We start from the raw sequence: 60,948 nt of genomic DNA on the forward strand, positions 1-60,948 counted from the left end.
GACAAATCTTTATGCACCCCTCAGCTGCTGTTAATAATTTGAGAAATAAAATAAATTATTAAGTGTAAACCTTGAAGTATATAAAGATTTGTCTCCCTGATGTGATAATTGGTCATGCCTTAGGGAGACAAATCTTTATGTACCCCTCAGCTACAGTTAATATTTTGAGAAATAAAACAATTATTAAGTGTAAACTTTGGAGTATATAAAGATTTGTCTTCCTGATGTGACAATTGGCCATGACTTAGGGAGACAAATCTTTATGTACCCCTCAGCTACAGTTATGAATTTGAGAGATAAAACAATTATTAAGTGTAAACTTTAAAATATTTAAAGATTTGTCTTCCTGAATTGACAATTGGCCATGACTTAGGGAGACAAATCTTTATGTACCCCTCAGCTACAGTTAATATTTTGAGAAATAAAACAATTACTAAGTGTAAACTTTGGAGTATATAAAGATTTGTCTTCCTGATGTGACAATTGGCCATGACTTAGGGAGACAAATCTTTATGTACCCCTCAGCTACAGTTATGAATTTGAGAGATAAAACAATTATTAAGTGTAAACTTTAAAATATTTAAAGATTTGTCTTCCTGATGTGACAATTGGCCATGACTTAGGGAGACAAATCTTTATGTACCCCTCAGCTACAGTTATGAATTTTAGAGATAAAACAATTATTAAGTGTAAACTTTGGAGTATATAAAGATTTGTTTCCCCGATGTGACAATTGGCCATGACTTAGGGAGACAAATCTTTATGTACCCCTCAGCTACAGTTGATATTTTGAGAAATAAAACAATTATTATGTGTAAACTTTAAAATATTTAAAGATTTGTCTTCCTGATGTGACAATTGGCCATGACTTAGGGGGACAAATCTTTATGTACCCCTCAGCTGCTGTTAATAATTTGAGAAATAAAACAATTATTAAGTGTAAACTTTGAAGTATATGAAGATTTGTCTCCCTGATGTGACAATTTGCCATGACTTAGGGAGACAAATCTTTATGTACCCCTCAGCTGCTGTTAATAATTTGAGAAATAAAACAATTATTATGTGTAAACTTTAAAATATTTAAAGATTAGTCTCCCTGATGTGACAATTGGCCATGACTTAGGGGGACAAATCTTTATGCACCCCTCAGCTGCTGTTAATAATTTGAGAAATAAAATAAATTATTAAGTGTAAACCTTGAAGTATATAAAGATTTGTCTCCCTGATGTGATAATTGGTCATGCCTTAGGGAGACAAATCTTTATGTACCCCTCAGCTACAGTTAATATTTTGAGAAATAAAACAATTATTAAGTGTAAACTTTGGAGTATATAAAGATTTGTCTTCCTGAAGTGACAATTGGCCATGACTTAGGGAGACAAATCTTTATGTACCCCTCAGCTACAGTTAATAATTTGAGAGATAAAACAATTATTAAGTGTAAACTTTGAAGTATATGAAGATTTGTCTCCCTGATGTGACAATTGGCCATGACTTAGGGGGACAAATCTTTATGTACCCCTCAGCTACAGTTATGAATTTGAGAAATAAAACAATTAATAAGTGCAAACTTTGAAGTATATAAAGATTTGTCTCCCTGATGTGATAATTGGTCATGACTTAGGGGGACAAATCTTTATGTACCCCTCAGCTACAGTTATGAATTTTAGAGATAAAACAATTATTAAGTGTAAACTTTGGAGTATATAAAGATTTGTCTTCCTGATGTGACAATTGGCCATGACTTAGGGAGACAAATCTTTATGTACCCCTCAGCTACAGTTATGAATTTGAGAGATAAAACAATTATTAAGTGTAAACTTTAAAATATTTAAAGATTTGTCTTCCTGAATTGACAATTGGCCATGACTTAGGGAGACAAATCTTTATGTACCCCTCAGCTACAGTTAATATTTTGAGAAATAAAACAATTATTAAGTGTAAACTTTGGAGTATATAAAGATTTGTCTTCCTGATGTGACAATTGGCCATGACTTAGGGAGACAAATCTTTATGTACCCCTCAGCTACAGTTATGAATTTGAGAGATAAAACAATTATTAAGTGTAAACTTTAAAATATTTAAAGATTTGTCTTCCTGAATTGACAATTGGCCATGACTTAGGGAGACAAATTTTTATGTACCCCTCAGCTACAGTTAATATTTTGAGAAATAAAACAATTATTATGTGTAAACTTTAAAATATTTAAAGATTTGTCTTCCTGAATTGACAATTGGCCATGACTTAGGGAGACAAATCTTTATGTACCCCTCAGCTACAGTTATGAATTTGAGAGATAAAACAATTATTAAGTGTAAACTTTAAAATATTTAAAGATTTGTCTTCCTGATGTGACAATTGGCCATGACTTAGGGAGACAAATTTTTATGTACCCCTCAGCTACAGTTAATATTTTGAGAAATAAAACAATTATTAAGTGTAAACTTTAAAATATTTAAAGATTTGTCTTCCTGAATTGACAATTGGCCATGACTTAGGGAGACAAATCTTTATGTACCCCTCAGCTACAGTTATGAATTTGAGAGATAAAACAATTATTAAGTGTAAACTTTAAAATATTTAAAGATTTGTCTTCCTGATGTGACAATTGGCCATGACTTAGGGAGACAAATCTTTATGTACCCCTCAGCTACAGTTATGAATTTTAGAGATAAAACAATTATTAAGTGTAAACTTTGGAGTATATAAAGATTTGTTTCCCCGATGTGACAATTGGCCATGACTTAGGGAGACAAATCTTTATGTACCCCTCAGCTACAGTTGATATTTTGAGAAATAAAACAATTATTATGTGTAAACTTTAAAATATTTAAAGATTAGTCTTCCTGATGTGACAATTGGCCATGACTTAGGGAGACAAATCTTTATGTACCCCTCAGCTGCAGTTAACAATTTGAGAAATAAAACAATTACTAAGTGTAAACTTTGGAGTATATAAAGATTTGTCTTCCTGATGTGACAATTGGCCATGACTTAGGGAGACAAATCTTTATGTACCCCTCAGCTACAGTTATGAATTTGAGAGATAAAACAATTATTAAGTGTAAACTTTAAAATATTTAAAGATTTGTCTTCCTGATGTGACAATTGGCCATGACTTAGGGAGACAAATCTTTATGTACCCCTCAGCTACAGTTATGAATTTTAGAGATAAAACAATTATTAAGTGTAAACTTTGGAGTATATAAAGATTTGTTTCCCCGATGTGACAATTGGCCATGACTTAGGGAGACAAATCTTTATGTACCCCTCAGCTACAGTTGATATTTTGAGAAATAAAACAATTATTATGTGTAAACTTTAAAATATTTAAAGATTTGTCTTCCTGATGTGACAATTGGCCATGACTTAGGGAGACAAATCTTAATGTACCCCTCAGCTGCAGTTAACAATTTGAGAAATAAAACAATTAATAAGTGTAAACTTTGGAGTATATAAAGATTTGTCTTCCTGATGTGACAATTGGCCATGACTTAGGGAGACAAATCTTTATGTACCCCTCAGCTACAGTTATGAATTTGAGAGATAAAACAATTATTAAGTGTAAACTTTGGAGTATATAAAGATTTGTTTCCCCGATGTGACAATTGGCCATGACTTAGGGAGACAAATCTTTATGTACCCCTCAGCTACAGTTAATATTTTGAGAAATAAAACAATTATTAAGTGTAAACATTGGAGTATATAAAGATTTGTCTTCCTGAAGTGACAATTGGTTATGACTTAGGGGGACAAATCTTTATGTACCCCTCAGCTGCTGTTAATAATTTGAGAAATAAAACAATTATTATGTGTAAACTTTAAAATATTTAAAGATTAGTCTCCCTGATGTGACAATTGGCCATGACTTAGGGAGACAAATCTTTATGTACCCCTCAGCTACAGTTATGAATTTGAGAAATAAAACAATTAATAAGTGCAAACTTTGAAGTATATAAAGATTTGTCTCCCTGATGTGATAATTGGTCATGACTTAGGGGGACAAATCTTTATGTACCCCTCAGCTACAGTTATGAATTTTAGAGATAAAACAATTATTAAGTGTAAACTTTGGAGTATATAAAGATTTGTTTCCCCGATGTGACAATTGGCCATGACTTAGGGAGACAAATCTTTATGTACCCCTCAGCTACAGTTAATATTTTGAGAAATAAAACAATTATTAAGTGTAAACATTGGAGTATATAAAGATTTGTCTTCCTGAAGTGACAATTGGTTATGACTTAGGGGGACAAATCTTTATGTACCCCTCAGCTGCTGTTAATAATTTGAGAAATAAAACAATTATTATGTGTAAACTTTAAAATATTTAAAGATTAGTCTCCCTGATGTGACAATTGGCCATGACTTAGGGAGACAAATCTTTATGTACCCCTCAGCTACAGTTATGAATTTGAGAAATAAAACAATTATTAAGTGTAAACTTTGGAGTATATAAAGATTTGTCTTCCTGATGTGACAATTGGCCATGACTTAGGGAGACAAATCTTTATGTACCCCTCAGCTACAGTTATGAATTTGAGAGATAAAACAATTATTAAGTGTAAACTTTAAAATATTTAAAGATTTGTCTTCCTGAATTGACAATTGGCCATGACTTAGGGAGACAAATCTTTATGTACCCCTCAGCTACAGTTAATATTTTGAGAAATAAAACAATTATTAAGTGTAAACTTTGGAGTATATAAAGATTTGTCTTCCTGATGTGACAATTGGCCATGACTTAGGGAGACAAATCTTTATGTACCCCTCAGCTACAGTTATGAATTTGAGAGATAAAACAATTATTAAGTGTAAACTTTAAAATATTTAAAGATTTGTCTTCCTGAATTGACAATTGGCCATGACTTAGGGAGACAAATTTTTATGTACCCCTCAGCTACAGTTAATATTTTGAGAAATAAAACAATTATTATGTGTAAACTTTAAAATATTTAAAGATTTGTCTTCCTGAATTGACAATTGGCCATGACTTAGGGAGACAAATCTTTATGTACCCCTCAGCTACAGTTATGAATTTGAGAGATAAAACAATTATTAAGTGTAAACTTTAAAATATTTAAAGATTTGTCTTCCTGAATTGACAATTGGCCATGACTTAGGGAGACAAATTTTTATGTACCCCTCAGCTACAGTTAATATTTTGAGAAATAAAACAATTATTAAGTGTAAACTTTGGAGTATATAAAGATTTGTCTTCCTGATGTGACAATTGGCCATGACTTAGGGAGACAAATCTTTATGTACCCCTCAGCTACAGTTATGAATTTGAGAGATAAAACAATTATTAAGTGTAAACTTTGGAGTATATAAAGATTTGTTTCCCCGATGTGACAATTGGCCATGACTTAGGGAGACAAATCTTTATGTACCCCTCAGCTACAGTTAATATTTTGAAAAATAAAACAATTATTAAGTGTAAACATTGGAGTATATAAAGATTTGTCTTCCTGAAGTGACAATTGGCCATGACTTAGGGAGACAAATCTTTATGTACCCCTCAGCTGCTGTTAATAATTTGAGAAATAAAACAATTATTAAGTGTAAACTTTGAAGTATATGAAGATTTGTCTCCCTGATGTGACAATTTGCCATGACTTAGGGAGACAAATCTTTATGTACCCCTCAGCTGCTGTTAATAATTTGAGAAATAAAACAATTATTATGTGTAAACTTTAAAATATTTAAAGATTAGTCTCCCTGATGTGACAATTGGCCATGACTTAGGGAGACAAATCTTTATGTACCCCTCGGCTACAGTTAATAATTTGAGAGATAAAACAATTATTAAGTGTAAACTTTGAAGTATATGAAGATTTGTCTCCCTGATGTGACAATTGGCCATGACTTAGGGGGACAAATCTTTATGTACCCCTCAGCTACAGTTATGAATTTGAGAAATAAAACAATTAATAAGTGCAAACTTTGAAGTATATAAAGATTTGTCTCCCTGATGTGATAATTGGTCATGACTTAGGGAGACAAATCTTTATGTACCCCTCAGCTGCTGTTAATAATTTGAGAAATAAAACAATTATTAAGTGTAAACTTTGAAGTATATAAAGATTTGTCTCCCCAATGTGACAATTGGCCATGTCTTAGGGAGACAAATCTTTATGTACCGCTCAGCTGCTGTTAATAATTTGAGAAATAAAACAATTATTATGTGTAAACTTTAAAATATTTAAAGATTAGTCTCCCTGATGTGACAATTGGCCATGACTTAGGGGGACAAATCTTTATGCACCCCTCAGCTGCTGTTAATAATTTGAGAAATAAAACAATTATTAAGTGTAAACTTTGAAGTATATAAAGATTTGTCTCCCTGATGTGATAATTGGTCATGACTTAGGGAGACAAATCTTTATGTACCCCTCAGCTGCTGTTAATAATTTGAGAAATAAAACAATTATTATGTGTAAACTTTAAAATATTTAAAGATTTGTCTCCCTGATGTGACAATTGGTCATGACTTAGGGGACAAATCTTTATGCACCCCTCAGCTGCTGTTAATAATTTGAGAAATAAAACAATTATTAAGTGTAAACTTTGAAGTATATAAAGATTTGTCTCCCTGATGTGATAATTGGTCATGACTTAGGGAGACAAATCTTTATGTACCCCTCAGCTGCTGTTAATAATTTGAGAAATAAAACAATTATTATGTGTAAACTTTAAAATATTTAAAGATTTGTCTCCCTGATGTGACAATTGGTCATGACTTAGGGGGACAAATCTTTATGCACCCCTCAGCTGCTGTTAATAATTTGAGAAATAAAACAATTATTAAGTGTAAACTTTGAAGTATATAAAGATTAGTCTCCCTGATGTGATAATTGGTCATGACTTAGGGGGACAAATCTTTATGTACCCCTCAGCTGCTGTTAATAATTTGAGAAATAAAACAATTATTATGTGTAAACTTTAAAATATTTAAAGATTTGTCTCCCTGATGTGACAATTGGTCATGACTTAGGGGGACAAATCTTTATGCACCCCTCAGCTGCTGTTAATAATTTGAGAAATAAAACAATTATTAAGTGTAAACTTTGAAGTATATAAAGATTTGTCTTCCTGATGTGACAATTGGCCATGACTTAGGGAGACAAATCTTTATGTGCCCCTCAGCTGCTGTTAATAATTTGAGAAATAAAACAATTATTATGTGTAAACTTTAAAATATTTAAAGATTAGTCTTCCTGATGTGACAATTGGCCATGACTTAGGGAGACAAATCTTTATGTACCCCTCAGCTGCAGTTAACAATTTGAGAAATAAAACAATTACTAAGTGTAAACTTTGGAGTATATAAAGATTTGTCTTCCTGATGTGACAATTGGCCATGACTTAGGGAGACAAATCTTTATGTACCCCTCAGCTACAGTTATGAATTTGAGAGATAAAACAATTATTAAGTGTAAACTTTAAAATATTTAAAGATTTGTCTTCCTGATGTGACAATTGGCCATGACTTAGGGAGACAAATCTTTATGTACCCCTCAGCTACAGTTATGAATTTTAGAGATAAAACAATTATTAAGTGTAAACTTTGGAGTATATAAAGATTTGTTTCCCCGATGTGACAATTGGCCATGACTTAGGGAGACAAATCTTTATGTACCCCTCAGCTACAGTTGATATTTTGAGAAATAAAACAATTATTATGTGTAAACTTTAAAATATTTAAAGATTTGTCTTCCTGATGTGACAATTGGCCATGACTTAGGGAGACAAATCTTAATGTACCCCTCAGCTGCAGTTAACAATTTGAGAAATAAAACAATTAATAAGTGTAAACTTTGGAGTATATAAAGATTTGTCTTCCTGATGTGACAATTGGCCATGACTTAGGGAGACAAATCTTTATGTACCCCTCAGCTACAGTTATGAATTTGAGAGATAAAACAATTATTAAGTGTAAACTTTGGAGTATATAAAGATTTGTTTCCCCGATGTGACAATTGGCCATGACTTAGGGAGACAAATCTTTATGTACCCCTCAGCTACAGTTAATATTTTGAGAAATAAAACAATTATTAAGTGTAAACATTGCAGTATATAAAGATTTGTCTTCCTGATGTGACAATTGGCCATGACTTAGGGAGACAAATCTTTATGTACCCCTCAGCTGCTGTTAATAATTTGAGAAATAAAACAATTATTAAGTGTAAACTTTAAAATATTTAAAGATTAGTCTCCCTGATGTGACAATTGGCCATGACTTAGGGGGACAAATCTTTATGCACCCCTCAGCTGCTGTTAATAATTTGAGAAATAAAATAAATGATTAAGTGTAAACCTTGAAGTATATAAAGATTTGTCTCCCTGATGTGATAATTGGTCATGACTTAGGGAGACAAATCTTTATGTACCCCTCAGCTACAGTTAATATTTTGAGAAATAAAACAATTATTAAGTGTAAACTTTGGAGTATATAAAGATTTGTCTTCCTGAAGTGACAATTGGTCATGACTTAGGGGGACAAATCTTTATGTACCCCTCAGCTGCTGTTAATAATTTGAGAAATAAAACAATTATTATGTGTAAACTTTAAAATATTTAAAGATTAGTCTCCCTGATGTGACAATTGGCCATGACTTAGGGGGACAAATCTTTATGCACCCCTCAGCTGCTGTTAATAATTTGAGAAATAAAACAATTATTAAGTGTAAACTTTGGAGTATATAAAGATTAGTCTCCCTGATGTGACAATTGGCCATGACTTAGGGGGACAAATCTTTATGCACCCTTCAGCTGCTGTTAATAATTTGAGAAATAAAACAATTATTAAGTGTAAACTTTGAAGTATATAAAGATTTGTCTTCCTGATGTGACAATTGGCCATGACTTAGGGAGACAAATCTTTATGTACCCCTCAGCTACAGTTAATAATTTGAGAGATAAAACAATTATTAAGTGTAAACTTTGAAGTATATGAAGATTTGTCTCCCTGATGTGACAATTGGCCATGACTTAGGGGGACAAATCTTTATGCACCCCTCAGCTGCTGTTAATAATTTGAGAAATAAAACAATTATTAAGTGTAAACTTTGAAGTATATAAAGATTTGTCTCCCTGATGTGATAATTGGTCATGACTTAGGGAGACAAATCTTTATGTACCCCTCAGCTGCTGTTAATAATTTGAGAAATAAAACAATTATTAAGTGTAAACTTTGAAGTATATAAAGATTTATCTTCCTGATGTGACAATTGGCCATGACTTAGGGGGACAAATCTTTATGTACCCCTCAGCTGCTGTTAATAATTTGAGAAATAAAACAATTATTAAGTGTAAACTTTGGAGTATATAAAGATTTGTCTTCCTGAAATGACAATTGGTCATGACTTAGGGGGACAAATCTTTATGTACCCCTCAGCTGCTGTTAATAATTTGAGAAATAAAACAATTATTATGTGTAAACTTTAAAATATTTAAAGATTAGTCTCCCTGATGTGACAATTGGCCATGACTTAGGGGGACAAATCTTTATGCACCCCTCAGCTGCTGTTAATAATTTGAGAAATAAAACAATTATTAAGTGTAAACTTTGGAGTATATAAAGATTTGTCTTCCTGATGTGACAATTGGCCATGACTTAGGGAGACAAATCTGTATGTACCCCTCAGCTGCAGTTAACAATTAGAGAAATAAAACAATTATTAAGTGTAAACTTTGGAGTATATAAAGATTTGTCTTCCTGATGTGACAATTGGCCATGACTTAGGGAGACAAATCTTTATGTACCCCTCAGCTACAGTTATGAATTTGAGAGATAAAACAATTATTAAGTGTAAACTTTGGAGTATATAAAGATTTGTTTCCCCGATGTGACAATTGGCCATGACTTAGGGAGACAAATCTTTATGTACCCCTCAGCTACAGTTAATATTTTGAGAAATAAAACAATTATTAAGTGTAAACTTTGGAGTATATGAATATTTGTCTCCCTGATGTGACAATTGGCCATGACTTAGGGGGACAAATCTTTATGTACCCCTCAGCTGCTGTTAATAATTTGAGAAATAAAACAATTATTATGTGTAAACTTTAAAATATTTAAAGATTACTAATAGTCTCCCTGATGTGACAATTGGCCATGACTTAGGGGGACAAATCTTTATGCACCCCTCAGCTGCTGTTAATAATTTGAGAAATAAAACAATTATTAAGCGTAAACTTTGAAGTATATGAAGATTTGTCTCCCTGATGTGACAATTGGTCATGACTTAGGGGGACAAATCTTTATGTGCCCCTCAGCTGCTGTTAATAATTTGAGAAATAAAACAATTATTATGTGTATACTTTAAAATATTTAAAGATTAGTCTCTCTGATGTGACAATTGGCCATGACTTAGGGGGACAAATCTTTATGCACCCCTCAGCTACAGTTAATAATTTGAGAAATAAAACAATTATTAAGTGTAAACTTTGGAGTATATAAAGATTTGTCTCCCTGATGTGACAATTGGCCATGACTTAGGCAGACAAATCTTTATGTACCCCTCAGCTACAGTTGATAATTTGAGAAATAAAACAATTATTAAGTGTAAACTTTGGAGTATATAAAGATTTGTCTTCCTGATGTGACAATTGGCCATGACTTAGGGGGACAAATCTTTATGTACCCCTCAGCTGCAGTTAATATTTTGAGAAATAAAACAATTATTAAGTGTAAACTTTGGAGTATATAAAGATTTGTCTCCCTGATGTGATAATTGGTCATGACTTAGAGAGACAAATCTTTATGTATCCCTCAGCTGCTGTTAATAATTTGAGAAATAAAACAATTATTAAGTGTAAACTTTGAAGTATATAAAGATTTATCTTCCTGATGTGACAATTGGCCATGACTTAGGGGGACAAATCTTTATGTACCCCTCAGCTGCTGTTAAAAATTTGAGAAATAAAACAATTATTAAGTGTAAACTTTGGAGTATATAAAGATTTGTCTTCCTGAAGTGACAATTGGTCATGACTTAGGGGGACAAATCTTTATGTACCCCTCAGCTGCTGTTAATAATTTGAGAAATAAAACAATTATTATGTGTAAACTTTAAAATATTTAAAGATTAGTCTCCCTGATGTGACAATTGGCCATGACTTAGGGGGACAAATCTTTATGCACCCCTCAGCTGCTGTTAATAATTTGAGAAATAAAACAATTATTAAGTGTAAACTTTGGAGTATATAAAGATTTGTCTTCCTGAAGTGACAATTGGTCATGACTTAGGGGGACAAATCTTTATGTACCCCTCAGCTGCTGTTAATAATTTGAGAAATAAAACAATTATTAAGTGTAAACTTTGGAGTATATAAAGATTTGTCTTCCTGATGTGACAATTGGCCATGACTTAGGGGGACAAATCTTTATGTACCCCTCAGCTGCAGTTAATATTTTGAGAAATAAAACAATTATTAAGTGTAAACTTTGAAATATTTAAAGATTTGTCTCCCTGATGTGACAATTGGCCATGACTTAGGGGGACAAATCTTCTAATAGAGCAAAACATACAGCAATGGTACTTCTCACCTCTTTAAAATAATCACCAACTTACCTCTGAAGTAGTGATCCATAGGTTGGTACAAGTAGTGACCTCCGTCACATCTTAGTCACAGAGTTATAAAGCTTGTATTTGAACTGCAGTGATGAAAATAAAAATAAACTCAATATGTTATTTGTCTTTCATATTAAATTGATTGTTGACAACACAGAGATTATATTTGTATCTAGAACACAACAAAGTATAATCAACTAAGAAATTTTTACATTTTGTACATGGGATGTGTTCCTAAATTGGGCAATAGACTAACATATAAGACATTAGTGTTAGAGAGAGTAGCAGAGACAAATAGAAAATCCAGTCAAGCACTCCAGTGTATGTGTTTTTAATGAATGTAATATTATAATACTGAAAACTATTGTTCTCTGAGACAATACTCTTAGATTTATATGTGTAACAAATGTAATGAAATGAATACATGTACAAATGTAAGTGTCAACAATAAATGTTCAAATTTACAGTTTAAAGATTTGTAATTTGCATAAATTATTACAGTGAATCTGATTGAATCTTAACAATTCAGTGTTTCCTGTTTCATATGATTAAAGTTACACTCTCAGATCACTTCTATATCTTTATTCTGGTCTTGGGACTATAATATGAAATATGTGATGGTATGAGTACTGTGAAATAATTTATTTTCACTGGAATTAATTTTCGCTGAAGGACTTTTTGGGTATTTTGTATGGAATTTTCACTGAATCACTCCTTCAATGAAAATTAATTCCAAGTGAAAATAAAGTATTTTACAGTATGCACTATTTATGAGTAAAATTAATTACTGTGACCCATAGTTTCAAATTACTATGGGACACAGTAATTTAAACCATAGGCAATTCAAAAAATTATCTAGTTATAAAATAAAATGAAAAAGTATATGGCACAGTTCTATCATTGATGACTGACCAATTAAAGTACTTGTTTCATAAATACTTGGACAGACTCACCTGTCATTGGCTAATAAGAGGAAGTTTTCATTTGTGATTGGAGGATACATAGTGAAGCACTGAGGAATGGCACTCTGTTCAATTCTGTCTGAACTGATAAGTTGTACGTTATCAGTGATGCTGCTAAAGAGAGCATACTCAACCTATATGCAAAAAATAAATAGGTTAAAGGTCATTATGTGCACATTCAACTGAGTAAACATTAAATTGACCTTATGCGCCCCTCTCACTGAAATAACATGTGACACAAATTGAAGTATGAAACTAACTTGAGAGCCTCAATCGTTCATTGGAGGAGAAATTCAAAACTAATGTACCGCCACTTTTATGGGCAGAGCTTCCTTCTGGTGTGCTTCAAATTGCAGACATGCTGTCTGCATTATTTGTAACAACTTCTGTAAATGTGAAAACAAAGTGTGTAACCTATTGTAGTAAGTTATCAACATCTAGCACTACTTTAGCATCAAATCAGTGCCTGGAATTTGGTATGGTAACATTTAGGAATCTTACCAGTGTTCTATCTTCACTGACAGACAAGCAAGCAAGGGACTTCCAAATCCAATGTTCAACCAAACATGACCCTTCTGACAGGCTTGTAGTGCGTCCTCTGTGGTACATCCATGACTCCTACTCATTATACGACTGGGCTTTGAAGACGCACACACAGTAATCAGCATTCTAGACACAGACATATTGAACATATGTGCAATCATGAATTAAGTTGATGAAAGAAACACATGCAGGGTATAACAGAGCTAACTGAATGTGTTTGAGACAGTTGTAGCGAAAGACTACGCCCTGAGCAATACGTAAGATTATGTTCTTATTTTCAGAACAGACAGATGTTCTAGCGGTAGATACACTCATGTGTCATAACTCAATATATAATAACAATATGTTATAAGAAAAATGCTTTTTGATGAACAAAATGGCCACCAGTCGGCTGATCTTGAAAAACAAATCTGAATAATAATATATGCGCCTCGACATATTCTAAATTTGAACAGAATCAGCCAGCACAACAAAGATATATGGTCACCAGTCGGCCATTTTGTATCTGAACAGAAAATAAATCTGGGGCATACGTATACCATCATGTATCAACCATGTACCAAGTTTGGAAAAAAATGATCCATGAACTTCTACGATACTGTGACGGATGGAAGGAATCCAATCCATACGCCCCCAGACTGTTTCCAGTCAACGACTAACAATCCTGGAAATCTGAATATTTGTTCTATTTCCCATGAACTAACTTAAGCCTCACATCAGACCATTCAATATTTCACACAGTAGTTCTAAAACACAGATGAAACTAATAATATCTCAGAGTACAACTTTAAAGATTTAATATGGGAATACTCACATCACTGACATCCAAGTTGATATTACCAGTAGAGTCTTTGAAATGTTGACCTTCAACTGACAGGAAAAACAATAACACTCTTCCGTTGGACCATGATACTGATATAGACTGGGTGCTACCACCAACACACTCCATGAACAAACCAACTAGCTTGGCTTTCTGATTCACATTGGTTCATCTGGTAAAAAAAGTACAGACATGATATAGTGAAAAAAAATCTTAAAAGGGACAATGACAGGAGAATAAAATCTAGACACAATTAACACATCATTGCTGGCACCATAAATAACAGGGATGATTTCAGTTTTCTGAGGAGACTCTCAGCTTGCGATGCGTTAATATCAAAGTCTATCTATTTAACTTATGGATAATTATTGTAACTGTATTTGAAGTAGTGTATTTGTTCTATTAGTGACACATGCACTTAAATTACAGAGGTGTTTCTGTTGTCAAATTAAGTAATATTTTAATGATTCACTGTACAACAAATGTGATTTTTGGTTTGCACTCCTATTGAAGATGTGCTTCTAATATAGCAAACATAGTAAACCAAATTAGGAGAAAAAACCTAGAAACAATGATAAATATTCCCTCAATAAATCATCTTTATAAAAGTCTCAAAACCATGTAATGATATAAGCAAAATTAGGTAGATAAAAATACTTAAATAAAATATTAGAAAAATAATGAGAGCCAAAATATATAGTACAGTATGTACAAGATTAGAAGTCAGATTAGGTGTGAAATGTGAATGATGGTTTCAAAGAAAAAATTACATTAAAATTACATTTAATACTGACCAGTACATATGACATGTACAATCATGTGCTTGACAAATTTTGGCAGGTAAAAATAATTTATACAACAGATTTACTCTTCGTAACAGATTTTAGAATTATAAGTATGCCACCCCATCACATTCCCTCACATCACCTGCTATGTCTAGCAAAAACATGATTCCTTTTGTCTCTGTTCTCATATGAGTAAACAGATGACCTGGTAGAGAATGACCAAATTGACCGAATTAACCAGACATGATGAAAAATAAAAATAAAATAAAATGCCATTCATCTCAATCAAACACAATTTGTGTTGTTTTCAACATAAATAAGATATGAAAACTCCTAGTAAGAAACTCCTAGTAAGAATAATAAAATAACTTCCCATAAAAATTACACTTTCTATCAATAAAACTACTTCTAGAATGTCTATAACTGGTGTGGTTGGGTGAAACAACATTGGAAAAAAAGACTAGGTAAATGATGGCAGGTATGAAACTGAAAACTGACTTCATACTATCGTAAGAGTATAAGAAATTACATATCAAAAACAGTAGTTACAAGACCAGTGATATAGGGAGTGTGACCACATATTCATTATACCATACTTCCCTGGTCATAAGCCCTTACCTGGGTATAAGTCCATACCTGGGTATAAGTCCATACCTGGGTATAAGTCCATACCTGGGTATAAGCCCTTACCTGGGTATAAGCCCTTACCTGGATATAAGCCCTTACCCGGGTATAAGCCCTTCCCTGGTCGTAAGCCCTTCCCTGGGTGTAAGCCCTTCCCTGGGTGTAAGCCCTTCCCTGGGTATAAGCCCTTCCCTGGTCATAAGCCCTTCCCTGGTCATAAGCCCTTCCCTGGTCATAAGCCCTTCCCTGGTCATAAGCCCTTCCCTGGGTATAAGCCCTTCCCTGGTCATAAGCCCTTCCCTGGTCATAAGCCCTTCCCTGGGTATAAGCCCTTCCCTGGGTATAAGCCCTTACCCGGGTATAAGCCCTTACCCGGGTATAAGCCCTTCCCCGGGTATAAGCCCTTCCCTGGGTATAAGACCTTCCCTGGGTATAAGCCCTTACCCGGGTATAAGCCCTTACCCGGGTATAATCCCTTACCCGGGTATAATCCCTTACCCGGGTATAATCCCTTACCCGGGTATAAGCCATTATCCGGGTATAAGCCCTTCCCTGGTCATAAGCCCTTTCCTGGGTATAAGCCCTCTCCTGGTCATAAGCCCTTCCCTGGTCATAAGCCCTTCCCTGGGTATAAGCCCTTTCCTGGGTATAAGCCCTTCCCTGGGTATAAGCCCTTCCCCGGGTATAAGCCCTTCCCCGGGTATAAGCCCTTCCCCGGGTATAAGCCCTTCCCCGGGTATAAGCCCTTCCCCGGGTATAAGCCCTTCCCTGGGTATAAGCCCTTCCCTGGGTATAAGCCCTTCCCTGGTATAAGCCCTAACCCGGGTATAAGCCCTTCCCTGGGTATAAGCCCTTCCCTGGGTATAAGACCTTTCCTGGGTATAAGCCCTTACCCGGGTATAATCCCTTACCTGGGTATAAGCCATTATCCGGGTATAAGCCCTTCCCTGGTCATAAGCCCTTACCCGGGTATAAGCCCTTACCCGGGTATAAGCCCTTACCCGGGTATAAGCCCTTACCCGGGTATAAGCCCTTACCCGGGTATAAGCCCTTCCCTGGTCATAAGCCCTTTCCTGGGTATAAGCCCTTTCCTGGTCATAAGCCCTTTCCTGGTCATAAGCCCTTCCCTGGTCATAAGCCCTTCTCTGGGTATAAGCCCTTTCCTGGGTATAAGCCCTTCCCCGGGTATAAGCCCTTCCCCGGGTATAAGCCCTTCCCCGGGTATAAGCCCTTCCCTGGGTATAAGCCCTTCCCTGGGTATAAGCCCTTCCCTGGGTATAAGCCCTAACCCGGGTATAAGCCCTTCCCTGGGTATAAGCCCTTCCCTGGGTATAAGACCTTTCCTGGGTATAAGCCCTTACCCGGGTATAATCCCTTACCTGGGTATAAGCCATTATCCGGGTATAAGCCCTTCCCTGGTCATAAGCCCTTTCCTGGGTATAAGCCCTTACCTGGGTATAAGCCCTTACCCGGGTATAAGCCCTTACCCGGGTATAAGCCCTTACCCGGGTATAAGCCCTTCCCTGGTCATAAGCCCTTCCCTGGGTATAAGCCCTTCCCTGGTCATAAGCCCTTCCCTGGGTATAAGCCCTTACCTGGATATAAGCCCTTACCTGGGTATAAGCCCTTACCTGGTCATAAGCCCTTCCCTGGGTATAAATTTATGAAATTTAACCGTCACAATATTAATCGAACAAAACACAGAAATGTATATTTTTTATCTGATTTATTCATGTTAAGTCTCTTATTCAACCCTGAATATTGTATTTGATATGGGTCCCATTTTGATTTTTTTTTAAACAATTAATATATTATTTATTTTAATGTTAGTTGAATTGAAAAAATATGGGATCACTGAAGCCTGATTTGCATCCCTTCTAAGTTCAATATTTCATTTTACCGGAACCCCCCTCCCCCTCTCTTAGCATACAGGCTTTACGTGATGTGATATTTGGTTTATTATAGTAATGTATTTTCATTTATTATAGTTTATTATTATTTATAGTTTCTGGGCTCCCCCGTGGTCAAACTCAAAATTCCTAGCTTAGAAAATCCAACAATAAATGGAATACATGTAGACTAATTTGAATACAAATAAATATACAACTCACATAAATTAGTGGTTTCCTAGAAATCTGAGCCCGGCGAGAGGAGTTGGAACAACACGAGATAAAAATAAATAATTGTTGACGCAATAATTCCGGTTGGTGATTGCACTACTGCATCTACATAGAGCTTGACACTGTATGTCATCTGATGAAGGGCGGGTCGAAGCTAGGTTACAGCAAACCATCAATATGTTCGATAATATTCACGCGATTCCAACACAACAGAGTGTACGTAAATATAGCAACACAAGTAGTATCAAGAAACTTCAATCTTTAATACATACGATTAATTGCAGACTTCAACTTGACAACTTCACAAACCCTGCCACTGTTCTGTAAGTTCCCGTAAATAATCATACAAGTCCAAGGGACTAAAGATTACTAATCGCCAACTTGCCGTCTATTTTCCTCTATTTTCCTCTGACCATTCCTAAAACCTGACGTGTTTGTTCGCCCTGTGTTACCTCCACTTAGAATTAAATGAACTGTGGTGGCGCCCTACCGACCTGCCAACTAAGAGGCAAATTTGGCGTCTACAATAATGTCCGGTAAAAATAAATAACTTTCAACTTGCAACTTTCCAGTAATTGTACAAAACATTTTGTATGCCATCAAAATTGAACTGATCAATCTCAAATTAACTACAAAAGTTCATCAAACCCTTGAGAAGTGATTTATGATACACATTAATCAGACAAATTTGATAAATCTGGGAACATACACACAGGGTTTTGTAATGTTTCTAAGTCAGTATCACCAAGGCAACGTAACATCTGCAAACTCTTACAGATCTCATGCCACTAATCAACCAATCACCGTTCAATTTAAATACCTTGCAAACATTGTTATTCTCCTCTTGTTGCTGATTGGACGCCACAACATTTGGTCATGTGGATAAAAGGTCATCTCAGGACAGTGTCCACTTTATTAGCCAATTAACAGAAAGTGGGCGTTGTCTTTACTTGTCAATAATTTATTTATTTATAAATATTCAGGATTTAATTTGGTCTTCCTTTTCACAAAGAAACTGGAGTTTTATGTCTTACGACTAATTAAACAGTAGTGCATTTTTATTTATTTATTTATTTATTTATTTATTTATTGACAGGGATTCATCGCTCAAGATAAATCTGTATTTGTCGTCATGGTTTATTTTATTGAAATTTGGGGATATTTTCTTTGCTTCCATAAATACCCGGTAGAATGTTTCTGTGTTGGGCATAGACAGGGCAAGAAATCACAAAATTTGTGATTTGTGTTACAGAGAAGACATATCTATTCATTTGATGGCTATTGAGTTTGGTGCCCTGTTTCAATCCTCAGTGAATGGTTACTTAGACAAAACTTATTCTATAAGTTCAATATTATTGTTTGTCAAATAATCCTCTAAACTGATATATTTTTTAAAAGTTGGTAGGTTCTTATTTTATTTAGGGTGGGTCGGTGGATCAGTAGGGGGTTACCCTGTTTTTGATTTTGCGAATAGGGGGTCACCCTGTTTTTGATATTTTGAATAGGGGGGGTGTTACCATGTTTTTCAGAATTCACATACGCGCTTAAGCATATATTTAAGAAAAATGATTTCAGAACAAAAGATAAAAAAGTTAATCGTACAAATGTGTTCTCAATAATAACTATCACCTATATTGCCTATAAATTTTTTGATGAAAAAAAAGTTATAGGCTAAATATGTTGGGGTTGATTGAAGTTGCCAAATAATTAACAGATTATGCAATGTGGCTTGAACCCCAATTATACTGTTAAGTTTTAAACACATCCCAAGTCCATGTGCTGCTGATATCAGATTATTTTATTTAAAGTCTGAAGTCACCATTGTACAAGATATTTACTGGATTTATCCAATTATAACAGGAGACGGAAAGACAACACAGCAATTAGTACAAAGAGCTGTGACAGTTTTTGTTCAGCAAATCAAAAAAGTTAAATTTGTGAAAATGTTGATATATAAATTAAAATAAATGCTGAAAAAATAAATAAATAGTTTTTTTTTTTACTTTTAAATATGCATGTTTTGCTCTGTAAAATACCAAAACCCAACACAAATTTAAGCAAAAATCAAAGTTTTCTTTTGTTTTCATCAGCACAGACTGTGCTTCGGGTGTAAAGCATTCCTGGTCTATAAAATATGAAAGATATTTTAAATCCAAATTAGTTTTCAAAGAGTTCAAACCGCCTAGATTCAAATCTTCTTTTCCTATCTTATAAGGGCGTTTATCAAGTGAGTACTCCACAGCTTTGCTTTTAATTACTATCTTTAGCAGCATAGATTTCCCTCTTTTATGTCAAAATTATGGCAAACCATGATATTTTCACTGCACATATAATACATTTTGTAATCATGTCAGAGCCAAAACTGTTAATTTTACTTTGTTTTTTTTTTGGGGGGGGGGGGGTCAACATGCTTTAAAATATGATGGGGTGGGTCACCCATTTTTTTTTTTATTTGATAGGGTGTGGGTCAACTGAAATTTACAGCTGGCAAAATGGAATCTGCCGACACCCCCCCCCCCCCCCCCTAGGCCGAAGTACTGTGGAATATTTTATTTTCGCGGTATTTTATTTTCGCGATTTTAAGATACCCGGCATTTTCGCGGGATTTTATTTTCGCGGAGTTGAATAGAGAATTCGCGGGATTAACTTCCGGGATCAACACTTGCCCAGTTGGGCAGGAAATGCTCCAGATTTTGATTAGTGAAAGCAGAAGCTACTTATTGTTCGAATCAAAAATAATCACACCTTCCTAGGTCTAGACATCGATACAAAAGTCAGTACCAGTTTTAATAATAGAACACATTAACGCCAAAGAACAAAGGTTTTTACCTTTAAAAACCAGTGATTTTCATCAAGTTTGTCAGTTTAATTTACGTTCGAGTACTGTATACACCATGTCTCTGTTAACGAACTGGTTAAAGCAAGTTAATCCACCGTCATCCCCGGGTCTCGGTCTTCCTGACCCACGTGAAGAAGTATCCCTCGTCGAGGCTAAAGCCATCGAAGCTGCTAACACCGCTGTTGAACAAAGTGTTTCTGTGTCCCGCAAACGAAAACGTGGTGACTACAATTTTTATTCTGATGAAGTTCGGGCAAAAATTGGACGATCGGCTCTTGAAAATGGTGTCATGAAGACTGTTCGAAAGTTTAGCAAAGATCTTGGAAAAAATGTTTCTGAGAGTAGCGTCAGAGGCATGAGAGATTCTTATGTAAGGAAACAAAAACAAGATTCGAGTTCAATTGTCACAGCTTTACCGAAGGGTCAACAGGGTCAACCACTTCTCATCGGCCGTGAGCTCGATATCAAGGCGCAGCAGTGGATTCGTAAAGTGCGTGTAAGTGGTGGGGTAATAAATACAAGAATTGTTATGGCCGCAACACAAGGAATAGTGCAAAAAGTCGATAGAACAAAACTTCAACAGTATGGGGGAACAGTAAACATTAGTAAATCCTGGGCGAAGTCACTTCTGAAGCGGATGAATTTTGTAAAGAGAAAAGGCACGAAAGGGGTAAAGAAACTTCCAAGTGATTTTGACGATATCAAATTTGCGTTTCTCCAACGATTTAAGAATGTGGTGTCTGAACATGATATCCCGAATGAGTTGATCGTTAATTGGGATCAGACCGGTGTTAGTTTGGTTCCTGGCGGAGAATGGACTTTGGAAGAACGAGGAAGTCAGCAAGTTACAGTGAATGGCATTGACGACAAGCGGCAAATCACCGTACTGTTGGCGATCAGTAAAGCAGGACATTTACTGCCACCTCAACTCATTTATGCTGGGAAAACTGAACGTTGTCACCCAAAAGTTAATTTTCCCGAGTCTTGGGATATCACACAAACCATTTCTCACTGGAGTAATGAAGATTCCATGATTCGGTATGCAGAGAAAGTAATTGTGCCGTACTTCAAAAATCAACGCACTCTACTTGGCCTCCAAGAAAATCAACGAGCTCTGTGTTTGTTCGATGTTTACAGAGCCCACCGATCTAAAGAGATGCATGAAATACTGCAAAGAAATCATATACATGTGGTATATATTCCAGCGTGTTGCACCGATCGACTACAGCCATTAGATTTGGCAGTCAACAAAGAATTCAAAGACGAATTAAAGAACTGTTTCCAGTCTTGGTATGCAGACAAAGTTACCGAGTCACTCGACAACAGTGTAGACGTTACAGGTATTGACGTTAACCACGTAGATCTCAGTACATCGCTGATGAAACCATTGCATGCTAAATGGTTGATTAAATGTCATGATATTTTATCCAGTCGTCATGATATTGTCGTCAGTGGATTTACACAGGCGGGACTTGTTTAAGAAAATCGTGTAAAAAACTAGTACTAGTATTGGCTATGAATATTTGCCCTACATCGGAACTGAACGAACTTTTGAAATTGTGAATTACTAGTAATATTGCCATTTTTTTTACTGTACTAGTATTTGTATGTATAAATATTTATGTAAAGGAAATAAAACTTAATTTTGTCATTTAATAACTTGTGTACTGTTTTAGAGTGTGTGTAGAAACGTAGCGTGTTATTCACTACGATCCAATATGGCGGCAAGCTGGCCTAATTAATTATTCATGAGATGCTAAAACAACACTTCGCGGTGTTTTTATTTTCGCGCTAATTTCTCTACCGCGAAATAAGCGAAAATAAAATCCCCGCGAAAATAAAGTATTCCACAGTACCCTCTGAAACATCACCATTTCAACATTAAACAATAAAAATAACGAAATTCAAGTATAAAATCAAATTATTTGATTTGTTAGTAGACATTCAGTGCAATGAATGGAAAATCACCTTTCTGGGAAGATGTTGACAATGTCAAAAGTTGACGCAGTCAATAGATAGACAATCAGTAATATAACTAGCTCCACTCGATAAACTCGACAGCAGAACTAAAAATTCATAGAAATTTGATTATAATCATGAAACAAAACAAATCATCCACAGTGCAAAGTTTGAGTAAAATCAGCCAGTTTCACACTAAATGACAACAAAGTGAAACCACTCACCAAGGAAGCCACTCACCCAGGAAGCCACTCACCAGGGAAACCACTCACCATGGAAGCCACTCACCAGGGCCACCACTCACCCATTGTCTAAGCACCCCCTCAGACACACACTTTTTGATAAACAGTAGACATACATGTACAATGTACGCCTTATCAAAAATATCCTGTCATGTCTGATTTGTTATACGGAAATTTGCAATGGAAAAATTAAATTTATGAAATTTAACCGTCACAATATTAATCGAACAAAAGACAGAAATGTATATTTTTTATCTGATTTATTTATGTTAAGTCTCTCATTCAACCCTAAATATTGTATTTGATATGGGTCCTATTTTGATTTAAAAAAAAATTAATATATCATTTATTTTAATGTTAGTTGAACTGACAAATATGTGATCACTGAAGCCTGCATTGCATCCCTTATAAGTTCAATATTTCATTTTACCGGAAACCCCCCGCCCCTTAGCATACAGGCTTTACGTGACGTGATGTTTGGTTTATTATAGTAATGTATTTTCATTTATTATAGTTTATTATTATTTATAGTTCCTGGGCTCCCCCGTGGTCAAACTTAAAATTCCTAGCTTAAAAAATTCAACAATAAATGGAATACATGTAGACTAATTTGAATATAAATATACAACTCACATAAATTAGTGGTTTCCTAGAAAACTGGACCGGGCGAGAGGAGTTGGAACAACACCGGAGTTAAGATTAAATAATGTAGGGTAAAAATAAATAAATCATTTGCAACTTTTCAGTAATTGTTGCAAACATTTTGTATGCCATCAAAATTGAATCAATCTATCTCATAATTCATACAAATTTGATAAATCCGGAAATGTACGCACAGGGTTTTGTAATGTTTCTAAGTTAGTATTACCAAGGCAACGTAACATCTGCAAACTTTTACAGGTCTCATGCCACTAATCAACCAATCACCGTTCAATTTAAATACCTTGCAAACATTGTTATTCTCCTCTTGTCAGTGATTGGATGCCACATTGGTCATGTGGATAAAAGGTCATCTCAGGACAGTGTCCACTTTATTAGCCAATCAGCTGCAAGTGGGCGTTGTCTTTACTTTTTAATAATTTATTTATTTATAAATATTCAGGATTTAATTACTCATTTTCTTATTTGAGCATATTTTCACAGTGGGCTGTTTTTTAAAAGTAAATACGAATTAAATTAGTGAATTAAGGTTCGGACAGTTACAACGGCCTAGGGTGGGAAGGTGGATCAGTAGGGGGGTACCCTGTTTTTGATTTTGTGAATAGGGGGTCACCATGTTTTAAAAATTCACATACATGTATGCATATATTTTTAAAAAAATTATTTCAGAACAAAAGATAAAAAAGTTAATCGTACAAATGTGTTCTCAATAATAACTATTACCTATATTGCCTATAAATTCTTTGATGAAAAAAAAGTTATAGGCTACTAGTAAATATTTTGGGGTTGATTGAAGTTGTCAAATAACTAACAGATTATGCAATGTGAACCCCAATTATACTGTTAAGTTTTAAACACATCCCAAGTCCATGGGCTGCTGATATCATATTATTTTATTTAAAGTCTGAAGTCACCATTGTATAAGATATTTACTGGATTTATCCAATTATAACAGTTGACAGAAAGACAACATGGCAATTAGTACAAAGAGCTGTGACAGTTTTTGTTCAGCAAATCAAAATAAATTTTGAAAATGTTGATATATAAATTAAAATAAAGGATGAAAAAATAATAGTTTTATTTTGCTCTGTAAAATGCCAAAATCCAACACAAATTTAAGCAAAAATCAAAGTTTCCTTTGTTTTCATAAGCACAGACTGTGTTTCGGGTGTAAAGCATTCCTGGTCTATAAGTTATGAAAGATATTTTAAATCCAAATTAGTTTTCAAAGAGTTAAAACCGTCAAATCTTCTTTTCCTATCTTATAAGATCATTTATCAAGTGATTACTCCACAGCTTTGCTTTTACTTACTATCTTTAGCAGCATAGATTTCCCTCTTATATGTCAAAATTATGGCAAACCATGATATTTTCACTGCACATATAATACATTTTGTAATCATGTCAGAGCCAAAACTGTTAATGTTTCTTTGTTTTTTCGGGGGGGGGGGGTCAGCATGTTTTAAAATATGATGGGGTGGGTCACCCATTTTTTTTTTATTTGATAGGGTGTGGGTCAACTGAAATTTACAGCTGGCAAAATGGAATCTGCCGACCCCCCCCCCCCCCCCAGGCCGAAGTGTTTGTAGCCACACGTAACCACAGTCAGCTGTGATAGAGGGTATACACCCAGCGTCACCGATGCCAGCTGACTGTGCACGTAACTGACACCGAGACGAGAGCAGATGTCATAAATTTAGTGTGTTTCCTTTTCGTAACTTTGGTAATCACTATAAGGGCTTGCAGATGTTACGTCGCCCTGACCATGGAGCTAAAAAAAAAAAGAGATCCATGCCCCGACTGACATAGAATCACTACAAGACTATGTGGACGTACGTGGTACTCACGGTTCCTTGTGACGATTTTCCGGTCGGCGGTGATTTCCAAGCTGTGGATAGTTGCAGTTCTGTAGCTCTCTTGGTTTCGCTGTGGTCCTTCTTTTATCGCAGGTAGGATTATTTCGTCCGTCGTGGGGTAATCGAGGTTATAGCTTTTACAATCCACAGGCGCTCGGAACGTTTCCTGGATAATAAAAAATGACCTAAAGTGGGATCGGCATAGTTAGTCAGTCGCCGGTAAATTCCCCTACTACTCATATAATAACATAGCTGTGGGTCCATAGCTCTGCTTGTGTCGATCTGATGTTATAATAAACGTACTTGAAATTTGTATGGTATTGTCGACACTGTGACCAGATCGACACAAGCAGAGCTATGGACCCACAGCTAATAATAATAACACAAGGTTGACACCATGACATAGAAACTTCCCGAAAATAACACGATTTTCCAAATTATATTTCGATCCGCTTCACACAACTCAAGCACGATATCGGTAGAAACTATCGATCGACTTACATTTCCTTTATTCGAACTAAAACGGGTTAAATCCTGTGAAAATCGAAACACCAGAGCAATATGAATCAACCCATCTACGCGGATATTTTGAAGCAGAGGCCCGAGCATGCGTAAATGTTTGGAACTGCGCATGTTTGGAACTACTGGCCATTCGCAAAGGACGCCGGGAACCAGCGAACTTAATAATTAACGTTGATGGCCTCCAGGATGTTTTCGTCAGCCATGTTGAAACTGTCCGGTGAACGCTCAGTTGGTGAGTAGTCTCCAATTATAACGATTTTCTTCTAATTGTAAATTAGTATTACATGACGTCATAGCGGATATCAAGTGTAGTTATCAACAATACTAAACTCGCGTAAATCGGTTATTGTGCTTGTGTTGTTGACGTGCACCAGCGTTCCGAGCATTAACATACAAATGCGAAATGGCGGAAAGATTCAAAAACGTTCTGTGCAACTAAACTCACCCTAGATGTCTGGTGTTGTGGTTCGAGTCAGGCAGGTGATCGCGATTGGTCGAGTAAAAGGGGGTCCAGTCGACAGCTAGCCTCCCAGTCAGTCGGTGGGAGATTGCTATCAATGGTCGTTCATAAATGATATTCTGTCGGCACTTTTTGTTAGTCGCCAAGTCAGCGACTGTTCTGGTGGCTTAGGTCATTTCCACGAAATCAAGGCCTCATATCCCAGCCCTTGTTAATCGATAATACCAGGGAGAAAATAATTGTGTTTCCAATACATTTACCTACATGCCCATATTTTTGGTAAAACGCAAGATAACTTTGTGTATTATTAGTCCATTTATATTTTATCTATATTTATGCTAAATTTTATATATTCCACCCACTAAAATGAATTCGTTTATAATATTTATATTTTAATGTTCTTGAACAGAAAACATAAGCTGGGTTCAGAGCGTTGTTAGACTGGTTAGTTTTACCCTAATGATAACCAGAATATGACAGTAAGGAAATCTACAACTAATAAGGTGGTCATTTTTAATGTCTATTTATTAGGTGCATAATTTGTGATGTTACTGGAAACACAAAATTGTTTTTCCTACTGCTAATCAGCCCTGAATATACCAGCATGCTCTGTTTAGTGTCATATTTATTGATTTATTTATACATTTTTTATTAACACATGTCAGCTTGAAATTAAAATACAAATGCCTGTCTAAATTAGTGAGGCCAAATAAAACTAATTTGATGTTTCTGGGAATGATCTATAAAATAATTGGGAGGTACAGTACAGTCTGAGTATAACTTAACATTTAGCTAGCTGGCTTAAAACTATCTTAGCTTGCTTTCAAAACTGTCACATATCTAAATTGTGCAGCATAATCTATCTAAATATTTCTGATATAAGTAACATAGGTAAATACTACAAAGAATATGTTGAAATTATTGATGAACATAATATTCACTTTAAAAATTGTAAAGTTTTTATGAAAATACAAAGTCAGCTGATAGCCAGCTTGGAAGTTGAGTTTACACTCGGACCGTACTGTACATGTAGGTAGGCATTTTTATTTTATTTTATTTGAGTTTTACAAATGAGTTGTACTCTTATCTTCAGTGAAAACATAATCATGGTATAACTACAGATGTGAAAGATGACATTTAAGTTTAGTTTTCTGAATGTATTGTCTTAAAAGTAAAACCAAGTGCTAGTCAATAACTACATAGAAGGAAGTAAATAAAATAAAAATTACAATATTGGTGGAATGATCATTTGCATAGAAATTAATAATTTTGAACTCATTTGCATGCAATTAACTTTTCGATTTCATTTCAAAATGGTAAGGGTTACTGTAAAACACAATTGTTCACTAAAAATTTATTTACATTTCATTCTTGGTGCATTATTTTTAAATTACATGTGGAGGTTTTAAAAACAGTTTTGTTTAAATGACGGTGAATGTCAGGCAGCACATTGTGTACGTTGCTATGGTAACATATCCAATACATTACAGCATGGGAACCAGTATTTTACAGACATCCAACACAATGATCACAGAATAGGTGATTTTCCGTACAATTGTGAGATCTCGCGAGATGCATGAAAGACACGCATCGGACGTCTGCCGCAAAAATCAAACGATTTGATTTTGAATTCTAATTTCTTTATTTCGTAGCTCACATCGACCAGCCGATCTTTGACAGAGGAATATTGCTTCCGAATACCCTGACTTAATCGAAATTGCCCATCATCAAATGTATACAGCACATTATTAAGCATGGAAATGTACCCCAGAATACTTTCGCGTTTGTCGAATCCCACGCGATGTTTGACGCCACTACGACGCTATGACCTTTGTTTGTCCTGTTTTTACGTTCGATTTCACGCATAACGCGTGATTTTCGCAGTGAACGGAAAATGATCTATTTGTTCAACCTGACTTTTGACAAGTAATTATTTTAACTTGATTTAACTGTCCATAATGACAGGCAATTTGTGTGTTTACCTGTCCAAACTAAAATTTGGTTGTCTAAACAGGAGTGTTCCTGCATGTTTATACCCCAATATAATAAGTAATGGGAAAACATAACTAGGGACAGTTCATTATAACTGATGGGGAGTGAGTACTGCATGGGACTTATTCTTTCACTGGGTTTTATTAGTCCCCGTTCGAACGTAGTCCGAAAACGGGGACTTATGGTTTGCCCTGTGTGCGTCCGTCCGTCCGTCCGTCCGTGATCACCTGTATCTCTGACATGCATGGACCGATTAAGTTCAAACTTCACTCATACATCACACATTATGTGGGACATATGCACATGCATTTTTTTCATGACCCGATTAACGATAGCCGAATAGCGGTCATTTTAAGGCCGAAAATGCATCAAAATCGCACATTTTCACCATTCCGGACCCGGATCTCAGTTATGCATGGACGGATTTTGTTCAAACTTGGTACATACATTAAACATAATAGGACCTTGATGCACGTCATTTTTTTGGGGGGATCAGGTTTGAAATGGCCGACTGGCGGCCATTTTGTTTTAAAGAATTCAGTTCTGGATCCGTATCTGAGACATGCCTGGATTGATCGAGTTCAAACTTCACACACACAAGGTACATCATGTCACAAATATGTATGTGCATTTGTTTCATGATCTCATTAACGATAACCAAATGGTGGCCGCTTTAAGGCCGAAAATGCATTGAAATCGCACATTTTCACCATTCCGGACCTGGATCTCAGTTATGCATGGACAGATTTTGTTCAAATTTGGTACATACATTAAACATAATAGGACCTTGATGCACGTCATTTTTTTTTCCGGTTCAAGTTTGAAATGGCCGACTGGCGGCCATTTTGTTTTAAAAAATTCAGTTCTTGATCCGTATCTGAGACATGCATGGATTGATCAAGTTTAAACTTCACACACACATGGTACATCATGTCACAAATAGATATGTGCATTTGTTTCATGATCCGCTTAACAATAGCTGAATGATGGCCATTTTAAGGCCGAAAATGCATCAAAATCACGTATTTTCACAATTCCGGAACCGGATCTCAGTCATGCATGGATGGATTTTGTTCAGATTTAGTACAATCTGTTGTACATATGCAGGTGCATTTCGGATCAGACCACGGAAAGTGGTCTGCAATTTCGGTCATGATCTGCTTTGAATGTATATGTCACTCAAATATGAACGGAACGGGGACGTGTCATTGACAATGACTTGTTTTTGCTAATTTCACTGACAGCTAAATATACAAATTTAACAATAGTATGTATAATTTCCTTCGCAAACCAGTGAATTTATAATCTAGTGACTATGCCTGCAAGATAAAATCCCCTAAAATCAACACAACTTTGAGCTGTGGTGCTATCATAATTCAGTCTAGCACCTGTGATTTGGTATTTGTTTTCTGTGAGGTCAGTAGAACAACGTCAAATAGTTTTTTTAGCTTTCAGAGCGTTTTTTTTGTTTTCAAATATTTTCATGTATTTTCTGTTCATTTCTGCACCAGTAAATGAAAAATAAATATCAATGTTTGCAACAAAGCTGTTTAAGGTAGCGGGACTATTATTTGCATACTTGTTTTCATCTTCTAATTGTGACTAAATGACTACAAATAGACCCGGGAAAGTATATATTTTTAGAATCGCCAGACTTCAAGCTTTTTCACAAGTGTATTTTGCATGCCCGTATCTGCATTCTATGATGCGTTACTCAATCAAAGGTGAAAAATTACTTTTTCTGTAAAAAAAAAAATTACGCATTTATGCTGGCGATAAGAAGTATTTTTTTCGCTTTTCCTAGTTGTTCAATAGTCTGGTAAATTGAATGTGTCTGGTTAGTTTTATTCAAGCAACGCGTTTTAAAAAATAGTGTCCTGAATTTCAATTACTGTTTTAGTCGCATTGCCCCCAACTCAAACCACAACTCGTTGGTAAATAATCGATGAAATAGTTTGTCTGGACACATTCAAGTTCCTCTCATTGTCACCTTAAAGCTGTTAAAATTTGGTGTTAATCCGACGACAATAAGTATACGTTATTTTTTGTTAAAGACCTTGTATTTTGAAAAACATAAACTCCTAGAATACGTCCATGAAGTAACAGCAAAGATTTTCAAGCTTGTTTATCGGCACAATCAATTTGTTTTCCCATCAAGGTCTGTTTTACCATGTGTAGGGACATCCAAATGTGTAAGGCTATTGGAAACCAAAAAAATAAAGGAATGGGATAGCTATAATTGGATAAATTCGGCATATGAAAACACCAAAATCAATGATTTTTTTCAGTGGCTGTGTGACCTTGTGTCTGACACATTCATATGCAAATGACTAATCTGTGAAACAAACAGGGGCGGAGACAAACCACTCAAATGTTTGGAAACACTCATTGTGTGTCAGATAGTTACTGATAACACATCCTAACATTGCTTTGTCTTGAGTTTATCTTTGAAACTTATAGGCACACGGATTAAACCTGTGTTGTTGATTTTGGAAAACACTACTGAGGCTGCCTTGCTTCCCTTCAGAAAATCTACATTTTAACCAACTTACATGACATTCTATGTTATATTGACTTTATCATATGAAAGTTTATGGTGCATTTCATCAATTAATAAATAAATGTGAAAATCGTAATTTTCAACACAAATAATAGTCTCGCTACCTTAACTGACTCAAGATCACTGCTATTGCCATGTTTGGCTTCTTAGCATAAGTCACTCAGCTTTTGTTTGCATTAAGGGGTTAGTGAACCACTTGATACAATGTAACTGGTATGCTGTGAGAATTTTGCAAAAACTGATATACTGTAAAATACTTTATTTTAGCTGGAATTAATTTTCGCTGAAAAGACTTGTAGGGTGTTTTGTATGGAATTTATTTTTACTGATTTGTGACTGAGTTGAATATAAAATATAGAGAAAAGGGTATATTCGCTGGATTTTATTTTCACTAAGGCCAGACTTTTATTATTCCTTGTTTTGTGAACCCGCCGAATGAACAGGAGCCGAAAATGAAATAAAAATAAAATTTTATTTCAGCGTAATTTCTCGCGCCCGTCGACTTGTGAAAAATTGCTAAAAAAAATTATTTTTATCTTCATTTTTTTTTCCGCCCTATATCTATACCCCTCTGCGTGCTGCTTGAGACTACGAGGCGAACATGGCGGCGGCCTGGTTTGTAGTGACATGTCGTGAAACTCTGTCATCAAAAACCGAGAAATCCCTCATTAATGCTAAAAATTGTGTGACAATTGGCGAAATTGCCAACCAGGTTTTACATGGAATAAAAATTTATTTAATTTCTTCTCTCTGATCAATCATCTCACTTACAATTCTTTGAGAATCACACAAATCTAATGGGAAAAAAGAATTAATTTTTTTTCGCCCTCAAAAAAATTGACTTATAAAAACTTGAGAAACAAGGAATAAAAAGAAGTCTGGCCTAAATCATTCCTGCAGCAAAAATAGCAAAAATTAATTGCAATCGAAAAAAAAGTATTTTACAGTATTTGGTGTGGTGTTAAAATTTGGGATAACAATTTTATGTTTTTAGTGTTGGGTTCAGAATGATTCACCTGTTGAACCCTCTACCTATGAGGTCTAAAAACTGGAAATTTAATCAATCTTTGTAAAGTTTACGTTATAGTGTAACTGATTTGTGTGTTTTTTACAGGTGTCTGCATTGACATTCAATGGTAGTACTACACTATTAGCATCAACGCACACAGGACATCTTAGCGTGGTCAGAGTATGGAAATTCAATACTGGGGAATGTCTTGCTATGTTTAAAACACATGTTTTATTCTGTCTTCTCTCTTTGGTAAGTAAATAGCAGTTCTGAATAGTCACAAGTGTTGTATTGTGTAGCAAGTGAAAAATTAGAAATTTATTCTCAGTTAATTTCAGATTAAAGTAGATATTTCAGTTCTTGATAAAAAATATCTATCCAATATAGTGTGAACTGTTTTTGTGATTCAATGATTTCATGGCATTCATGAAAACAAAATTTTGTGAAAGTTGTTGACATTTTATGTTATCAGATTCCAGAGTAATTTTCACTGCTACAAAATTTCATCATACGAAAATTTCTGTTTACAACTCCAAGGGGGATTTGGATTATAACCAGATCTAAATCCTACTTTAATCCTATAAACTTTCCTTTGTGTTTAGTGCTGAGATCTTTTGTTAAGTACAACAGCAAATATTCTGTTGGTGTCCAGAGAGGGAACAGCCAAAACTCCTTAACAAGGAAAATGTGTTAACATTAGGTTTTGAGGGCTGCTGCGTCCAAAAAAATACACTAAATGAACCAAAAATCATGTGTTAGAGGCTATGCCTATGCCTATGCAGAATTTGATTTGCCAGTACTCTTTTCATTTTTAATACCTTGACTACTTGGATAATGTTTAAAACGTGAATAGTTGTATACAGAAATTTTCATCTGTGATTTTCACTGAATCATGAAATTCACAGAAATTTTTGACTCACAAAATTAAAGTGGTTTACAGTATATACTTAGGGAAGAGTAGGAAATCAAACGGGCGGTGCACCGCGGTCATTACCGCGGTGTACCGCAGAACACCGGGGAGAGCCGCGGACTGCTTATAATTAGGGGTCTCTACCGCTGTACCGGTCTTTACCGCGTGAAATACGTACGTATGTGTGAAATGCGTACTTAACAGTTTCTTTGTGATTCCACGAGTCATTGTCTTGAACATAATCCTGGCTGGAACGTTTCAGATGAGTTTCATTTAACCTTTTACAATTTATTTGTTTCTTTTTAGTCTGCAGCATTTGCATTTCGAGAATGTTTCATTTTTAAATTCAAACTCTTCTAAGTTGTAAAACGTAATTTTTTGACTCCAAAAAAAAAATATTTACACTGTGACGGAGCTCATTAATATTACAAAAGTGCCCAAAATAAAAGTGTTTATAACACTGTGTGAAGCAAATAAATATCTGCCACTTTGTTTTTGAAAATATATGTTGTTTATTGCGTGGGTGTAAATGTGCTTTGGTCAATTTCTATTATTATGTAAATGATATGCAAATTATATACAAATTAGGCCACCACAGTGGTTTAAATTCCTGGGGAGAACACTGAATATTGTTCCATTCTCTAACGTTGTCTAATCCACTGTTCCGGTATTAGGAAGATGGCGATAGACAATGTAACAATATTTGGGGGGGGGGGGGCAATTCGCATGGCTTTGTCGCTCTCAACAAAATCTCAGCAGCTATTTATGAATAATGTCTATTGATGACTCTTAAAGTAATAAACATATGCACCATTAAGGTAGCAGGAAGGGAAATTTTCACTTTTTTCTTGATTTTTCAAAAATTGATAAAACGGTTACTTTAGACCTTGATACATCACCCCAGGTTTACAAAAGATCGAAATTGCGAAATAACGTTGCTCAAATTAGTGTTTTAAAACACTAGCAGAAAAGACTACAACTGCCGTTTCGTGGATATTTGCATAGTGTTTATTTTTGGAAGGAATTAAATGATAAAATCTTATCTGTATACTCTGTTGTTGACGATTCTGATATAACGGGTGATAAGCTTCCAGTTGCAAACAATGCGTGTTTATCTAACGTCTATTGTCATCATTATTGTCAGTCGAGACTTCGTCGGAGCATGGAGCAGCTCCATGGTCGGAGAAACATGGTCATACAGTACTCATTTCGCCCAACCTTCCGCTTTTACATCGATTGCTTATCGCTTAATTTCCGACCATGCGGTCTTGTCCGACCGGAAACCGACCGCATTTTAATCGCGTTTTTTTTTTCGCTCGCTCGCTCATTGAAAACATTGACCGCTCGCCCAAACACTGAAAACTGGCACATGGGTGGTCGAAATGGTGGTTTTGATAGTAAAGTGTGAACATACAACTAGTATTAACTATTATTAAATTCTGTACGTCACTTCAAATCTAATAGTTGTATTACACTTGTATCGTGAAAGCAACTGAACTGGGACCTCTTGTTACATGTTTTGGGTGCTTGTTCTAGATGTAATATTTTTATTTTTATTTTAATGAGACAGTTACGTGAAAAAAGCCTAGGTAACTCCTTTTGACAGAGCAGAGAAACGAGGAAATGTTAGTGATTAATTCCAAAAATAACGATATCGAATCCACATCGGTCCACGTCTGGTAAAATTTGACATTCAATTTTTAAAATTAAGTCACGATCATTGAATGAGCTCGGTCTATACTGTATACGTACCGCAAAAGTGTTCCCACAAAAAACATTTTCGACTAAAAACGGCCACATGCCCTGAACAAATCGAACAGAGCTTGACATGTATGAATAATTTATTGGGCTTAAAAGAAAAACGTGTCAAATCTAGTTATAGCCATAACTATTTGGTGGCCAGTCGATGAAAAATTCAATGTCCTTCAGGGCTGAAAATCATCGACGCTACTCTGGTTTACTTTATTTCACAACTTGCAGAGAAAACTGATTCGCGTGAGCTCTAATGTATCTTAACCTAGTATTTTCTTTTTGAACTAAGGTCAAATTCCATCAGTTTGTCAAAATATATGTTTTTCAGCGAATAATTTTGAAGCCTGTCACAGCACAAACAACTATGTGAATCGACGCCGGTGATTGGATTGTACGACGACCTTCAATTAGCGTCAAATGTGCTTTGTTACAACATCATTGATTGGCTGAGAGTCACCTGATTGGAGCACGAACTGGGTCACAGAACCATATTTGTCCGTATAATCAACAGGACTTTGCAAAATAACCACACCCACATTTTCAATCTTTTTTAGCGCGGAAGTTGCCAACAAATGTAAAAAAAATCGTGAATTTCATGGATTCGAATAAAATAAAGCAAGCGATTGATAAGGATGATTATTAATATTTTCCCCGATGCTCTTCGAATTTATATTTTTTTTATTTCAAGGTAAGAAATGGCTAGTTGAAGTTGCATCGTCCTCAATGTGGTTGTTTCACCGCGAACAACTCTAGCTCTGTTTTGGGCATGGTTTAGTTTTGCGATGTAAAATAAAATATATATTAAAATAATAATACTTGATTAATTATTTGGGGTTTCAGCCCACAAATTACGGACATGATCTCCATGAATTACGGTCAATGTTTGTCTTCTCTCGGCTGATTATCACGGTGTTGATCGACGCCCTTCCTAAACTCAGTATGGAGAAACCAATGGGGATCGACATTCCAAACAAACAATCGAAATTATCAACGAAAGACGAGATTTTTCTAGATATTTACAAACATACTGTCATGACAAACATATGTAAAATTAACAAATACACAAAGAGGTGTAATATTAGGTTTATTTTAGGCTTAGAAATATTTTCTTTCACTCAGCCCATGTATGTAACTGCCATTTAGCTTTACGGTCTTTCAGCATCGGGGAAAAACAACAATAGTTATACAAAACACATTGCGAAGACTCAACAATCAGGAAAGAAACCCCAGACAACCATGTCGTACTTGTGTTGAAATACATTTTGTATTTCACGTCAGAATATTGTTTAAAATAAAATATTCAGTCCACGCCAAAATCGAGGTCAAAGGGTCAGGTTGCGTGCATATAATTATATATAGTTAAAACAAAAAGTATTTGAACTTTTGTCATCTGTTCAACATCTATAAAAACCAGAAAGACAATTATAAGACAATGTGAACCTCGGAAATTATTCTGTTAGTCCGAATTTTAAATGCGCGCGAGCGAGCAGGTTGGCGGTGATATTTCGGGGTTTGCGCGGTCGAAAAAAAGCGGAAATTGTCCGGTTGAATTCAACAAGCGGTCGCAAAAGCGAGAGAAAAAGGTGATTGGAAAGCGGAAGCGGGCGGGAGGTTGTGCGAAAGGAGTACTGTAACTTTGCACAACTTTCTTTTAAATTGTTTTATTTTCCAAGTCAATATTCTATTTTACTAATACATTTTTTTCTAACGCAATGGCGAAGAAAAGAAAGAAAGCGTTGACAGACGAGGCAAAGAAAAATCTGCCACTCAGTGTCGCACTCTGACACAGCAATTTTTTTTTCAAACATCGGCCATTTTGTTTCACCATGAAAACCGTTTTATTAGATGTCCTATCTGAGACACTTAAAGGATTAGCTTGTTTGTAAACTGTCAGCGTGTACAGTGGGACAGTAATGTTTGTCAGAGGATTATCCCTCGTTGTTCGTTTGCATAACAATGGAAAACCCGAACGTTCCTGGAGTACGGACTCAAATGCCAGCAGTTTTTTTCATTTTTCACGCTCGAGCTTGAAATTATTCATTATCTGACACTCTTTATGAGTTCTATGATATCAGTGGTTAATATGTTTGGCCATTTTTAGTGTATATTTATAATAATGCAGCAAATCTACAGTGTTTTATTAACCAAAACTGTTTTTCGCGTTTTTCTCGAGTTGAAGTTTTGATCGAGAACGACTCATTGGGACCGCCGCCAAATCAAGTGCGTTCGGACTAGGACATTCAAACTCGCAGTTATCGTTCAAAAGATAATGATGGTGCGAAATATGTCTGGGTTTTTAAAGAAAATGCTTTGTCACAGAATAATAGTCTGTTAAAGATGCCAAGTATGAAATAATTTTGGGACAAAAAAACAAACCTGCATAGAAATCGGAATAATAGGTCTTTTGATTATCGGAGACGCATTTCAATGGACTTGATTACGGACAATGCATAACTTAAATTTCACCAGGAAATTCCGCAGTGTGCTCTCGCAATCGCGTACTTAGTCATTTTTACAAGGTTCGCCATTTTTGATGTCACGTGATAATTATGTAAACAATGTCTGTCCAGTTTGTGGAAACTTGCACCTCTATACTTAGTCTTTTGATATATATAACCTAAATTACTGTTCTGAACGAGACAACAGATAGAGAATGTTTTATTTAAAAACGTCACAAAACCTTCTCGCTACCTTAATAGAGCAAATATGGTACATGTTTGAAAAAGCACATTTTATTTGTGTAACAGTATAGGAGCTCCACATAGTCATATTATTACAGTGTATTCATTACAGCAATAAGTTGTGACTTAATTGTCATAATAATCTTACTAAAATAAAATGAAGTGATGTTCTGGTATTTCTATTTCAGTGGGATGGTATCATGTGACCGTGATAATGTACACTTATGACGTGTATGGAATGGTTCTCTGCATTCTGCACCCATTAATCTGGAAGAGCGTCATACAGCCGACTTCGATGATTTATGTTTTGATGCCTCCTTCCAACCAACTCAAGATCTAGCTGATAGAATCATGTAAGTTGTAATCTAATATTGCATCAATGTTTCAAATGTTCTGTGTATATAGTTGTATGACTTAAATGCATCTAGGAAATGTATGTGTGCTTTCATCTATCATTCGTCTTAAAGTGTAACTGAATTGGGACAATTGACTTTCTTTGTGTGCAAAATTTATTTATAAACAACATTATGAAAAAAAAACAAGTGAAAAATGTACATAAATTAAATAAACGATCAATAATAATGTTCTGGATAAGGAAACGCCCACGTCCAATTTCTTGGCCGACTCAGAACGAGGCTTCAGCTAGAGAACCTAATTAGCATGCAAGGGTGATTTGTGACGTCACGGGGGGAACTTGTCATCGTTTCACAATGGCCGCTATACGCATGCAGTGCTCGGAAAGCGACACGGAATCTATCTTATCATCGTCTGACGAGAGTTATGAGATCGAGGAATATGATGACAACGAGAGATGTCACGATTTTGTTTTAGAGTGCCAGGGACAAAGTGGCCCATACAGGTTTGAACCTGCGAGAAAATACGCGATGTGGGTGATCGTGTACCTCCCCAAAATGACCATGACGATTCAGGCACCCGGTTAAGGCACAGGCACAGAGTTTGAACATCGTGACCGAAAATCTTAACATTGTTATTTTTATTAAACTCCACCTGAACAATGTATCAATAATGTTAGAAAATCTGCACTCTAAAATGTAAATTTGTGTGCGTCCGGTAGGACGCGAATACCTACAACTGCAAGATCGAAACAAATGAAATTGTACTGATAAATGATTCAGGCGTAAATGATACGTACTGATAAATGATTCGGGCGTAAATGATACGTACTGATAAATGATTCGGGCACTGCAGATAACGTTATGAGGAGAAGGTCCATTCCAATATTTCCTTGTGTTCTTGACGGCTTTGGTCCACTGATGCCGTAAATTTGAATTATTGTTGTTCCCCCCCCCCTCCCCCCAAGGAGAAGACAAGCCGAAGGACCATAAAAGCATAATATTACACGTCTTTGTGTATTTGTCAATTTTGCATATATTTGGTATATATATGTTCGTACATTGTATATATCTAGAAAAATCTCGTCTTTCGTTAATAATTTCATTTGTTTGAAAGGTCCACCGACCGTGTCCCAATAATTTGTTTGGAATATCGATCCCCGTTGGTTTCTCCAAACGGTCCCGACGTCCGCCATTCAATACAATAAGCATTTATTTATAGCAATTCACCGGGATCATGTTCCCTAATTTACTGTAAAACCAAATAATGAAACAAGTACTATTTATTATAGTAAGCAAATAATAATAATAATAATAATAATAATTATTATTATTTCTCAGTACTTATTCACTATTTATTATATATTTTTTTACCTCTCGAAACTACAACAGTGCGTAGAGTTATTGCAGTGGAATAGTCGCCTTGAAATCGATGGAACTTCAACTATCCATTTCTCACCTTGAAATAAAAAAAATCGAAGAGCATCGGGGGATATATTATTAACCAGTCTTGCCAATCGCTAGCTTTATTTTATTCAAATCCATAAAATTCATGAGTTTTTCGACATTTGTTGGCAACTTCCGCACTAAAAATGGATGAAAATGTGGGTGTGGTTCTCTCGCAAAGTTCTGTCGATAATACGGACAAATATGATTCTGTGACCCAGGTCGTGCCCCGATCAGGTGACTCTCATCCAATCAATGATGTTGTAACAAAGCATATTTGATGCAAATTGAAGGGTCGTCGTACCATCCAATCTCCGGCGTCGATTCACTAAGTTTTTTTGCGCTGTGACAGGCTTCACAATTATTCATTGAAAAAACATCGGCATATTTTGACCATGGAGCTCCATGTTTTGGCAAACGAATGGGATTTGACCTCAGTTCAAAAAAAGAAGAAAAAAAACAGGGCTGAGATACAAATCAATTTTGTGAGTTGGGAAATAAGATAAACCAGACTAGGCTGGGGTCGACGATTTTCAGTATCGAAGGACTTCCGTGTGAACCATAATTTTCAAATTGTTCATCGGCTGGTCACCAAATACGTCCATGCTGATCGTGACTTAATTTTGAAAATTGGATGTCAAATTATACCAAAGACCGACGCCTTCACAACCATCCAATCATAGGTGGGAATGTACGCACTTGTTTTGGAACTTTGTATCAAGATGACTGGCGACAACGCCGACGCACCAGGCAGCGTACGTGGGTTTTGCATGTATTAATAGTCCGGGCATGGGATCGGTTCTCTTACCAGCAAATAAAATGAGTGAAAAAAAGGTAATTTTATAACAAGAACAGTTTCATTTTGTATATAGCAAATTTTGTTGTATCCGAACGACGATTGCATCGTGTGATTTAAATTTATCACAATTTTCCTTGCAGCCAATACGACACTCGTCACCTTGCCGATTGTAATTTACTTCACAAAGTTGTTGGTGCCCAACACTAAAATAATTCAACAAGATATCTTTTTAGTAAAATGTCATTTTACTCTTGATTATTTTATTTTATTATTTTATTCCCCTTACCGCCTTGAATTTCAAATCGATTATATATCGAACTTCTTTACATGTGTTTTCCTTTACTGTGTGAAAATAATGAGGTCATACTCATGTCACAATACTTTGAAGCTGATGCCATGTTGATGCCATGAGACTGCGAACCTGAGGGCACGATGATGCAACAAAATAAGCGAGGCGAGCACAGCTTCAATTTTCAATGACGCGAAGCTGATGCCACAATGATGCGATGCTGGGGCGACAATGAAGCCATGCGTAGGCGACAATGATGCCACAAAGGCCAAAGCTTTCGCGAGAACTGTACTGTATGCTGGTTTACTAAACGCTTGCGTATGGAAAATGGTTAACAATCTTGTCTGCTAGCAATCTCCTGCTTTATGGTCCCGTTGGTGGCGCCATTTTGGCAACACTCGTAATGCCGAAAAAACTCGAAGGTGACGGGAGAGGGGGGCGTGGCCCGGTTTTGGAATATCATTGACTGTTTACCCAATTTATATACCCTTTTCACTTGATTTTTTTTCATAATGTTGTTTATAAATAAATTTTGCACACAAAAAAGTCAATTGGCCCAATTCAGTTACACTTTAACAAGTATTCTGTGTAGTTGTATGACTTCAGTGCATCTGAGAAATGGCAGTGTGCTATCATCTATCATCCGTCTTCACAAGTATTCTGTGTAGTTGTATGACATCAATGCATCTAAGAAATGTCCGTGTGCTATCATCTATCATCCGTCTTAATTCACAAGTATTTGCATGTGGATTTAATAATGGGTTTGTCAAAGCTTTTAATGTTTCCACAACAAGTCTGCTAGCAGAGCACAGGTAAAGTATGATTACCATGCCTCAAAATGATAGTGTGTGAGATTTACCAAACTTATTGAAGCATGTCTGTATATGTACACTCATTGTTATTTAATGAGAGCTTTTGTTAAATTTCAGACAGCATGGTGGTAAAGTTACTGGTCATGTTTACTCACCAAATGGCAACTACTTGTACAGTTGTGGTTCTCTTGGATCTACAGCACTATATGATGGAGAGAGCGGTTATCAGATGATGGGGTTGCTTGGCAACATTGTTTGTATAGGAGAAGTGTATGGACCTGATGCCATCACTGTGAGTAGAGATGGACAGCATACAGCATTTGTTAGACCTACTGAGTTTACTGTTAGCATTGTAGATGCAAGATCATTGGATAACGTAGGCTGTCATAACTTTATATCAATTTTTTATTAAAAGTGGCACATTGCAGTGTGAACAAGTCTGGTCAATTACATGGTTTTCTTGATATGTTTTTGTGTGGTTTAGTATTTTGGATACATCATTGTTAAGAAAGATTTGCTGTAACTCTACCTCTATGAGTAATCTTTGAGAGTTACAATACTGAATTACTCCTTCCCATCTACCATGGCTGTATTAAAGCAGTCATACATTTCTACTCCCTGGGCGGCTCCTAGCTACCACCAGCATCAAGTGTTCAGTGTAGCTACACAGTAATGGCCATGGTACACTTGCTATTTGATAATCTACTCACCCCTTACTAACCATGCCATGTTTTGTACTCAGGTTGTACGTACGTGTTGATATCACATGTATAAACACAGGAATGAAATGTACAATGTTGGATACTGCTGTTAAAGTTTGTTATGCACCACATAAAACAAGACATTTACTGGTTGTGATGTCATCATCCAGGTTGCTCAAACTAGATTCCAGAACTGAAAGACTTTTGAGTGAGGTACATTATTCATTATATTTACCATTTTAGTGTTTTCACATATTGTCAATTCCATATTATAAATATATATTTATTTTTTGATTGATCCGTAAGTGATAATCTAAATACTGATTTCAGAAGATTTTCTGACATCTTGATCTGAAATCAAAGTGTACAGTAAACCGCTTAATTTTCACTGCTAGAAATTTTTCCGACATCTTTATCTCAAATCAAAGTGTACAGTAAACCGCTTAATTTTCACTGCTGGAAATTTTTCTGACATCTTGATGTCAAATCAAAGTGTACAATAAACCGCTTAATTTTCAATGCTAGAAATTTTTCTGACATCTTGATCTCAAATCAAAGTGTACAGTAAACCGCTTAATTTTCACTGCTGGAAATTTTTCTGACATCTTGATGTCAAATCAAAGTGTACAATAAACCGGAGAAGTGTATGGACCTGATGCCATCACTGTGAGTAGAGATGGACAGCATATAGCATCTGTTAGACCTACTGAGTTTACTGTTAGCATTGTAGATGCAAGATCATTGGATAACGTAGGCTGTCATAACTTTATATCAATTTTTTATTAAAAGTGGCACATTGCAGTGTGAACAAGTCTGGTCAATTACATGGTTTTCTTGATATGTTTTTGTGTGGTTTAGTATTTTGGATACATCATTGTTAAGAAAGATTTGCTGTAACTCTACTTCTATGAGTAATCTTTGAGAGTTACAATACTGAATTACTCCTTCCCATCTACCATGGCTGTATTAAAGCAGTCATACATTTCTACTCCCTGGGCGGCTCCTAGCTACCACCAGCATCAAGTGTTCAGTGTAGCTACACAGTAATGGCCATGGTACACTTGCTATTTGATAATCTACTCACCCCTTACTAACCATGTCATGTTTTGTACTCAGGTTGTACGTACGTGTTGATATCACATGTATAAACACAGGAATGAAATGTACAATGTTGGATACTGCTGTTAAAGTTTGTTATGCACCACATAAAACAAGACATTTACTGGTTATGATGTCATCATCCAGGTTGCTCAAACTAGATTCCAGAACTGAAAGACTTTTGAGTGAGGTACATTATTCATTATATTTACCATTTTAGTGTTTTCACATATTGTCAATTCCATATTATAAATATATATTTATTTTTTGATTGATCCGTAAGTGATAATCTAAATACTGATTTCAGAAGATTTTCTGACATCTTGATCTGAAATCAAAGTGTACAGTAAACCGCTTAATTTTCACTGCTAGAAATTTTTCCGACATCTTTATCTCAAATCAAAGTGTACAGTAAACCGCTTAATTTTCACTGCTGGAAATTTTTCTGACATCTTGATGTCAAATCAAAGTGTACAATAAACCGCTTAATTTTCAATGCTAGAAATTTTTCTGACATCTTGATCTCAAATCAAAGTGTACAGTGAACCGCTTAATTTTCACTGCTGGAAATTTTTCTGACATCTTGATGTCAAATCAAAGTGTACAATAAACCGCTTAATTTTCAATGCTAGAAATTTTTCTGACATCTTGATGTCAAATCAAAGTGTACAGTAAACCGCTTAATTTTCACTGCTAGAAATTTTTCTGACATCTTGATGTCAAATCAAAGTGTACAATAAACCGCTTAATTTTCAATGCTAAAAATTTTTCTGACATCTTGATCTCAAATCAAAGTGTACAGTAAACCTCTTAATTTTCACTGCTAGAAATTTTTCTGACATCTTGGTCTCAAATCAAAGTGTACAGTAAACCGCTTAATTTTCATGACTAGAAATTTTTCTGACATCTTTATCTCAAATCAAAGTGTACAGTAAACCTCTTAATTTTCACTGCTAGAAATTTTTCTGACATCTTGATCTCAAATCAAAGTGTACTGTAGACCGCTTAATTTTCACTGCTAGAAATTTTTCTGACATCTTGATCTCAAATCAAAGTGTACAGTAAACCGCTTAATTTTCACTGCTAGAAATTTTTCTGACATCTTGATCTCAAATCAAAGTGTACAGTAAACCGCTTAATTTTCACTGCTAGAAATTTTTCTGACATCTTGATGTCAAATCAAAGTGTACAAGAAACCGCTTAATTTTCACAACTAGAAATTTGTCATAATTTGATAACTATAGTGTTCATGATGACAACAAATCTTGACAAAAGTCACTGACACTCTGTTGTCATAGAAACCCAGAAAAACTTTCACTGCTACAAAATTTCACAATTTTTTACTGACTCACAAAATAAAAACAGTGTACTATATTTCCTGTATTTGGAGAGGACTTCTAAAATTGTAGTCAAAATAATTATTTTTATCTGAGATATTCACAAAAATAGTTGAATCTTACATAATATTCATATATTTATTTATTTAGATATCTAACACACACCATACTGGCTGTACATCTCTGGATGTGTCTCTCGATGGTAGGCATTTATTTACCACTGGTGATAAAGTAGTCAAAGTATGGGACTATCATATGAGACTGGATCTCAATTTCCAGGTAAAAGTTATACTGAACATTGACTATAAATTAATGTTCTGATTCAAGAATCATTTTTACCACATCTGGAGAGCTAATCACAATATTTGAGTCAATACAAAGCTACATACAAGATTGTTTCTGATTGGCTACTCAACCCTAACAGTTAGACCAATCAGATGGCAGATTATTAGTTGGCAGGTTTTGTTGACATATCAAATACTGCCTTGTATATGTGCTTCAACTCAACTACAATATTTAAGGTAGTAGAACATATCAATGACTTGTTTATGGGAAATTCACATTTATCCCGATGCTTGTCTGCACAGCTTCAGTTTGTTTGAATCACATGCAAAGTACTCTGATTTACTCTGCTTTAACATAGTATTTACCTTGCCATGTATTCAATGTTATAATACCTGCTTTGTCTACTTACTGTAAGCAGCTACTATGAGTTTACTCTCAATCTATAATGTCTACATAAAAAAATGTTTGTAATTTTTATATAACAGGTGTTCATAAGTCATTCTGAGAATTTGAAGAAACTCTGCTTTACACCTGATAGCTTGGCATTGATTAGTGTTGGTAAAGCTGTATTTTTATGGGATTTCTATGGTACTGGTAGAGATGAAGTACTTCCTGTGGAGTAAGTATACCTTTGTTTTTTCAGTTGTTTTTCACTTTAATATTTGTTCTATGTGACAACATGAAATTTTAACACAGTGACTTCCCTTAAAGGATGAGAATATAGGGCTTATTGTCTCCACATATAACCTTGAAATATCTTAAAGAAAGTGTGCCACCACAGTTGAAATGGAGAAATGTCAGCCAACTTATCATCTTATTTCAATGAATCTTGGTGCATAAAAACTCCAAGACAATGTGACGATCTAATTAGTTTTGGAATTTCATGTTGTTCATCTCAAATAGTAGACAAATATGAGTTGCAAAACTTCTTGTTTGAAAGGCTAATCTTAAATTTTGAATTCATTTTTAATACATCTCACACAAGAGTTCTTTTTAAGTTTTCTTTGATTTTAGTGTTATATCAGGGAAATAAAAAAAAATTATTTGTATTTTAATTTTGAGATATACCATCTATGATGAAAATTAGAGCAATGAATTAAAACTTGCATTTTGAAATCATGAATGTGTTTATTTAAAATATATTTTACTGTAAAATACTTTATTTTATCTGGAATTAATTTTAGCTCAAAAGACTTTTTTGGTGCAACATGTAGAATTTATTTTCACTGATTTTTGACGAGTTGAATGTAAAATATAGGGAAAAAGTACATTTACTGGATTTTATTTTCACTGAATCATTCCTTCAGCGAAAATTAGAGCCAAGCGAAAATAAAGTATCATCAAACACGCTAACCACTGTACCATCTCATAAAAATATTGAGCTATTTTTTTGTTTTTTTGCTTGTTTTTTTTACACAACAATAATAAATTAAACAAAAATGAAAAATAAAAAGATTACAGCAATGCAGCAAAGTAGTATTTTCATAATGAAATCAATAAATAAAAATAGTTGCGTGTTTTATTAGATTTCACTAAGTACTGTCATACAATGTACATGTATTGTATTAGAAGCTCCATTAGGAGTGCATGTAAGCCAACAGTTGCCTTTATTGTCTACTGTTTATATTTTACAGATGACAGGCTGTACTACAAGAATATAGCATCTTAATTATTTGCTATTCGAACCGAAAAGATAATACCCACCCACACCAAAATTGACATACCCCTGTGATACTGTTCAACGGTGACTGGTCTCCACAGGTTAGTATATTGATTTGAATAATTCATATATTTTCCTACATTCATATTTCAATAATATATAGTTGATATTACCCACAGTACAGTCCAAACATAACTTAACATTTACTGTACTTGTTCAAGTATAAATCTCTGCTCAATATGTTACCGAATTTTACAAGTCATATATCTGATTATTAGCCCCCTCCTAATTTACCGAATTTTACAAGACATATACCGTACTTCCCCGAGTATAAGCCCAGGGGCCTGAACATGTAAAATCGGAAAAGAATAACGGGTGGGCTTATACTCGAGGACCACCTCAGAAAAAAAATTTAAAACTGTAACCATCTTCCGAGCCTTGAATCATTATCCGAATTACATTTTTCGTTCACAGCGCCGGTCTCGGAGGAATATTATGTCTTTTTGAGAAAACAGACATGTGAAACGAGTCGTCATTGATTTCAACGATGCTTTTTACAATAAAGAAACAAATATGAACAAAAAACAAAAATGTTATTACAATACAGTTCACATACCGTCTGAATTTACGGTGCAAAAATGAGTAGGGTCTGTGGGAAAATGGTCAAAGGCAAGATTGTATGCATACTCTCGATACAAGGCTAATTTCCGCCATGGTTTCATCATAATTTGACATGAAAAACTTCCTTTGACCTAACAGGTCACGTCTTTCGTTAACCAATGAAAATGCTCTGTCATACAGTCGAAGTTTTCCGATTGTTGACAGAAGTATTTTTATCAACGCAATGCAGAAGTGTATTATCGCGATGTTAAAATTATTTCGACAAAAAATGGTGACTTTTTTCTCTAAAAGCTGTTGATTCTCAGTTTTCGAAAGGTAAACTGAGGGTGAGGGAATTATTTAAACCTTTCACGGCCGCCAACAAGTCATGCTCGTTCACACCCCATTCACGATAGTCTCAATGGACAAGATTATTTGGAAAAGTAAAATGATGATAGTGACCAGGTTTCACGACTTAACGATCACATTTTTGCCATTTGGAAAACTACTACTCAAAAGAAATATGGATTATTTCAGTATTGCAACATCAGGGTTGATCCCAAGTAAATAACAGAATAGAAAACGTGCGAACTATGTATGTTCGCCCGCCGTGCACTCTGAAATTAATGCGTAGAATGTAGTTTTGGATACTTATACATGTATTTGACATGCCTGGACTGATCAAGTTCAAACTACCACATACATCAGACATTCAACTTTTACGCAGTCTATGACAGTTTTGTTCTGATGGACTTTTGTAGAAAATACTCAGATCTATATTGCTGTGACATCCGGTATATTCAATTTACACCCAAGATGGACATTCAAAAAACTAGGTACTCTTTGTTTTTCCTAAAAAATATACAATGATCAGGGATTTTTTTTAAATCTGAGCCATGAGCCCCCCCCCCCCCCTTACCCTGGGGAGCAGATCCTCTGGCAACCATAAAATTGTGATTGACCAGGGATCACATGTGGCCACAGTCTTCAACTGTGATCTGGCTGATAGTAATTTTGGCCCCAAGAAAGCCATAGAATGCTCCATTTTAACTTAGAACTATCAAAAACTCCATACCCTGGTAGGGAGAACCCTATCTCCCTAACTTGGTGGCTCTGCTGAATTGCAGTGCTCTCTCTTGCAGTTTTTTTCTGGAAAAACCCCTGTTATAATGCAAGTTTATTTGAATAATTTATATGCTTTGTCTATCTGTTTTACTGACACAGGGTAAAGCAGTTATCCAATCAAAGACATGAATTCATGTATCCGGTCACTCATCACATCCTTATATGGTTGCAATGAACTTTCACCCTTTCAACAACATGGTGCTATGCAAGTCATGCAAGCTGTCAGAGTGTCACTATCAGAAAGATACATACCCACCCACACTGAAATTGACATACCCCTGTGATAGTGTTCATCACTGACTGGTCTCCACAGGTTAGTATATTGATTTGGATTTCTCACGAATATTATTTTTTCTACAATTACATATCAAACATGACTTGTTACTATGACTACCGCCCTTTAATGAAGCCTTACATGATTATGGTACTCCATGATGAATCCTATTTCTGAGATGTAAAACTTTCTGTTCTAATTTTACATGCATTGTATACAGTACTGTGTGTACATCATCTGTGATTCATATCAAACATGATGTGTTACCATGATTACTGTACTTTAATGTACTCCTACAACATGATGGTCCTCCCATGATGCATCTCACTTAACGTTTAGCTTATGATAATTTCACAGATCCACCATCAACCTTTTTTAACCATACATTTGACACATCAAGTTCACTGTCACACAAATTTCATCATTTCTGAATGTCATTGCACTGCAATTCACCTGTGCACATGGTTGTTGAATAATTTATGTTCTTTTATTGCTTTGTTTCACAGACTTGATGTTTTCTCCATGTCAAGCATCTTGTAACCTGGTGGTACTTTGGTTGGAGACTGCAAATATTCATCTGAGGTGTCCCTTCTGTTCTTAGTCTCAGCAAATGTACACTTCCTGTTGTTTCACTACTGGGTCCAGCCACTGATCTGTTAAACCAGGTAAGTTCACACCTGTGGTCACTTTGTCTATGGCCATACCCTTATTCCAGGCAACAGATTCTTTTTGTTCCCACACAGTGTGCCCTCTAAGCTGATATGACGTACCACTGACACAAAACGATTTGCTGTGAAAATTGTACATTGATATCGTGATCTTGAAAAACATCTTACTATAGTTATGGAATTTGTAATTTTGAAAAATGAAATTCACAATTTATAAATAAAATAAGTGTAAAAATGCAAGAAATTGAGGGACCACAACATTTTTATTTGTGCCTCAAGTCACTTATACAGTCACTTAATTTATTTTTTGAACACCGACCACCCCAGCAGTCAACAAGCTGATTTGAAATTGATTTTGGCAATTCCATTTTGACTGAGGATCCCTACAAAATCTGGTCTCGTGGTCATTATTTTTTTTTTAGCTCCGCTGTCGACTTTGTCGAGCGGAGCTTATCATATGAGTGATTGTCCGTCATCCGTGTCAATGTTTTACTTTTTCGACTTCTTCTTGAAAACTACAAGCCTGAATCCTTTGATACTTGGTGTATATGTACCTTGGGTAGACCTCTCTTAGGTTTGTTCATTTCATGGTGATATCTTCAATTCTCTAATTTTGGTGAATATTTTTGTCATTTTTGGTAAAAAGTGATATTTTCGACTTCTTGTTAAAAAACGCAAGTGCAATTGCTTCGATATTACATATATAGGTACTACATGTGGACCGCTCTCAGATTTGTTCATTTTGTATTGATATCTTTAATTCTCTAATTTTGGTGAATATTTTTGTCATTTTTGGTAAAAAGTGATATTTTCAACTTCTTGTTAAAAACCGCAAGTCTGATTGCTTTGATATTACATATATAGGTACTACATGTGGACCTCTCTCAGATTTGTTCATTTTGTGATAATATCTTCAATTCTCTAATTAATTTATTTTGGTGAATATTTTTGTAATTTTTGGTAAAAAGTGATATTTTCGACTTCTTGTTAAAAACTGTAAGTCTGATTGTTTTGATACTATACATATTGTTCATTTTCTAATGATGTCTTCAGTTTTTTAATTGAAATGTGCATTGCTAACAGCGGAGCTATCTCAGCCGATAGGCTGCTTGTTTTATTTATTAAAACATCTATTCCTGTTTAGAATTTCAGGTACAAGGACACTTTGCCATATGGTACATCTCTTTCACAAGGAATGTGAAATGTTTACCGCCACCAATATATTTGCATTGTTTACAGAAATGATGTTGTAATGTTGTTCTATCACACACAGGAGTGATGAGTGAATTATTCAACCTTTTTATTTCTCTTAAGATCTCATATCACTAATCAGCCAATCATAGCCGTCATTTTTAAATGGTTTGCATGAACCAAAGAATTGTTTTGATTTTGGGGGTGTCTATCACCTAGGTCAAAGATGAGACGAACATATGATCTTGTTTTTACTACTTAGCAGCTGTGTACCTCTGGGTTTATTCCATGTGTATTTGTGTGTTTCTAATCTTGGTGTTTTTACCAGTGTTTTCTCTAGGTGCAGTCCCTCTACAGTACGTGTGTCTCGTTTACCTCAGTTTTGTCAAAATTTGAGCTGGCCAACATGTGTGTTTATTTCATGTGGTTGATTACTGACATGTTAATTCACCATCACTTTTGCACATTCTTACATTGTTTTGATTTTCATTTAAAAAATATATAATATTCAGAGCCAAGCCTCCTTGATAGGAACACTGGGGAATGCGGCGCCAATGTTACTTTGGAGTCAACGTACAACTCACATTGATAGAAAATCTTTATTCATGAGTTTCATGAGTAACACTATCATTATTGTATTTTGATTTATTTGTTGTAGACTATCAAGTACACTGTGTGCATATCCTAGTGACCCAAACTGGCATATGATGTGAAAGTGAAAGCGGCAAATAGATATTGTAGCATTTAGTTGTCATAGCAACCAGATCTGACTACAGAATACAGGTACATTCCAAAGAAGTAGACGTGTTAACTATCACCAAACCTCACAACAGTGAATGTGCTGTGCAGATGATCCCAATCATAATGTGTTCAAAAGTAAGTTACCGTAGTAGTATATTTCATATTATTTCCCAATCATGTAATTTTATTTTACAAAATATTAAAACACTTATTATTTGTCTGTTGTGTGTAGACCAATTTATTATTGTATGCAACATTTTTGTGAAATAGTGTGTGGGCGCTGTTCATTATTTGTAAAAGCTCTCATTTCTTTACACCAGGTTGTACACACAAGATATATTGACTGCCAGACAGTAACAAGTACCAGATCAATATCCATACAAGCATGACAAAAAACAAATAATAAAGGTATGGTTCTAAATAATACAAGTTTTCCAAAAAAAAGTTTGTATTTTTGTTAAAATACATACATTATATTTAATTTGTTTGTGTGTGTTTTAAATAACATTCTGTTGTTTTCAGTGTTTTATGTTGGTTACCAAACATGTTTTAAAACATCACATACCTTGTATTGCCCTGCCTCATAAGGCTATGGGAAGTGCGCCCTCAAGCCAGGGCAATAATTTCCCATATCACACTTAGCCTAGCACTCCTGGCTTTCATCAATCAAAACAAAACATGTCATTCTAAATCACACTGTAAGGTATATGATAAAACCTTTATGGACTGTATACACAAGCTTGGACGCTTGTGTCATATGACCTCACATGAAATATCCATAACTAGTGACATTTGATCTGACAACTCTGATAAATCTGATAGCAGTGTGTTTGAGTCTAGTCTGTTGGATGACCTACATTTCAATAATGAGTTAATGGATATTTCTTCTGTTACCGTATTTGCTATTTTGGAAGTACATCTTTCACCATAGTAACCCACCATGAGTGATGTCAATGCCATGTTTGAATGACAAAAAACAAACTGAGGTGCATAATGTACTTTGAACTAAATCAGTTCAGGCATGTCCTAGAAATGACAACGGACGGTTGCATGCACAGATGGACTGACTGACAGAAATTCAAAACATAAGCCCCTTTCATATTTAAGTCTTCTTCTGACGATGACTAATAAAGCATTTGTAAATATACTCAGAAGTGCTCACAAATACAAAATGTTGACTTGCATGTTTAAAACATACAAGTCACAATTTTCTGATTTTTCCTAGAATTTTATTAAAAAAAAGAAAAGAAAAATCTGTTTTCATGACAATTTCAGAATGAAAATTTGCTCACACACATTGATTTTGAAAAAAAAAATTGACCAACATTTGTTTCCTGGCCTGTGGGACTGACTCTTAAAAAGTCTTGTAGTGGATTGTGAAAAAAAAATATTTACAAAAAAAACATTTAAAAAAAAACCCATTAAACCCAATGCTAAACATAGTATTGTTTTCTATTTCAACAGTGTATGTGGAGATGGATCAATGTATGAGAGGAAAGATTACCCTGCCACATCTCAGCACAGGACATGAACCACTGAACAGCCAGTTTAACCATGCAGAAAAAGATGATGCTGTTCAGCAACACATCACAAGATTTTCAAAATAAAATTATAACAGACATTGTTGGCGAGTGTAAAAATGATTGAATCAAATTATTAACTGTGAATACTTGTATTAGAAAATGTAAATAATTTTGTGTTCATGTGAGATGAGTTTCTTTCATCATACACCTTTATTAATGGAGTTGTGGCAACTTGAATCCTCTGTAAATTTCACATTGAAAACTTTTTTTTAACAGAGTAGGCTGGTAATATCACTTGTACATCTTTTCCCCAAGTTGTGATTTTGTATTTTAAATGGTGTCTCAAATGTTGTAGGCAACAACACCCCGGAAAGTACCAGGATGTGTGACCTTTAGGGGGGGTCAAGTTTAAGGCTTCTTCTCATTTTCAGGGTTAACCAAAATTCTTTGTGATTTGAAGTGGTTCTGGTTTATTTATTGCTCCTGGGTGATTCAAAATAGTGACAGAAAGGAAACCCATCACATACAGGGTAGTTAATTTGAGGCATTGATACTCCCAGCAGCCCTGGAGTCGATGGATAATTCTGGTTAAAGAAACCATCAAAAATAACAGTTTCTTGATTTACGCATATGCGCTGATGTTTCAGAAATGATTCCAAGAAAAAAATAAAGACAGGGTGGGGGAAATGGGGGAGGGGATGAGCATGGCAGTAAGTCATTTTTTGTTTGCCCCAGGGCGGCATTTTTCTTGTTCCCACATATCCTGAGGTGGGGGGGGGGTACATTGACTAGTCTGTTGCTACAAAGAAAAATATTTTGTGCAGTCAAAACTCTTTCATCACAGAGTACAGATACTAAAAACAGTGAAATGGTACATGTAATTGTTGATAAAAACAACAACTGGTGAGTTATTTGGTGCATTCTGTGTCTGCACAGTAGGGTATGTATCCCATATAATACTAGCATAATGATAATACAGTCAGTGCAACAATTTGTCATGAGTTATGTTAATATACTTAGTATTTTGAGAGTGAAAAATTTTATTTAGAAAAATATTGTTATTGCCATAATGAGAGTTGATGACAAACTTGTGCTACTTTTTTTTACTAAATGTACTTTTATATATTGTCAATTTGTGTTTGTTACCACCATTAAATACTGAATAAATAATAGTATAATTATGTTCAGAATGTTTTAATCAGTCGTATCAAATCTGCTTTGTATAATATTGAATAGTTGAATTTTGTTGTGTATGAAATTACTGTTCTATTACTATGCAGTCTTCTTAACAGCAATTTTTGACAGCATATTGACTCACTTTGCATAACAATATAACCTAATTTACATAAGTCAATATTTTTGAGGACAAAAATAGCCTTCATTAGCATAAACATAAATTATATACCATTGGGCTAAAAATAAGGTGTGAAATTTATTTGCCAGAAAGTCTCCTGTTTAGTTTTGTTGTAGATCTCTCTCAAATGTTTTCAATTCGTGATGATATTTTCAATTCTCTAATTTTGAATATTTTTGGGTAAAATGTGATATTTTTGACTTCTTTTGACCGCAAGTCCGATTGATATTATACATAAAGGTACTACAGGTGGACCTCTCTCAAATTTGTTCATTTTGTGATATCTTTAACAGTGAAGCTACTAGTATCTCAGCTGAGAGGCTACATGTTTTATTATTTTTAAACAAATTACATCAGAGAAAAACAAAAATGAAATGTTTCAACACAGACAAACATGGAGAAGTCGCTTTACAGTAATTTTGCTAGAATATTCCAGTATAGTTTGAAGCTTATGGCTTTTACATTGTATATTTTGGCTTTATACAGATTGATTTGTTTGTGAAAAGTTAAATATTTACAAAACATGTGAAACTGGGACTTCTTTAAATTTACTTAGAAATATAAACTTCTTTTTGCTAACAAGTTGAGGAATTTTTTCATATTTAATATTGCTTTCTTTAGACAAAATACAATTTCAATATTACATTTTGTGTAAAAGATTGTTTTTAATTCTCCACAGAAATTCAAAACATCCTTACATTGTATAAATAAATGCAAAATGCTTTCAACAAAATCCGTACACAAAGTATATCAGTATTGACAATTTTAAGAATTTAGTTGTACTGATAGAAGTTTAAGTATTCAAAATTGAAAGTTTCCAAGGAAGGCATCATCAATGACCACAAAGTAGAAAAAAGATGTTTAAAAGTGGATTCTGTGCCATTCTGGAAAATGAAAGTATTGTGACATACCGGAAGTGAGTCATTGTGAGACTTCCTCATATATGCACAGTCCTCCTATTCGCAGTCCCCTCATTGTTGAGGGTGGGGTGGGGTATAGGTATACACAGTCAGACAACAAGCCAGTTACTTCAAGTTGAAAGGATGACTACCGTTAAAGTCCTATTATAAACCGCGGTTTATATTACAATGTATCAATTTAAAAATTGGGATCAAAAGCTCAAGTTCGGGGTGCGGTTTCTATTACGTACATATTGCAATCACTAAATGGGCGTGGTCATTTTTTGTCCACAACACATGCACAAAACAAACAATACACCGTACAATCTCTTGAATAGGCGTCGGGGAAGAGTGGAAGGCCTTATTTTGGTTCTAAAATAGGCGTTACGAAATGTTGAAAAATTACAATCAAAAAAAAATTCTACATGATACAAAAAATACTCAGTATTTTTAATGTAATATGCATTTATTTTTTTTAATTTTCTTGGTAACGAAAAGTATATTCTAACAGAAGTTTCAAATAAAAACACGAATGCACTGCTTAGTAGCAAATGATCACATAACGGTAGCTCGATCGGGCCATGCTGCTGGTCTCAAGTGAATAACTTACTTGTTTTCGAAGTGTTGATATTGGTGATTATTATTTAGTAGTGATTACAATAACGCACGAAAAATAAATTCGTTGAATTGTTATAAAATGCAAGTAAAATTCAACTGAGTTTCCCCGTAAGCGAATGATTTCAGTCACATGTAAACAGCCGATACGATATCCGCCATGCTTTTGAATGCTCACGTGACGTATTATTATACGTCACGTGAGCATTCAAAAGCATGGCGGATATCGTCAGATAGGTCAAGTCGCTAATTAACCAATCAAAATGCTGGATGGTGCCCACGTGTCTAAATTACATAGCTCATTTAAATATGTTAATGACAGTTCAGCGACCTCATGGTGAACGCAACACGGAAGAGATTTACCGATAATGTAGTGCGATCTTTTGCCTTTGATTTCCATGGGAAAACGGCATGATTTTTTTTTTAAATCAAGAAATTATTTGTTTTCGAAAGATAAATTATTCTTCAATGCTCAGTTTAACACTTTTACGGTGATAAAAGCTCATTGTCTAAAACTTACGAAACACAGACGTATTCAGAAAGAGTATTGACAGAGGTCGCCGCCAGAACAAAAGCAGTTTCATTGCCTGTCTGACATCTTATCACCGCTGAACAATAAATAGGTGTGAATATTTTTAGGCATGTTGTCGAAACAAAGAATAGGATTAGGAACAATGCCGTTTTGGAACAGCTGGTTGAAACAATGAAGACAGTCACGGTCTTGTTGAATTGGGGGTGCGGTTAGTAATAGGTACTTTTCAAGTTTTCAATTTTTGTTAAGAACTCTTTAACCCCGAAGCCGGAATTGGGGGTGCGGTTACTATTACGTATGCGGTTTATATTAGGACTTTAACGGTACTTTATTACGAGATCTAAACACTACTGACTCATGTTAGCCTTGACCCACACATGTGTCAAGTTCACATTCTGGCGGGAAATCTCAAGTTACATTAACGTGATTGGCTATAAAGTATAGTGACGTAATGCAAGATAAAAGAATATGGTACGGTATCTCCAAATATGCTAAACTCAGAAATCTGTTTCTAACAGAGGGACTGTGCCCTATCCAGGTATGGAAACGCTTATGAAGGTGTCAATCAGCTGTATTAGTGGGACAATGCTATACGGTCACAGTGATTTGGTTGAGATTTCAATGTTTTTTAATTATTATACATGGTGTGAAAATATTGTTTTTTTTTCTCGATTTAGTATTCGGCCTAAAAAATACCTGTGGCGTCCATTTCGATCTAGGGTATCGGTGTTGTCCATTTTAACGTAAAAAATACCGGCGATGTAGATTTCAACGTAAAAAAATACCGGTGTTGTCGATATCAATCTAGGGTATGGCGTTGTCGATTTCAACATAATATCGGGGTTGTTGTTGAACGTAAAAAAGACCGGTGTTTTCGATTTCAATCTAGGGTGGTGTTATCAATTTTAATGTAAAAAGTGGTGATAACGATTACGATCTTGTGGATCATTTCCATACATTTTCTTTACTGAACGTAACCACCTCACACTCCCATTGTTTTCCCGTTACAAGTAATCGACGGTCTATTTATTACGTAATCAAATACATTAGTGACCATGTAACTATCTTCACCGTTACCAAACTCATCAATACTCACAACTATTATCTACCTATTCAAGTACTTTCGACTGTATTTAAGTCTGTTTATTGAGATGAACCATGGAATCTCTTTTTACCTCCATGGATGAACTGACTTTTCTCCTGAAATAAGATAATAAGATAACCAGAGTTTTAAGTTTAAAATGTCTAGTGAAGTTCGAAGCAGATATAAACTTTGGTGGCGAAAATGTTGTCTCTAAACTATAAGGTGAAGAACAAATGACGTAATGAATACACGTATGTATTATGAATACGTAACTACGATTATATATAGTCTGTTACTCGGTTGCGTGAGTTAATTTCGGATGAGTTGTATTTGGTTCGGGCTAACCTTAAATTGTTGTGACGTTCGTGTCGCGGACATATGAACGTACTCAGTGTTTCTGTTCTCCTTGTAAAAATGTTAAAACAATGGCAAATATTTCATAATAACTTCTAGAATATCGTCTCAGACATCAGATATCCATTCGCGTTCTCCAAATCAGAAACAGATTTAACAAATAAGAATATTTATTTTCAACTTTAATCATCAATCGTTACTTTAAGCGAGTGTTCAGAGTCAGTTCATTCCGGACTAACCTCTTTTGGACGAATAAACTAGGCACGAATCGACTTTCGGACGTAAACTCTGCAACGAATAAACTTGGGACGAATGTGATTTGGGACGAATCGACCGTACACCGTGTACTACTTTCATCCACGGTTACTGGAACCGTGCTTCATCCTAATGGATAGGATAGGATAGGATATTTTATTTGGAACGTACACAAAAACAATGCTTGAGTAAAGTCCAACGTAAGAAACATAGAGTATCACAACTAATCTAAAATAATTTTAAAATCTGAAAAACAAAATTAGCTAAAATACTACAAACATATTTGTCTATACTAGAGAAAACATTAACAAACAATTCTCCATTTGGTAATGTTTGATAGTCAGGTGAGTATTTGAACAATGTATAGAGGAATTTTTTTCTGTGTTCAGAAAAACTGTCACAATGAAAAAAGTAATGTTTTTCATCACCCACATCCTTAGAGTCACATGAGAGGAGAGGAGTGTGAGTGAATCAAAATCATGTTTATTTCAATGACAACGCATTATATAAATATAGAATGTAGTTGTACAAGAAATTTTATCGAGTATAGTTTTACGTTGAACCAGGTCAGACGTCTCAGTGAGCGTAGAATATGTTCGTAGAATACAGATCATATACTAGTAACAAATTCACAGTTCATCCACGGAACATGTAAATCCAAAAAGGCTACAAGCAACTAAGTTGTCAACCAAACTGTAGTCAGAGAGAGTTATACAATTACGTACATTATTCTTGTCCGGTTCGCTTTGTTATATTTAGATCTTTCAATACATACCATATACCGTATAGAGAAGATTTAGGATCTGTGCACATATGGCCTGACATGTAGGCGTGAGTAGCGCCCTCGCCGGCAGAACTGCATCCCGCGACCTTGTCAGGCTAATGCACATACTGATTCATTGTAATTATACGTTAACTTAAAACTGCTTTATTCTTCACATTAGAATTCTACACAATTAGAACAAAACATTAATAATCATGACACAATTGTGATTAAACCCCCCCCCCCCCCACTCCCTATGCTTGTTCCCTCATTTTTTTTTGACCCCCCCCCCCCTATCTAGGGAAAAGAAGAAAATTTAACCCCCCCCCCCTTTCACGGGCTTTTTCGATGAATTTCACCCCCTATCTAGGGAACTTTTCAGTCTAGAACTCCTTTTAAACCCCCCTTTTTTGTATATCTCGGGAAGTGTTTTCAAATATACCCCCTATTTTGAGAATCTCGGGAAAACAAGCAAAAAATACCCCTTTTCTACGATTTTCTCGGGAAAATGTTCCCGAGACAGATCGTCAAAAAGTACCCCCTCTCCCGAGAAAATGGGAACGCGCATGCGGCCCCCTATGGATCCTGAGTGGGGGGGGGGGTTAAACTGTGTCATCAAAGATAAAGCTTATGAACACTTAAATAAGATTATTGGATTAATCTAAGATGTGTGAAAAGCATGGATATCTGTCGTGGATGAGTTCTAGGAATAGACAATATTGTTATTGTGCTGTTGACGTTCAACGTAACATGATGTAAGTTTATAAAAATATTGTCGATTTAAGGTGAAGTGAATGATTTTTCTGTCAGTGATGTACAGCGGACAGTCAGTATTCATAGGACTGTCAGGTGGTCATTGGACAATAACAAAATAATTCGCCGGGTGCAATTGATTGTGGTACATTTTTTTTTATGACCGAGACTAATTGAGGGACGGTGACTAAGACGGTGGCCGATCGTGGCCGATCGTGGCCGATCGTGGCCTCACTACACTAAATTACGTATCCATGGTTTTCGAGATCATCCAGTATGCTCTTTATCAGCAGTAAATATATAGTAAACACGCGCGGATTTATGGGGAGGTTCGCCAGGCGCCCCCCTCAGCCCGCAAAAAAGAATAATTGACAAATCAATTGATAAACTGAGCCCACCGGAAGTCTACTTCGGCTACGTCAATAGGAGCGCCCCCCTTACCGAATTTTTGGATCAGCCAGTGGTAAATTGAGATTTGTTTTTAAATTTACGAAAAATTACATTATGATGGGAAATGGCGTCTATGTCATGTTTTCTGTTTTAAATTACCACATTCAGTGTCGCTAAAAAATCCAGAGATGCAGGTGTAGTTCGCTGCTGAATTTCGAGTTCCTGTTTCCATGGTTGCTACGTTACTAACTGTGCTCTCAGTACAGAAAGATAGGTTGATTTTACAAACGGTTGTCCGGTAGCGTAAAGCAGAATAACATTTCCCGAACAAATGAAACTGAATACTGCCTTTTTCTGCTTATCGGAAGTGAATGTACATGGATTCGAGCCCCGGTTCGCGGTACTCACTAAAACCACAGTCACTACTCATACTCCTAGTAGAGTGACTGTGCTAAAACGAAGGACCGCGAAGGACCGAAGGACCTAATCGAAGGACCGAAGGACTTAAACGGGTGTAATGACTATAAACCACTTATCCGAATAACGTTGTTATAGATTTGTTCACAAATTATGCGGCAGCGATTAAATTTACAGAAATACCTTGTTCAATATATTACATGATAAATATAAGAGCCAAGGACCATTATTACGTGATAAATATGAGCGAAGAACCACGTTTATATTATAAATATGAGCGAAGGACCACGTTTATATTATAAATATGAGCGAAGGACCACGTTTATATTATAAATATGAGCGAAGAACCACGTTTATATTATAAATATGAGCGAAGGACCACGTTTATATTATAAATATGAGCGAAGAACCACGTTTATATTATAAATATGAGCGAAGGACCACGTTTATATTATAAATATGAGCGAAGGACCACGTTTATATTATAAATATGAGCGAAGGACCACGTTTATATTATAAATATGAGCGAAGGACCACGTTTATATTATAAATATGAGCGAAGGACCACGTTTATATTATAAATATGAGCGAAGGACCACGTTTATATTATAAATATGAGCGAAGGACCACGTTTATATTATAAATATGAGCGAAGGACCACGTTTATATTATAAATATGAGCGAAGGACCACGTTTATATTATAAATATGAGCGAAGGACCACGTTTATATTATAAATATGAGCGAAGGACCACGTTTATATTATAAATATGAGCGAAGAACCACGTTTATATTATAAATATGAGCGAAGAACCACGTTTATATTATAAATATGAGCGAAGGACCACGTTTATATTATAAATATGAGCGAAGAACCACGTTTATATTATAAATATGAGCGAAGAACCATGCTAACACGGGGGAGGGGACATGCCAGATAAACAGTGTCAATATTACGATATGCATTTTATTTGCATGTATATTTTTTAAGAGCGTGAATCACTAAAATGTATTTTTCATACGTCAGGATATCAAAATAAACAAACAAAAATCATTACAAGTAACCTGTAGAATGCTGTGTGGGTAATATTTTTATATTGATTTTTGCTGCATTTGCAGCAAATAGTTACCAAACAATGAGAAATCTATTGGATTGAATATACCTCTCAGGTGGCTTCGCATGCATAGTTCAAGCCTGCCTAACCGGTGCTTATACCAGGATTTAGTTACAGCTTCATGTTCTCAGTAATCCCAGTAATTCATGAAAGACTGGCACTCCCATGCAATTAACAGCGAGTTAAATTCTTGGGATTGAAACATATATTTTGAAGTCACTGATGTAGGCAATGAATAACTTAAAGTTGACATAAAGACGAGGTAGTGCTCAACTAGAGGCTGAAATTATAATTAATTTGTTTATTTCAATTTCTCCTGAAGTCAAATAGAATACACTGGTGAAACACGATAGTACCCATGGGCGAAAGGATGTTTTGGGGTGTAGTTTACATTGTGTATGGAGTGGTAGGATCGGGTGTATTTTGTTCATTTCCAACTCTTATGAAGTCACGTAGAATTTCACTTAATTTATTTTTGCTGACATGTTTTCAAGCATTACATGTGAATCCAATTTTCACTGTGCTGTGTCTCAATAGAGTGTGAGGGAAATGGCATTTTCACTGGAATTTATTTCAGGGGGAAAATGTTTTCAGTGATAATGAAGTATTATGACAGAACCCCATACCCTCCCCGTGGCTT

The 60,948-nt window shown here is 35.3% G+C and overlaps 2 long non-coding RNA genes across 3 annotated transcripts; both read left to right on the forward strand.

The window, feature by feature from the left end:
• The first annotated feature begins 25,004 nt into the window (after positions 1-25,004).
• On the forward strand, positions 25,005-43,882 carry LOC146730080 (uncharacterized). 2 transcript variants are annotated; one of them, XR_014927841.1, is made up of 7 exons: positions 25,005-25,083; positions 31,639-31,785; positions 37,065-37,229; positions 40,693-40,867; positions 41,318-41,489; positions 42,393-42,564; positions 43,862-43,882. It is a non-coding gene; the product is annotated as an uncharacterized LOC146730080 (long non-coding RNA). The 2 variants fall into 2 exon arrangements; XR_014927842.1 differs by lacking the exon at positions 25,005-25,083 and adding an exon at positions 25,683-25,744.
• LOC144343275 (uncharacterized) lies at positions 43,880-52,976 on the forward strand. The gene is made up of 8 exons (XR_014927843.1): positions 43,880-43,990; positions 44,482-44,615; positions 45,631-45,757; positions 47,481-47,694; positions 48,162-48,320; positions 50,173-50,390; positions 50,576-50,663; positions 51,720-52,976. It is a non-coding gene; the product is annotated as an uncharacterized LOC144343275 (long non-coding RNA).
• Positions 52,977-60,948: the final 7,972 nt, after the last annotated feature.

Source organism: Saccoglossus kowalevskii, chromosome 20, assembly GCF_978046115.1.
Source record: "Saccoglossus kowalevskii chromosome 20, keSacKowa6.1, whole genome shotgun sequence".
Taxonomy (NCBI): Eukaryota; Metazoa; Hemichordata; class Enteropneusta; family Harrimaniidae; genus Saccoglossus; species Saccoglossus kowalevskii.